Consider the following 62,581-nt stretch of genomic DNA (forward strand, 5'->3'; position numbering starts at 1 on the left):
TATTCAGAGCATTTTAATTGGGCATTTACTGTATAAAGGCCACTGCATTGGGTGACTTGGAAATTTAACCAATTGCCGTTTTCTTTGCTTTCTAGTGGTGCCAGAAAGATGGAATGGAACATTCTCCGTACCTTCGGGGCGAGGTTGAAGATTACATGCTTTCTCCCTTCTAGGAAAGTGCTAGTTTTTTTCTTGTTAGTGGTTAAACTTTACGTTATTGGGCTATAAAAAAAAATCTATTGTGGAAGAACAAGGAAGAGGATGGAGCTTGCGGGTAGGGGAAGTGTTTGGAGGGCAGGAAATGAAGAGCGGTGGCCCCCGCTGATAGAAGAGAAAAGTCTGGGGTTCTGGGACCGCCAGGGCTGTTTCCCCTTACAGGGAATAAGAAAGAATGGCTCTGACCCTCAGTGCAAGAGTCAGTCCCAAGTCCCAGATGTGGCAGGGAGTAATCAAGAAGAGCCCCAGACCTGAGGAACCACTCAAAGAGGTTACTGCTGACTTTCTCTGTCCCTGGAGGGCCTTCAACCAAGCTTGTAGTATCATGTGAAACCTCAAAATGTAAAGCATCCCAGTAGGGGAGAAGGAGGGGAGGAGAAATGAAAGTAACTTATTATAATTAAGGAAATGTGCTGTTTCAGTAGGAAACAATTAAGGAAATGTACACTCCTACATTTAAGGATGAGATTCATACCTGCCGTATTCAGGTACAAGACAGGCGAGGCCTTGTAGTAACAACTGATAGAGTCCAAATTCCTACAGGATGAACAGCTTGGGAAGTGATGAGGATATCCTAAGGATATCCTAAGGATAGGAAGGAGATTAGAGAAGCCTTCCTGAAAGAGGTGGCATTTGAGATGGGTCTGGGGACAGGGAGAGTTTTCACTGGTTGGCGATCAGGACAGGTGCAAAGAACAGGCCAGCCGTATGGGTTTATTGCTTTAAGTGAAAGCCTAGAGGTGGGGCACAGCAGGGCAAAGCTGGGAAACTGGAAATAGTTCAGTGTGATGGTGTTTAATGAGATTTGGGAGGTGAAGAAGGGTGGAAAGCGATCTGAACCCATATGCTATGGTCTGCCAGAAATGTGGACTGGGAAGCCAGTGAGAAAGTGGCACAATCTACTGTTTTGGAAAAATAAGTGAGTATATGTGAAGGATAGGGTGGGGCGGGGGGAATACCTCCTGCCTGTCCTCTAGCCCCTTCTGGCCTGACTGTGGCTGACCTTGCCTCTGTTTCCTCTGAAATGGAGTGCTTTTGCCCAGGACGGTAATTGAGCTGCTCGTTCATCAGTTCATCTTTTTCAGATCATCGGTTTAGTTCTACTCGACCTCACAACAAGATCTCCTTTGCTCAACCCTTTTTGTGTCACGTGTAGGGTCACCGAAGAGATGTTCTTTTCTGAAGAGAAACAGAACGGGCGGGCTTTCCGTAGGGTCTGCCCCGTGGTGGAGGTAGTTAAAAAGGATGGGAGGGGCTTTCTTTTCTATCTTTCTTTGGCACGGTCTGACCGCTCATTTGTTGTACCTTGGTATCCAGGGGTGAGAAGTCATTCACTTACTTTGGCGCTTCTGCACTTTCTAAGCACCTTCTCTACCTAAGCACCTGGCACTGTGCCAGGGGGGCTGGAGGATTCACCTCACCTGCTTGTGAGGAACTCGAAGCCTGTGGGAGACAAATGTGGAAGCAGAAAATTATAGTTCACCATCTAAGTGTTCCACGAGGAAGAGACTTAGTATGATGAGGGTACCGGGAAGAGGTGGAGGAGGAGGCAGTGGCTTTATGTCCCTGAACTCTGGGCGTTCCAAGAGCAGCCTCAGACACTAGCCGTGCAGCGGACTTGGGCAGCTACCCACGTGGGGTCTGAGGGAAGAATCAAGATGTGGGGTCAAGCAGGACAGGTGGGTGTCTAGTGTGGGGGCAGGAAGGGTGAGCTCACTGAAGCAGTGTGACTTACCACATTAGATTTTTATCGCTGCCGTAACAAACTTGCCATAAACTTAGTGGATGAAAACAACACGTTTATTATCTTATAGTTCTGGAGGGCAAGAGTCTGGCAGGGTCTCACTGGGCTAACCTACGGTGTCTGCAGGACAGTGATCCATTCTGCAGGCTCTACGGGAGTATCTGTTTTTTCACCTTTCGCAGCATCGAGAAGCTGCCCGAGTTTCTTTGCTCAGGCCCCTCCCATCGTCAAAGCCAGCAGATTGAGTCCTTCTCACGGGGTATCACTCCTCTGCTCCCCTTCCACTTGTATGGACCCTGTGATTACACTGGGCCCATCTGGATAACCCACAATACTCTCCTTATTTTAAGGTCAACTGATTAGTGACTTAATTCCACTTGCAACCTTAATTCCCCTTTGTTATGTAACCTAACATATTCCGAGTTCTGGGAATTATGACCCGGACACCTTTAGGGAGGAGGCATTGTTTTGGCGACCACACCCACTTTGCTGGCGGGGTGAGGTCTTGGCCTGAAGATTAGGGCCACACAGAACAACTACTTTAACCTCTTTTTTTTTTTTTTTTTTTATGTTTATTTATTTTAGAGAGAGACACAGAGAGACAGTATGAGCGGGTAAGGGGTAGAGAGAGGGAGACACAGAATCCGAAGCAGGCTCCAGGCTCTGAGCTGTCAGCACAGAGCCCGACGTGGGGCTCGAACTCACAAACTGCAAGATCAAGACCTAAGCTGAAGTCGGATGCTTAACCAACTGAGCCACCCGGGCACCCCTACCTCTTACAGTGTCTACCTGGAATAATGGAGGGAAAGCCCTTTGAAGTTAGGCAAGGGAATTAAAAGTCATAACGATCAATAAAAGCAGGCAAGGAACTTGCTGGGAGGAGAAAAACAGAAGTAGAATAGGGCTAGAAGTATCTATGTGGGGGTGGGAGTCAAAAGGAGGAGGTGAAGCGAATGAGGAATGACCAGGAATGAACTGCTTCTCTAAGGCTTCTATCTGGAGTCATTAGAGAAATGGCAGTGGTCTGGCAGAGGCTCAGGGAGCAGGGTCACAGGAGAAACAGTTCCAGTTTGATCATAATTCAGGATGACGAGGAAACACCTACAAGGACGACTAGCCTGCAGCCACAGAACACTCTGGAGGTCACACCTCCGTGGTCTTTGGGGATGAGCGCCGAATCGTGCGTCAGGAGGTCTGAAGTCTAATCTAGATTTTGACCACCTTGAGCAAGTCATGTCACAAGCAGGCCTTGGTCCCTTCATCAGTAAATGAGATGACTTTGTTTGATTGGGCCTGGTTCCCACATTCATTTCAGGGCCCTCGGTCCCTGGTCGGCTTCCGGGCCATTGGTTACGATGGCCCTTTGCCGGGGCACGCACCAGGAATGTAGGGCTGTGTGGATGACGTGAGGCTTCCTGACTCCTGGTTCCTCAGAGCTTGTTCGAAGAAGGAACCACTCGGGCACTGCTGTCCTAGGCTTCAGCACTCAGCTGCTTGCTCTTTGTAACCCACTCAGCTCTCTCTGTCACATAATACCTTGTCCCCAGCTGGATCACAGTTGTGAGGTATATAACAATATGCGCCCTGACTGGCCCAAAGGAGACTGAACCAAAGCAACCCTTGGCCGGGCCCCCAGCCCGCCCCCAGTTACTGCCCCCACCCCCAGCCACTTTACTGGGTTGCCCATCGTCACAGCCATGGCCCCAAACTTTGTTCCTTCACGGGGATTGGGGCTTTGGGGCCTCCGTGAATTCCTTCCCTTAGAGCCCTGGCACCAGTGTTGAGAGATGGGGACTAGGTCAGAGCTGGCCTCTGAGGCCAAGCGCCATGGCAGTTTCTAGGCCTGACAGAGGATGGCAGGGCTGCAGTGCTCCATGGCCGGCACCTCTGGAGAGGGGAGTGCTCGGGAGGAGAAAAACATTGAGACCCAGGCCGTGGCTCGCTTGAGGGAGACAGGGCATGGACTTTTACCACACAAGTTTATTTAAATAAAAGTGAACACATATGCAGTCTGGGTGGCCCGAGGGGGCAGAGGTCGGGGAGGAGGGCAGATGGGAGGCAGACGAACAGGAAGGTCCAGGCAGAATCTGTGTGGTATGAACCAAGCTGCAGAAGGGGTGGCTGGGGGCCTGGGGGCAGTGCTGGGCTTCGGTGCTGGGGGCAGGGGGCCGAGGGTGGGTGAGCCTGGTGCCAGGAGGTCATTTTCATCCCTCACGTGCTCCCCCCGCCTCTCCCTGACCACCGGGGCCTCAGGCACCCCCCACTCGGTCCCCTTATCCCTCTCCCGACATCAGCCTTCCCCTCAACTACTGGGAAGTCAGAAGACAAAATAAATAAGAACGGGTGAGTCCTGCCAAGGCTCCCAGCAATGGGGTAGGGATGCCAAGCCAGGCACACTGCCCCGGAGCCCCGTGCTGTCAGCCCTGGGAAAAGAACAGGTAAAGTGCAAGGAAAATCCAGTAAGTAAAAATATACCAATGACTTTGTCAAATATACAGCTGCTGGCTGTCAGGGGAGCGGGCGGCTGGCTGGGGCGGCGGCGGCAGCGCCACCCTGGGAAGTGTTGGCCGACACAGCGTAGAGACAACGGAAATAAATAGGGGTGGAGGGGTGGACAGAGGCCTCGCCCAGCGCCCACCGGGCCTCTGCCTGCTCACCTGCCCCGTCCCCACAAGCCTCGCTCCTTGCCTGACTCCCCAGTGCTGCGGCACTGACACAAAGCACCCGGCGCCGACCGGCTGTAAGGAAAGGATTATAATGTGGGGCAGGAGCAGGGCGGGGAGGCACGGCAGCCGTGCAGTCAGCCAGGGCTGGGGCCGCCCTCAGTACTCGTCTTGGTCTTCCTGTTGGTGTTCCTCAATCTCATCGTCCTCGGGGGGTGCAAATCCTTCCTGGAGGGTGGGAAGGGAGAGGGAAGTGGTGAGCCAGGCAGGCCAGGCAGAGGGGGAGACTTCTGCTGGGAGCCAGTCCCACCTCCCCTGCTGATCTCTGTGTGACCCTGGGCTCTGACTTCAGTGGGCTCTCCCCACCCTGTTCCCCTAGGCCCCTCGGGGTGCTACCCCTTGTGGTCTGCAGGGGGCAGGATGGGGAGGGCCCAGTGGGCCTGGGACATGAGCGAGTGAAGGCAGAGCTCACCTCGGTGGCATAGAGAATGCCTATGATGCCTGAGATAACAGGGCTGTTCTCACTTTCGTGTTCCTGGCAGATGAGCTCGATGTCTCGAAGTTTGCTGAAGTAGAAGTCACGCTCCTTCTCCAGCCCATCCACCGTCAGCTTCAAATCCAATAGCTGCTTGGGGACAAGGCGGTGTTCAGGCCAGAGGCCCCTGCCCCAGACTCCCCTTCCCACCCAAGGTCCTGGCTTTTGTTGAGGGCTCTCTCAGTGACCCTCGCCCACCCTACTCACCTGCTGATTGAGTTCGAGAATCTGGGCATCGGTCTCATGGCCGCCATTCCGGGCTGATGGGGGGTTCTTCCGGAGGATGCAGGGTGGGGCCACATTGCTCAGCCGGCCAGAGGTCTGCATGTTTTTGGGGCCTGTGGGGGACGTCCTCTGTGGAACTGCCCAGAGGAGAAAGGTCGGATGGGGCCATGTGAGCCCACGGCTCGTGGGGCCTGAGACAGCCTGGTGTGATGACTGCGGGGGCAGGCCCATGCGAAAGGCAGGCACTCTTGCCCTCCCCTCCTCTCCCACTCGGGAGGGGCATCGACATCTAGACCTCAAGCCATGGCCACACTGACACCACAGCAGCCGGGCAGCTCTTTGGCAAGCCTGGGAGAGCAGGGACTATAGGGAAGCAAAGAAGGTATGAGGTGTGGGGAGGGGGGGGAGCTGGCCTGAGGGAGAAGTGAGGGCAACCAGGAAGGAGGATTTGGGAAGTGGGGCTGGGAGGGTTGGGCCCTCTTGTACTGTCAGCCAGAGTCTGAGGAAAAGCAGCTGGTGCAGGGTCTCAAGTCTGGCACTTGCTGGGTCTTTCCCGACAGAAGCCCCACCCTCCCCGGGGATAAACTCAGTCTCAGGGTCCCTGCCCCTCCCAGCATCCCTGCCTCAGGATGGGCTCTGTGCTGTCTGCTGGGCCTGACTCCGGGACCCCGGCTCCTCCCCCACAAGCCCGACATGCTGAGGCCACTTGTCTTCTAGCTATGGCCGCTCCCTAGACAGAGCTGGCTGCTTCTAACAGAAAGCAAGCAGGTGAAGGGGGGGGGGGGGGCAGGCCCAGGCGGGGCAGCAGCGCAAACAGAGGAGTGGCTCTGCTATGACGGGTTCAGATGCTGGGGCTGCTCCTTTCTCTTCCTTTCCCCAACCCTCTCACCCCCCAAACGCCCTATTGCTTCTCTCCCTTTTCCTCTTGAACCCAGAAAAAGCCTCCTTTCAAAAGGTCATCTCTTGAGGACTCAGGGCTGTGGGCCTTTGGAATAGGGGAAGATCGGATCCCAATGGGGGAAGCTTGGCAGACTCCTGTCCCCGGGGGGCGTCCAGTGGGCAGGGGGCAAGAAGGGTGTGTGGTGCTGGCACCAGGCCCCTGGCCTGGATGGACCTGGACAGACGAACCGCGCCACATGCCGCCCCGTCATCTCAAGGCACAAAGCCAGTGCCCTGGGCCTCCCAGCACCACTGCCCCCGTGGCTGGTGCCGGTGGCTCTCTGTTTGCGGCCCTCTTTCCAGCCCTGTCCTCCCTACTGTGATTCTCCCTGGTCTGGGCGGGCAGCAGGCGGTGTCATCTGAACTCCGTGATAACAGTCTCCTCTAGGCTGGCAGGGCCGGGCCGGCGGCCCAGGGGGCGCTCCTGGCTGCGGAGCCATGCCGGTCCGGCCCCCCACGCTCCCTCCCCCAGCTCGGGCACGTTACCTGCTGTGCCAATGAGTTTCTTGGATTTGTTGAAGATCTGATCACCTGGGTTAGGAGGGGGCGCTACGTCCTGGCCCTGCCGCGCCAGCAGAGGGTTGTAATCCTTTCCGTCATAGTTTGCGTCAAAGAATTTCTTAAACCACTGAATAAACTCAAAATTATCTTGGAATTTTCCTTTCACTAATTTCTCTACGGGAATTATCTGAAACAGACCACACAAGCAGAGAACTTTAGCCACCTGCTGCCGCAGGGCTGCCTTCCTCTGTGAGAGGGTCCACTGCTCTCAGGAAAGCCAGCTCCTGGGCTGCGGCGTCTTCCACCTTCTCCACGGGGCCCCTCCCTCGGCACCGGGAGCCGGGACGCTGTGGCCGGGCCTGGGAGCCAGAGACGGCCCTCTCCTCCAGGCACGGGAGGAGCCGGCTGCGGCCCTCGGTGCTGCCGCCGTGTGCCTGTGGGGTGGGGGTGCCGGAACCAGGGGCTGGGGGCCACTGAGGCAGTAGAGTGAGCCAAGAGACTTTCCTCAGGCCCTACAGAGAAGGACCTTAGTAGGAGCGGCGCACTGAGCCCCAGCTGCTGAGACAGACAGGGTCCAGAGAGAAGGAAGGGGAAGGAATGTCGGCAGGATAGGATATCAAGTGTGGGGGTTTTTCCACCATGCCTTGAGCTGGGGGAACATTCCCTCCGGAGAGCAGGGGGGTGGAGAGAGGCGTGAGAGCTGGAATGACCCCAGCAGCCCCTGCTGCCCCGGCTGGCGGGTCATCTTCTTCCCCAGGGTCACACAGCTCCTCAGGGCCCCCCGGAGCGCAGGCACCTACTTTGTCAACACCCATCTTCTTGAAAGCTGCTTGCAGCACCTTGAAGTTGTGGATGTATTCGTGCTCTAGTTTGGCCTGGAACTTCACCTTCCTCAAGTGCACACAGCCGGGGAAGAGCATGTCCATGAACTGGCAATAGGCTGCCCCTGGGGAGAAGCACAGCTGCCTGAGGGGGTCCCCTGCCTGGGCTGCTCCCCCAAACTACCCAGTCTCCTCTCTCCTTGTCCTGGCAGGGTCAGTCCTACGGGTGGGACAGATGTGGCCGGAATCCCACCCCCCCCCCCCGGCTTTCCCAGAATAAGAGCAACTACGACAGATTGATACGGTCACGTCAAACACTGCATACGTGTCATTTAATCCCAACAGCAGCCCTAGTTTGACAGGCATGTTCTCTCCATCTTGTGCATGGGGAAACTGAGACCTAGCGACTTGCCCAGGACTGCGCTGCAAGAAGAGCTGAGCTTCAGGCCCAGCGTGGCCAGATTAGACCTCATGCTGTGGGCCGCTGGCTTCGCTGCCCGTCCTGGCTCTTGATACCCCACGGCCCCTGCCCTCCCGCAGCCCCTCCCCGAGCCTCTCCTGCTCTTCGCTTCGGACTCTTCCCATTCCACGAGACCCTCATTTCCTTTACCGCCACGACTGTGACTAGTTTAGGGCTCTGCTGCTCTCCTCCTCAATCCTAATTTCTGACTCTGTTCTCTGCTGTGGCCCTTCTGCCTCCCTCTCTCTCTCTCCCCTTCCCTCCAGCAGGGCCCACTCCCCCCACACCCAGGCTCCTACCTGAACAGAGCTGTTCTATCTTGGTATAGTTGAGGTGCAGGGAGTCATTGACCCATGCCAGCATATCATGGCGACTCAGATTTTCACTGGTCACGGACGTGGAGTACACATTGACGGCCATACCCCAGCTGCAAAGAAAGACGAGAGGCAAGGTCAGCATCCAGGGGCCTCGTGCTATTCCTTGACTGTAAGGACAGAAGGAGCTGGACAGTCCTGGGCGAGTGAAAAGCACCTTCCTCCAGACCGGCCTTGCGGTTTTCCCTCCTGGAAAACCCTTCAGGCATTTCCCTCTTCAGGCATTTAACGAGTGCCTACTATACACCAGACATGTGCTAAGAAACTGGTGATAAGATGTGGTCTCTGCCTCCAAGGAGTTTACAGACAGGCAAACCCTCACAGAAGGGAGTGGCAGGGCAGTGAAAGCGGCACACACGAAGTTAAGAGACGACACAAAGGTGGGAGTGATCTCTTCTGCGTGACAAGGTCAGCGAAGGCTTCGGAGCAGAGATGCTGGAGTCTGGAAGGACCAGGAATTTTCCAAACATGCAAAGGGATGGGGTAGAAGGGTACCGCAGGCCCAAGGACCAGCGAGAACAAAGGCATGGCTTATTCTGGGACTCTGAGTTGTTCAGCAGGCCTGGGGAGCAGGTTTTTGTGTTGGGGTGTGGTACAGTGAGGTTGGCAGGGACAGATTGCAAAGGGCTTTGTTTCCCACGAGGAGGAGTCTGGACTTTCTGTTCAGACAACGGGAAGCCATTAGAGGATTTTAAGCGGCAGTAACCTGACCAGATTTGTGTTTTAGAAAGCTGACCAATCTTGTCCTCTCCTTTGACTTGAAACCCCGTATTTCTGTGGCCGGTGGCCTGCTGGCTGACCCACAGGCACCTAAACTCTGCTTGTCTAGAACCTCCCCTCAATACATGCGTCTCCTGTTATACTCATTATCCCAGCGACCGTCACCACCAGTCACCCAATCACGCACGTTAGAAACCTGGGGTTATCCTACATAGCCTACGCCCCCTCACACTCATATCCAGTCATCCATCAAGTCCTTTCCAGTGTGCCCTGCTCAGACTAGTCTCCTGCTGCCTGGGGGCTATGTATGCGCTCTCTCAGGCCAAGGCCAGCAGTAGTCTCCTAAAGGCCCCCCCAGCCTCCAGTCTTTCCTGGCCCACCCCTGATACTGCTCCGATCAGAATCCATGTAAAAGTAGCCCAAACCACACCACTCTCCGTCGCAGTCATGAACGAGATCCCCATTGGCTGAATTTGCCTTATAGACTTGAGCTGTTCAGCACTCCCAGCATTGGAAGCATTTTTGAATTAGTGCCCAATATTTTAACGTTGGGATGTTTCACACAAACAACTTGAGGTTTCTGGCTTTTGGCAGCGCTGGGCCTTTGTTCCTGCACAGCAACCAATGGCTGCAGCTGGGCAGAGGCGCCCCCTTCTGGCCAGCGGATATGAGCTCCTCCTTATCCTCCCCCTAGCCACGGTCAGCCAAGTGTCACCGACTTGCACAGTTAAGCACACAGTATACCTTGTAACTAGGTCTTTATCAGAAGTGGAGAAACAGAAGACAGACAAAAGGACAGGGTATTTTGAGAACTAAGAGAGAGCTTACTTCGGACTGAAGAATATTTCTCTAGGTTTAATACATAAAATGTCTCTGTGAAGGAAAAATATGCCCAGACCACTTCCCTTCCTCCCTCCTCCCCCCAGCAGGCACCTGCCCTTACTGTGTGACCCTCCCCACCACTTATCAAACTCCTAACTGGGCCCCACTTCTCCAGCCCTGTCTCTCACTTTGCTCCCCGAGTTGGGAGCCTCCGGCAGCTGCCTACTCACCCTGTCTGGAATGCTGCCCCCACCCCAAAGTCCACTCGTTCTCTGCTCCCATGGTTTTCAAACCATGGTCCCTGCAGGAGCAGCAGTGGTGCTGTCTGGGCTTCGGCTTGCTAGAAATTGCAATCCTGGAGCCGCACCCCAACCTACTGAGTCAGGATCTGCTCCTGACCAAGATGCCCAAAGGGTCTGCAGGAGCAGATTGGAGAAGCTGCTTTAGAGAGGAGGCTTGGGTGGCATCCACTGGGCTCTGCTCCCTCATGGCTTCCACCCCAAGTATACATAATGGAACTTCACTAGATGCACACTCAACTTCAATGGCATTTTTGAGAAAAATCGAGAGAGAAACCTTCTTGTTTTGCCCTTCACTGCCCTGGGAAAGGGAGGTCCGGCAGGCCAAAAAGCCAACAGAAACAAAAATTATTGTATTGTCTTGCATTGTCTTGGGAGCTCCTAAGGACTCAGAAGCTGGGAATTCCAGAGATTTCTGAGGGTAATTTTGACTGCACTTGGGTCTCCTCTTACACAGTGGTTTTGAGCCCAGTGCCTTTGCCCTTCTGACCCTTGCTCGAACCACAAGACTTGTCTAAATGCCTGCCCCCCTTGTCAGTAAAGGCCTTAAAGCCAGGGGTGGGGTTTTCAGGCCAGTCACAGGCAAGGTATTCAGCAAAATTGTTGAATGACTGAGTGATGCCTCCTCATGGCCTCTCCTCTTTCTGAATCATCTTTCATCACCTCTGGCCTGGACCCTCTACCCCCACTCAACCTTTAGGACTCAGCTTGGGCATCATCTCCTCCAGGACATTGTCTCTGAACCCCTGCCCTGCCCCTCTCTGTTTCTATAGCACGATGAGCATGCTCATTCACAGCATTTGTCAATTCTCCTGAAATCACTTCTATGCCTGTCCCTTCCACCTAGATGTAAGTTCCTCCATGGCCAGCCTGTTTCATTCACTTGTGGGTTCCAGACCAATTCTCCATGAACAATAATTGCAGAGACTGGATTTAGGAGAGTGCTTCTGAGTTCCTAGGAAACTCACCTATCAGTAAGCTAGTGGGAATGGGGAATGGATGGACACCAAACTTGACAAAGAGGCAGAATGGGTAGGATCAAGGAAAGTGCATTTTATTTTGATGACTCTTTAGTTAGGGATTGTGAGAAATAGAAAAGACTTGCTCCTGAGTTGAGGGAGTTTATAGTCTTACTGGGAAAACTCACAGGAGAATAATATAACCAAATGCCCCAAAGCGTAGTGTCACCTACTGTTGTGACAGGAAGTCAGGAAGGAGAGGGCGGGCAGAGTTAGAAAGAAATGGGCTTGAAAGGACCCCATCTGAGTGGTCAGACCCTTCCAGGCCTCCAGGGGGGTTGCAGAGGCCTCCAGGAGTTCAGTGCGGGAGGAGACAAGCTATTGTGGATACTGGCCTTCCACTAGCTTGAGCTAGGGGAATTATTTCTTCCCCCAGGCCCCTGAGGCAGGGTGATGGGAGGGGTGGGGAGGGGGAGGTTTGTGGCTCTGCGTTCTGTAGGAGGTGTCTGCCTCAGGGGGTCTAGGCTGGTCAGGGCTGGATCTAGGAGATAATGGGGGAAGGGGTCTTAGGTTGGCCCTGGGGATTCCTGAGCCACTCTAGGGATTTTTTTTTTTTTTTTCCTGTTTAGTGTATGAGTTTCAAGGGCTGATTATTGAATAAAAAGCAGAGGCATTGGTCTAGGTCAAAATTAGTCCTCCAGAACTAATTCAAGAGACTTCCAGCTTTCTTTGGGTTCCATAGGACTGAACAGGTGATAGTTCACATTCTTTACTAGAAGAGTACATCGGATTCTCCTTCAGAGACATTCAGTAGGCCGGAGTAAAGCCCAAGTGCATCGTGTGTGTGTGTGTGTGTGTGTGTGTGTGTGTGTGTGTGTAACTATATATGTATTGTATATAACTATATTATATATGTTACATATATAACTACATATAACATACTATGTATACAATTTATTAATACATATTTATATATAATATATAACATGTAGAGTATATATACAGTCGGCCCTTGAGCAGTACATGGGTTAGGGGCTCTGACCCCCCCTCCACAGTTGAAAATCTGTGTAGAACTTTTGACTCTCTCCAAAACTTAACTATTAATAGTTTACCGTTGACCAAAAGTCTTCTTGATAACATAAACAGTTGATCAACACATATTTTGTGTATGTTTTATATACTGTACTCTTATAATAAAGTAAGCTGGAGAAAAGAAAATGTTATTAAAATCACAAGGAAAAGAAAATACACTTACAGTATAGCCCACTGTATGTATCAAAAAAAAAATCTACGTATATGTGGTCCTGCACAGTTCAAACCTGTATTGTTCAGGAGTCAACTGTATGCAGTTACACACACATACATATATACACACAAATATTACATATATTATGCACACACACACACATACACACACACCCTCAGGTGGGTCTGATCCTCATCTGATACAGGGGCTTGGCTGGGACTGACTAGCCTACACTGCAATGGCGTACGCTGGGATGTTGGGATGTTTTGCCACCTCCCTTGCGGGGGAAAGTGTTAGCCATCTTCCTCCTTGATACATGGGAGAAATGTCTAGTTTTCCTTCCAGGATACAACCAAAGAGCTTGCTATCAGGGCTCCAAGAGCCACCAAGAGCTATACAGGTACTTGAAAAATGCCAAAGTCTTCTCAGCTTGGCCAGAAATCCCCAGCTCGGTCTGTGCCTGATGATGGGAGGGCATTCTCCACACCTTTGATCATTTCTGAATCTAGGGTCCCCAAAGTGGCAATGGGGCCTGTAAGAAGGAAGTTGGAAAAAATGTCTCCTTGAGGGCCAACAATCATGTTGTTGCCTCCTGTGGGGCTTTTGGGAAAGAGGGTGGGGTGTGGTGGAGTGGGGTGGGAGAGTGGGGTGAGTGTAGGTGGGAGGCTGATACTAGGAACAGAGCCATTATTTCCACTCAGGACTGGCCACTCTCTGCCTTGGTCAGGGTCCATTTTAGCTCAAGAGGACTCATCTAAGGTACCCAGGGGTCTCTGCAAGGATTTTCTGTCACACTTGCTAGAGGGTCCCAAAGAAGTGGCTTCCTAGCTCCCTTATCCCCCATCCTGGTAGGGAGGGCAGGATTTCATTTTCCTTTCCTAGATTTGACACCGTAAATAAGACTAAGCTATGACCAGCAGGTGGCACCCAGGTCCTGAGCTAAAACCTCCTCAAACATTTCCCCCATCCCCAAATCCTCCTCTCCCTAGCTCAATTTAGAAAAAGAGAGCCCCCAACTTGGATCTGGGCCCTCAAAGAAAAAGCCTGGTTTTGTCAAAAGCTCGTGGTGTCAGGGCACGGGGGGTGGGGAGGGGGCGGTGGGGAATGGAGTGCTCATTCCTGACCCAGACGTCCTCTGAGAGCTGGACCAGCTGGAGTGGCCTGGAACGCTGGGTCTAAGATTCTGGACTGAACCACACCAACCTCTCTGTTCCTCAAAGCTACACATTAAACTCATCAATTGGTACACCTTCGGATGACGTTTTGTATTGGGTGTTAACTCAGACCTAGACTCAAACCAGATCAGCTTCTGGGGGCAAAGATATATAGAGCATTTATCCAAGCATCTGGCCCTTCGTGGTCCAACTGCCTCCAATTAAAGCGGAGAAACAGTCTGAGAAAACTCTTGAAGTTAACACACCTGTTACCAAGAGCTGCTTTCTCTCTTCTGAGACAATGGTAGCCACCCCCACAAGGGGTCAGGCTCTGTTTCAAAGGCTACCACAGCGAGGTCTTCCCTGTCCCTGGGTTTCTACCATCATCTTTGGCACATGGTGAATATCAGGAGAAACGGCCCCTGATGGGGTTGTGGCATGTCACCGTCTGAGCCAGCTGTAAACCCCATTCCGGGACCAGACTGAAAATGCGGCCTCGGGAAAAGCCTGCTCTTCAGAGCCATGACTCCTGCTACAGGTCTGGAGTCATGGGAAAGACAAGTTGAGGAGGTTTAAGCTGATGGTTTTGCTAAATCATTTCCCGTGCTAGGACTATAAGGTTCACGGTGCGTTTACTGGAGATGGGAAAGGTGGCCACAGGTCTCGTCCAGAGAGGCAGAGCCGCTGGTCACTCTGTAGCCTAGTGACTTCAAAATGACTACATCTCAACATCCCATAGTCAGCAGAGTTTCTAGAAATCATCCAGTTCCTTCCCAGATACCCAGGACTACATTAGCTCTAAGTATTTATGTTCCTAAATCATAAATAAGTCTACAGAACTCTGAAAGTTCACACTCTGATATTTAATAATAGTATCACGAGCCTAAATCTGATTTTGGCTTTTCGTTTTCAGGTCTTCAGTGGAAATCTATCTTCTACAAATGTGTCTTGAAGCTAATTCAGGGACATCCAACCCCCAGTTCTTTGGTCCCTACAAGAACCCCCTGCAGTTCCCAGGACTCTATCCTCCAGCCAGCACGGCTATGAAAGACACACCGGGTCTTTCAGTCCTGCAGTGGGTGTTGGGCAAGCCTTCGGCAGCCTCCAAAAAGGTGCTGTGTTAAGCATACTGAGCTCCAGTCAGAACACTTGCGTTCAAATCCTGGCTCTAACATTTCCTAGCAGTTTGGCTTTGGGCCTCAGTTTCCTCATCTATAAAATGGGGACAGTCCCCACTCCATCAAGCTTTCATGAGGATTAAGTGAACCACATACACAATGCTGAGCAGAGCCCAGCACGTAGTTTTCAGTAAGTGTTTGTCAGCACCACTGGGGCAGACAGCGGGGACTCCAAGGGCACTTGTTTGAGAAGCAGGGGCTCAACACATACCCAGCTTCAGGTCTCCGAGACCAAGGAAGACCAGTCCAGGAGGGAGAGAGAGACTACAGAGCTCTGCCCTTTCTGCCTGGGGACAGCCATCTGGGCTTCCTGAAGCTGGGCCTCTGACCACAATCCCTCCCCAACTCCAGATTTCCCACATATTTGGCTTTGTAGATTCATCCTACCGGTCAGGAGAACTGGAAGAGAAGCTGTGGGATCAGAGGACAACTCTGAGGAGTCTGCCAAAACGTTTCCTGCTCCTGACATGGGGCTATGCCCATTGTCAATTGAGTTAACCTTTCCTGCCCAGGCCCAGGGGGGCTGAAGTCACCTGTCTGGAAAATCTGCAAAATTGCTACCCCTTGTCCCCTTGGGTCACACATCCAGGTTATTCCGGGGTTGCATGGAGGCAATATGTGCAGGCAGGCATGAAGGGTTCTGAGGGCCTGGAGGAGTCCTGCCAGCGGGTCACAAAGCCCTGGCAGACCCAGCCAATCACCTTCTTCTCACGGCTGAGCAGGGACCTGACTCATATGGAGGCTCAGCTCTCACAGTTGAATTCGTCAAAGGTAGAGAGGGGGCAGGTGGAACAGCTCCAGGGCTGGTGGGGAACCAGCATACGCCCAATCCAGCAGATCCAGGACAGGGATCTGGATGGTACTGGTTCAGGTGGGGACTGGAGCTTCTCTAGGATTCTGTTCTCACAACACTTTTAGGTCATGTGGCTGTGGCTGTTCTCTAAGATCCTGAACCCCACAGAAGTCCCAGCTTCCAGGGTCTGGGACATGTCCTGCTGAACAATGATCTCAACTCTATTTATTTATTTATTTTTTTTAAGAGAGAGCAAGCAAGCAAGCGGGAGTTGGGGAGAGGGGCAGAGAGAGAGAGAGAGAAAGAATCTTAAATGGGTTCCACACTCAGCACGGAGCCTGACACGGGGCTTGATCCCACAACCCTGAGATCATGACCTGAGCCAAAATCAAGAAGTCGGATGCTCAACCGACTGAGCCACCCAGGTGCCCCGATCTCAATTCTTTTTTTTTTTAAGTTTTTTTTTTCAACGTTTTTTAATTTATTTTTGGGACAGAGAGAGACAGAGCATGAACGGGGGAGGGGCAGAGAGAGAGGGAGACACAGAATCGGAAACAGGCTCCAGGCTCCGAGCCACCAGCCCAGAGCCTGACGCGGGGCTCGAACTCACGGACCGCGAGATCGTGACCTGGCTGAAGTCGGACGCTTAACCGACTGCGCCACCCAGGCGCCCCCCCGATCTCAATTCTTAAAGAGGCTTCCCCAGGCTGGTCCGGGTAATGCTGCCATATCCCCGGAGGCTGTGTTCAGCCCCTCTCCCCCGGCCCTGCTCTGCCAGGGGTGGGTTGCTGGCCCATCTGTGGCTAGCCTGAGGACAGACAGGGAAGGAGGCAGCAGCGGCTGCTGTGACATGTTAAGAAGAGAACATTGGTTTCTGCAGCCCTGGTGTGCCTGATTTTCCTTAATGATCCTTCGCGCTTCAAAAGCAGGTGTCTCCCAGGGGGCACATACAAGCTGTGTCACTTTATCTTCCTTAAAACGATGTTTTGTCAGCCTGTATGCCTTGCAGTTGTCACTGGACCAAGTGGCATGTTCTCCCTACCTCTGGAACAAGTGGATCTGACCGGTTGTTTAGCCTGCTTTCCCTCTATCCCAAGCTCAGCCCTCCTCTGCCCTCATAGCTCCTCCTGCCCCATAGCCAGCCCCTCTCAGAATTCTCCAGCTTTATTTCCTTGCCTTTTTGACAGACTGCTCATTTCATCTGCTAGCTTTTCCACCAGAAAGTCTACCCTGGTTATGTCTAGAACTTGACAAGCTTCAGTGTTTGGTCTTCTGTCTTCTCATGCAGACTGTCATTCTTCAGGTCCCCGAGACTCTAGCTGCCTGCCCCGCAGGAAGACAGTGGCCCCCCCCGCCTCAGTGGGGATATGTGCTGGACGGGGTACAGTGCCTACTTTCAAATAGCGTCTCCCCTGGTCTGCCATGGTTCCTGAAATTCCCACCACAGATGATACTCTTCTGGATGATAGCCTTCATCTCTGAAAAGCCTTAGTTATTATCTCAGTTTTGAATATGAGGAAATGAAGGCTCTGGGTTCAAGTAAGTGCCTTGCTCAAGCTCAAGATCAATCACTGGCAAGACTAGAGCATGAACCCCTTCCATTTGAACCTGAAGTCTATGCTCTTGCTTTACCACTACACTGTGGCAAGAAGAGCTGTTTGATCTTGCACAGCCCCAGTGTGGTGCGTGATAATTTGATCTAATGATTTAGGCCCCTGAGCATTAGGAGAAGGGAAAAGAAATTTCAAAGGTTTTCTTCTTTACGTTTCCTTTTCCTGGCTACTGCAGCATTGTCTTAATCTCAGTCACCAACTATTTACTGACCACTGACACAAGGTGCTAAACACTTTGTGAGGCACCATGAGGACACAGGATCATTTTAAGACACGGGTCTTGTCCTTAAGGAGCCTTCGTTTGAAGAAATAAGAGTAATTCATAAAACAACAAGGGATCCCACAAACCAGAACAGAGGAAGTGCGACCCAGTGAAAGTACATTTGGCTTTTAAGTGCTCCAAGAGAGCGCAAAGGATGAGTGTGGGCTCAGTTAGATGATTGCTGGGGGAAGGTGCACCTAACACCTTGATGACAGGGTATCAGAAAGCAGTGAAGAGAAAATGGGAAAGTGGAGACACAGAAAAGAGGTTTGTTGTCACTTTTATTTTTTAAAATGAGCATGAGACCAGTGATTCAATCTTAGAGGAATGTTAGGGGATTCGATCAAGAGAGGAAGTAGGAGAGGTAGGTGATGTGTCTAAGCCAAGGGAGACACCAGTTTCAAGGAGGAGGTCATCGGCCCTGTTGAATGAAGTTACCAGACAGACCTCTGATGGAGAAATGGTCATTAGATTGTGCAAGAAGAAATGATGAACATCTGAGTCACCTTGCTGCAGGGTGGAGAGAGAAGCTAGACCCAAAGACAGTTACAGAGTCCCAGATCATCTGCCCAGATGGATGCTGAGTGGGGAAATCAGGAGTTTGTCATCCAGGCCATTTATGTCTGCTGCCATATCACAGGTGAAGTAACGAGCGACTGCAAGGTGGGGGACACCGCGCTACTCTTAGTAAAGGTTGAAGCAATATACAGATTCAGTGTAGGCTCGTGCTCTAATCTCAACATCCCACACATCCTCCTTCAGACTCCATATCCTGTTCTTAAATTCTAGATTGTATCTGTCCACAGAGGCTCACAAGTACAACCTCTTGGTTTTTCTAAAGCTTATCACAACCCTGTGTCATGAATGAAAGAAAGAATGGGGGAAGACTTTAAGTATAATAAAATCTTAACTAATTTGAATGTTTGGAATATGTTTTAAGTATTCATTTACTGTCCTGTTTACCTGTAGTTAATCAGAACAGAACCCCTTTTGATCTTCAGTTTCGTTGAAAATCTTGTTGAAAGGTCTATTAAGGCAGGGTAGAATGCACAAAATTATTACTAAGGACTTTCCAGAGCCTCAGATTCACTCACTTACTTACCACCATTTATGGAGGTATATTGCAGGCATGGAGCCAGGCACAGGGCCTCTACAAAGGAATGGGATCCAGTCGGGGCCCTCAAGGCGTTCACGGATAGGGTGGGAACTAGGCCAGTGAACAAATAGCCAAAGGGCTCCACACTATGCTAGAACCCCACAGGCAGGAAGGGCATGCTGTTGGAGCAAGCCTGCTTCTGGGGTCAGGGAAGCCTTTGTAGAGGAAGCATAGTTTGATGCGGTCTTGAAAGAGAAGGTCATCGAGCCAAGAGTTAAGAGGAGAGGAGACTAGGGGGAAGAGGGCGAGGATTACAAATAGTTCACCCAGAATGCATGCTGGGTGCCGGCGGAGATGAGGTTAGAAGGGTACACAGGAGCTACAAACCAGAAGCTCCGTAAAGAGGTCAGGGGGTATTACGTCCGGGGGGAAACTCAAGGAAATTTTGTTCCCTTGTATATAACATATTGGTAACGATACAAAAATACTTGTAACCATACTATAGTTAAAAAACGGAGCATAATTTCCAAATCAAAATTGCAGCAAATGAAATTGCAGTGAATAGAAACTGCATTAAATTTGTAATTCTTGAGGCTTTATTTTATATTATCTTTTCTAGTAAAAATTGAAGAGATTCCCAAGTGCTGCTTGCAGAAATCAGTGCCCTCCAAATTTTTGGAAACACTTTATTTTGAAATAATTTTAGACTCACAGTTGCAAAATAGGACAAAGAATTCCCATGCACCCTCATCCAGCTTCCCCAGTAACATCTTACATAATAATTGTGAAGGCCAGGAAGTTGACATTGGTACATTATTAACGAAGCTATAGACATTATTTGGATTTAATCAGCTTTTACATGCACTTTTTCTTTCTTTTTCTTTCTTCTTTCTTTCTTTCTTTCTTTCTTTCTTTTTCTTTTTGGTGTACAGTCTATGAAATTTTATCACATGTATAGATTCATGTAATCACCACCCTACTTGGACACAGAATGCTCTATAACTTCAAGGAAACTCCCTTGTGTGGCCCCTCTATAGCCATGCTTCGTCCCCAACTCTAACCCCTGGCAACCACAGATCTGTTTGCCATCACTATAATTTTATAATTTTAAGAATGTTATATAAATGGAATTATATAGTAACCTTTTGAGATTGGCCTTTTCTCCCCTCAGCATAATGCCTTTGGGGTTCTATCCAAGTTGTTGCATACATTAATAGCCCTTTTTGTTGCTGAGTAGTATTCCAAACAATGGTACAAGTATGGATATGCCACATCTTATCCATTCACCCACTGAAGGATATCTGAGTGTTTCCAGTTTGGGGTGATTACTAAAAACCCTATGAGAACTTTCCTCAGTCTTCTCTTGCTTTGTCCATGAAAGTATGGCTCTGGGAGAGATCTCGCCATGTTTTTTTGTCCTCTGGAACCACAAAGCTGGTTGGGTTTGTAGCTGGAAGGCCCAGGCATTAGGTTTGGGGACACAGGTACACAAGCAACTCTTTGGACTGACTATTCTCAAAACTATGGGTTTGCTCGATCTAAAGACTGGACCCCTGTAGGCCAGGTTCTTGCTTCTTATATACATTTACTCTGTAACTCAAATTTGTGAACTTATCTTTCTAGATGGCCCAATTTTATCAAGGATACTTTAAAATTATAGTGATCAATTTGGGGAACCTTCAATATGAACAAAATTGAGAAGTGCTTTAGCACAAAAAGGGGACAAAGTTTCAAACATTCAATTGTTTGCAGGGTTACTGGGGCTGAATCCACTGAGGTTCAGAACAGCCTGTCTGAATTTCTACCCAAACCTACACAATACCCTCTTAAAGCTAAAGAAGGACTAAAGTAGTCAAAAGCCTAACAGAGAAAGCACTCATCATACTCTGAGCAGTCCTTATAACACCCCTACCCTTTAGTCAAAAAACCCAGTGGGTGGGGATATAGATTTACTCAGGACCTTGGGGCCATAAATAGAATAGTCATCTCCTGACCAGAACCAAATACTCTTATCTCCAGTGCCTCCAGAGGGTGCATATTTTACAGTTACAGATACATGTTTTGCTTTCTTTAGTGTTCTGTTAGGTCGAAAGGGTCAACATTTGTTTGCCTTCTTCTGGGAAACTCACCAATCTACCTGGACTGTTAAATGCCCTAAAGATTTCCTGAGGCCTCTCACCTACTTCTCACAAGTCCCCAGCCACAACCTTAAAGACCTTAAATTTCTGCATGATTCTTCCGTGGATGATGTTACATTGTGTTCTAAAGACAAGTAAACTCTAAGACTGATTCCAGCCATCTGCTGTTTTCTCTCAGAAAGGGCACAGCGTTCCAAAGAGAAGTTACAATTTGGTCAAAGTAAAGGTTATTACCCAGGACATGATTTATCCCCAGGAGGTAAATCCTATACTTTTGACGGACTCCAGGCCGTTCCCAACTTTCCAACTTTTCTAAATCATCACACTTATAACTTAACCAAGCCCTCAGTCTGCAAACCTCTTCCTTAGGAATCTAAACATGAAGAGGCCTTTTGCAAATTAAATTAGCCCTTCAACATCTTCCCACTCTGGGCTTACGTAGTTATCAAAAACCATTCTACCTATTTGTACATGTGAGATCCGGACAAACTTTTGGTGTTTATGACTCAACTTCGTGGGAACCATCAGACATCAACAATCTACTGCAGCGTCTCTTCCCCTGTGGCAGAGTCTACTCACCTGTCCTAAGGGCAACAGCCCAGCAGCTAAGTTATTGGAGGCTTCTGCACACTTCGCTTTAGGGTCTCCTTTAAATTGGATGGTCCTTCATGGTATACAATATTTGTAGCTCACTGAAAACACACAACATTTCTCAGTAAGTAGGCTTACCACCAGTGAAATCCTATTACTTTCTCCTCACATATTTTTCTATTCATTGCAGTAATGCTTTGAATCCTGCTATCCTACTTTAGATGTCATGTTCTCAATGAGGGGATTTTGGCCCATCGGCTTCTGCTCTAGGAAAAAGAGATCGTTAGATAATTCAAGAAGGAGAAAAACCTGGCCTCGATTTAAGAATCAAAACCTTAGCCACTCAAGGGGGAATCAGGGTTGCTTTCTTTTCTCCTCAAGCCTTCTCAGTTCATGCTTTACAAGAGGCCTGGAAAGTAGGGCAAATCCTACTGAAGGTGGAACAGACAGAATGCAGCACGCCAGCTGGGGGATGTGAAAGAGAGAGGTCAAAGGTGACCCCACAGTTTCTGGCCCCAGCCCTGGAAGGATGGAGGAAACTACAGCAGGAGCAGGTTTAAGGGTGGGGTGGAGACCAGGGGCTCACTTAATATCATATACGAACACTGGGAAGAATAGGTAGGGGTATTAGGAAACATCATATTTAATGGAGCACAATATTCCATGCTTTATTATAAGATTTTTTAAAGTTTGTTTGAGAGAGAGAGAGAGAGAGAGAGAGAGAGAGAGAGAGAGAGAGAGAGCACAAACAGGAGGGCGAGAGAGAGAGAGAGGGAGAGAGAGGATCCCAAGCAGTCTCTGTGCCACCAGCCCAGAGCCTGACGTGGGGCTAGAATCCATGAAACATGAGATTGTGACCTGAGCTGAAATCAAGAATGGGGCACACTGAACCACCCAGGCGCCCCTTCCATGCTTTATTAAATCAGTCTCCGGTAGTTAGACATTTTTGGTATTTAGATAGTGCTAGATTTAACATCTATGAACATTCAATTTTTGTCTAAATATACTACTACCTGTGGGGAGGGAATTACTATGTCAACGGGCATGGCATGTTTTAAGGCTTAACAGTTTTCTAAAAAGACTGTACCTTTTATTTTCCTTCCAGAAGGAAAGAGTGCTTATTTCACTACACTCTCACCAACACGGAATGTTATTATTTTAGAAAATGTGTTGATTTAATAAAAACCAACTTTTTGTTGTTGTTCTTTTAAAAAACATTTCTTTGATTACTAGTGAGGGAGAACATTATTTCCACATTTATTACTCATATAAATGTATTTTTTTGTGAACTGTCTGGGCTGTAGAGTTTGGGGAACCCACAGGTCATTGATGTGGTCTAAGAAACATCTGGATATTCTGATAGTAAATTCTCACTATTCACACCTTTACTGAAGATCTATCTAGGGTTCTGGGATGGATTTGTACTGACCCCAGATTTATTTATTTATTTGTTGGTTTGTTTATTTATTTATTTATTTATTTATTTATTTATTACTAAATGGAAGTTACTTTTTTTTAAAAAACTAAATCCCTGATACTCCATGTAATTTATTCTGAACATGAGATACTAGAAATGTCCCTATATGAAGGTTTTGAAGATTCACTTAAGGTAATTATAAAATGAAAGAAAATACTGTTGCTATACTGCAGCTATGCTAAAATGCATTTTGGTTTGAAAAAAGTGGACGTTTGGTAGCAATGGAGAAAACGCACATGACCAGGGAACCAAGATCAAGCTAGACATTACCCTAGATACGCACCCCCTTCATATTTTTGCCTAGTACATGGGGGAAAGGGGTTAAGAAAGGGAAAATGACTTAGGGTTTCCCAAGATCCTGCTGAAAGTAGGAGAAATAGAGAATTAAGAAAGCAAACTTTAACTGCATCTCCAAAAATAGGGAGCCTTACAGTGTATTTCCTAAGAAATATACTGGCATGTTTAGCTGTGTGAACAGACAGCATGGTACACACACAAAAAGACTCCAAAGGACCCAGCTCCAGCCCCGCCTCTCATGATCTGGGCTCTGGGCAAAGGTGGCCTCTCGAGGCCTCAGTTTCTTATCATGAAATAGAAATGCCTTCCGGACATCACTCACTATGTGTATGGCTCATGGGCACCCAAAACACTGATGCTGTGAACAGACCACTCATGGAAGGAGTACAAATGGCTAACAAACATGAAATATGAAACGTGTTCAACTTTACTAATGATTTCTAAGTAGCTATGCTGCTGGACCGTCATGAAGGTTAAAGCTAACCTGAGTGGGGCACTCGCACAGGACCTAACCAATCCAGCTCTATCGTTACAGTTATTGGTGAGAGGCTGGTAAAGCAATTCTGACGGAGAATTTTTAAGTCTTTGACATAGAACCAGTAACAATGTAATTCGGTAGGGAGAGGCGGTTGGAGACTCTAAGTAATACAGTTAAATACAGTAAGTTGTGAGTGGATCTATTTTGTGGATGTCTTACGAAGTCGCATTCCAGAGTCTGGAAAAGTGAGGGATCTGGGTAAAGGCCCCGAGGTGGGCATTTAACAGCAGTGACTGGCCAGGGCATCACAATCCTGCTTTAGCTGGATTTGGAATAGGGGCTTCATAAATTTTAGTTTCTCTTCCTTTCTCTTCCCTTGTGGTGGTAATAACCGACAGTAGCTCCAAACCATGCCCCATAAGGAGAGCTCACGCGGAACTCCGTTTCCTTAAGATAGCGCTTCTCACGTCTTACGTGTCACTTCTCCGGAGGTCAAGGTGAGGTCCTAAAGCGACCACCAAAATAGGATCCTTATCATTTCCTTCCTGGAACCAGAATTCTGGAATTTTCCTTTTCTTATTTTAGAGGGTCACGGTGTGGTGCTGAGATCTGGCCTGTGTTCCTGCACCGAGCACGAGTGTTGCTTGGATTCATCATTCCCTAATTTGTTCACACGTGAATATATGTCTACACTCATGAATATTTGATACTATGTACCTACTATGTACATAAAGATGACTGGGCCAGAGGAATTCTTCTCTCATCCATGGATGGCTCCTCGTTTAATGAGTAGGACTGTACACAGTGGCCAACTCCTGACTAGTTAATAACTATCTCAAAGGGTAGTGACGTCTAGGGATGATTTACTCTTTTGACCACCTCCCCGGGAACCTGCAGCGTGTCACGAAAGCGGCTTAATATGATTAAAACGCCCCCCAAATCTCCTGATACTGTTTTCTTAGCCCTCTCTCTGTTACAGATCATGAGATAGGCCTGTGAGGCTACCCTACTTGAGGTACCTCAGGGAAGAGTGATGTGTGAAGATACAGGGAGGGCTGTTTCGAAAGAGGCCAGATACCGGGTGCACCTCAATTCCAAATAAGCCAGGCTAGCCCTGAGTTAAGACTAACATGGCAACAGACGATGGCTTCATGGTGGCAGAAAGAACTTCCCAAAAAAAGGACAGATGAGTGAGGTCTATGCTCACCAGGGACCTCACGAGTCCTCTGCGGTGCCTGCCGAGATGAGGACCCACACCTGTGCCTGGGAGCACAGGCCACCCTGCAAACCCCTACCTCCAGGCAGCACTGGAGAAGGGTGGGGGCTGGTTGAAGCTCTCAGCATCCCTGCTCTGGGTTCCCAGAGGCTGCTGAGCACTTTAGAATCTGGTCCACGCTAGCTCAAAGTTAAATCTGTTAAATGGTCATAGGATAATAGCTTACTGATGAACAAACCAACAAACAAAAACCTTTTATTGAGAGTCCAGGGAAATGTGCCCTTTTAAACGTGGTTGGTCAGAGTGTAACTTAGCACAGTCCTTCTGGATGGCAATTTGGTTAAAAAAAAAAAAAAAGACATTAAAAGCCTTTACATTTTCTATATTCTCTGACCTTATTTCTATTTCTAGGAATTTTGTACTAGAGCAGTAATTGTGAGTATGTGTAAAACTTTAGACGTAAGCATATCTATAATAATGAAAAACCGGGAACAACTAAAACGATGAACAATAACGAACAGTTAAATAAATCATGGTACATCTAAACTGCAGCTGCTTAAGACAGCGCTGGCTCAGCGCCCATTCCCAGCACCCTTCTCCCTTGCCTGTCTCCGCTAGAGGGGTCAGAAAGACGAAATACTTTTTTCACAGCTTCTCTTATAGCGAAGAGCCATCTGAGACATGAGGTTAACACCCAACTGGCTAAGGGGCTGTAACGTCCTTCACGGTGTCGTGAGCTGTGGTACCGGCTCGTACCTCCTACTTTCAGACTCCTGCCGCGTGAGAAAAATGCCCCTATTATTTGTTGAAGCCATGCTTAGTTTAGATTGGGGTTTGCTATTAACTAACACTGCTAGTTGTCCTTAGAGTTTATTGTTATTTGTATCAAAACACAATCCCGACTGATAAAGACGTGGAAAGACGTTTACAATATATGAAGCGAAGGGAAGGTATTACAGAGCAGAAATATTCCAATAGGCACAGAAGAATAATGTGAAGATATGTTCTAAAATAATAATTGTGGTTCTATCTGACGGCAGGGTTATAGGGGATTTTTATTTTCTTCTTCAGGTTTACCTGGATTTTCTAAATTTTTTACATTGAACACGTGTAACTTTTGTGACAAGAAAAAAATTCAATAAACATATTTTTAAAAAACAGGGCAGAGAAGTATGGAAGGAAGCTTGTGGTCAGTCAGCCAGCAAGAAGTCACTGATAATAGCTGCCAAAATAACCACTTAAAGGCTTCTCTTGCTTTTTGTCCGGGTGGTTCCGACTTCTTTGAAGTGGTGGTTCGAGCCCTTCCTTGCTAGTCTGTCTGGTGATAAGAGGTCCGCACCAGCTTGTCACCGGGCGGCCGAGACCTGGTCCCAGCAGCAGGCTGCTATCCTCCGGGATGGCCAGAAGAGGCCGTGAGGGCCTCCGAGCTCTCCCTAGCTCCTCTCTCCTCTTCACTGTGGGCCTCCTTTCCCATCGCCTCCCCTCTGTCTCACATTTTTTGCTTTCTCATAAGCTTCTTGGCAGAATCAAATGAGATAAGCTATCTGAAAGGACTTTATACGTTACAAAGTGTCACAAAGGGCAAGGTATTTTTCTTTGTACTTTATACGTTGTTCTTCCTTCTTTTCTCTCCCTGTTTAAAAATCTTTCACTCTTCTTAATCTTCTTCCGTCTTTCCTTTTTCATTCTTCCTCCTGCCTCCTCTGGCCACGGCATAACAAGGACATGCGGGGCCTCCGCAGCCCTGTATCTGTACTTTAATCACATTTCACGTGACCTTGCACTGTACTTATCCGTTCACGGGCCTCTCGTCTTTGCTCACCAGTGTGGTCCGTGAGCAGCGACCATGCCTTTATACTCCCGACAACCTTTCATAACACCTGACTCAAAGTACACTCCTGGCGAATGTTTGTTTGCCCGATACTGCGAACTACACTTCTATTGTTTTGTTATCTGGATAAAGCACAATATGACACAGAGACACTCATTTATGTGTAAAATCAGCCATCCACAAAATGAGTGGAGATGTGTTATTTGCATCTTAAAAATTAAGGTCTTATGGAATCTTTATTTTTATGAGCCAATAACTGAGAACTGGCAGAAAGATTAGTAAGTTGGAAAATGATTTTTTTCTTCCAAACTGAAGTTTAAAAATACTGGGGAATGGGAACATTGATAATGGTAATTTAGAAAAAGTGTTTTTTTAATGGCAAAATATTAGAACTAAATTATATTTTAAATCTGTATTATCCACTGAGACACTTTATTCTGTTTTAAGTTTATTTGTTTTGAGACAGAGCAAGTGAGCAGGGCAGGGGCAGAGAGAAAGGGGGAGAGAGAGAATCCCAAGCAGGCTCCACGCTATCAGTGCAGAGCCTGATGCAGGGCTTGATCCCACAAACTGTGAGATCATGACCTGAGCTGAAATCAAGAATTGGATGCTTAACTGACTGAGCCAACCAGGTGCCCCACCACTGAAATGTTTTTAAAAAGTCTGTGAGGATCCCTGAAATGCTGCATTGAAAGTGCATGTCGTGGGAACCAATCTTATCCCTCCTGCTTTGGCCAAGTTGTTAAATCATTGCTTTTTCTCACCCAGCTCGTCCCAACCATTCTCACTGACTTCATCCTTGTCCAGATTGTTGTCATTCTGTGACCAACAGTATTCCTCCTCTAGTCTCCTTTCAACTTTGTGGCCCCTCACTGCAAGACAAACTTCCCCAAAACACTGCTTTCATCAAACCCCTGCAAAGCTCCGGTGGCCTTTTATGTCTATCTATAGGATAAAGACCAAACATCTTGGCCTGGTGTGCACAATTTCACTCCATACCACCCAACCCCTCCCCCCGCATTCTTTTCTTTGACTTCTCCACCCTTTAAACCCTCAGCTTCAGACTGTTGTTCTCCTTCTTCCGGTCCTGACTCCCACCCTGCCCTTACTTGTTCCTGAATGCCCTACTCCTTTTAAGGTGATGCTTCTACCCCCCACCATTCCCAGGGGCACTGGCTGACAGAGTCAGGATCCCAAACTGCTGTGACAGGCTATGGCAAGAGGCTTAACCACTCAAAAGAGATTCAGACGAGGTTCTGAATTTGGATCTGAAAAACCAAATGGAAGGAAGAGATTAGGCCGATGACATAAGGGTTTGCAACAGAGTGTGCAAAAATACAGAAGCCTTTTAAATGGATACGGGCTTGACGGGAGTTGTCTTTGTGATGGAACTGACAGAAGCTGGGGAAGGGACCGCACTGACTGAGCCCTTGGCATGCGCCTGACCCCCTGTGCGTTTTATTTATCTCATCTGCTCCTTACAACGTGGGGAGGTACTAATGGGCTGAAGGCATCATCAGCTCCATTTTACAGGCTTCATGTCTACTTCTTTGCAGACCACCGTTAAAGTAACCCCTGACTCAATGTCTTCCCAGCGTCTTCTCATTGCGCCTCACTGAACTCCCTGTGACTGGCACCTGCCTGCCTTTCCAGCTTCGCCTCCCATCACCTCTCGCCCTTCTCACTACACCATGTTCCAGCTGTAAGACACCGTACCAACTGAGACAAACTTGGGAGCCTTTTGTTCATGCTTTTCTTCCTTGCCATTGATCTTCACCTGGTAAATGCCCACCTAATCTCAAGATTCATGTCAAGTGTCAACTCACCTGGAAAGTTGGCCCTGATTCCTACTTCTTTCTACTGGGCTGGGTTAGGCTGGCCTTCTAGGTATTTCGGTAATACTGTGTGGGCCTACGTCTAATGCAGACAGTACTTACCATAATTATTTCTTCCACTTCACTATGAGCTTCTTGAGGGCTGGCATTAAGTCCTTGCATCCCTAATGTCTAGTATGGTGCCCAGCTCATGGTATGTTCTCAGCAGAACAGAACTGGGGCTCAGAGAGTTTAAGTAACTTGCCCAAAGTAACAGCTGGTTAGAACTGGTTTGAAGCCAGATAAGTGATTATAAGATCTTTCTAGGATAATGTTCCCCCTTCTCCCCTGGAATACTGAATTCATGGAATACCAGTTCATGGGCAGCCTATTTTTAGAATAACAAAGTGACTGTGATGGTGAATGTAGCAAATATACTCATATTAGGTTTTGTGAGGATCTGCTGGAGAAACTGAGGGTTTAGCTTAGAGATGGAAGAAAAACTTGGAGTGACCAGAGAACTGTCTTTAATTACTTGAAGGGCTATGAGGGGAAGAGTAAAGATTAGATTTCTTCTCTGTGGTCACAAGGGGTAAAACTGATCAAGGTTTAAAGGTATAGAAAGACAGATTTTGACCCACTGAAGAAAAACTTTCCCAACAGGGCTAGTTAAATGCAACAAGCCTATCCCAGGAAGGGGTGAGGTCCTATCATGGCCGGTTTTTAAGCTGGATGACACCATGTGGGATGTTCTAGTAGGGTCAAGAACCAGGTGGCAGGCTGAGCTGAACTAGGTGAGCTTTTATTTTTAGGTGACCTCTTAAGGTCCCTTCAACAGATGCGGATTCTATTACTCTGTCCTGTCTGCCCTCTCTAGCTATTGGCAATCTCTTACTCCTCCATATTTAATAAATTTTATGAGTTTACATAGTTCATTTGGTGATTGAGTACATATGTAGCTTGCCACAAAATATTTAAGTTACCAATCCTTTATGTTTTCATTTAATTTTTTCCCAACATATTCCTAAACAGATACACCCCTTGAAGTCACGGATCATATAACATGTATTAAATATCTTTGGTCTCACATATCTATACTTGTTCAAAATAGAAGAAAAATATTTTAAATGTTCACTTTGTGACTTGACTTTAATTTGTCTGTTAAGAGGACTGTCTTTTATCTCCTAAAAATTCCCTAGGAAAGAATTAATTCTTCATTAGCTACTTTTCTCCAGGTATTTTGCTATTCCTTTTAACAGCTTAAAAAGGAAACATTGGAAGAGGCAGTCTCTGCTAGTTAAGGAAATGCTTGTCATTTATTTATTTATTATTTATTTATTATTTATTTATTTGTTTATTTAACATTTATTCATTTTTGAGAGACAGAGAGACAGAGTGCAAGTTGGGGTGGGGCAGAGAGAGAGGGAGACACAGAATCCGAAGCAGGCTCCAGGCTCTGAGCTGTCAGCACAGAGCCCAATGTGGGGCTTGAACTCACAAACTGTGAGATCATGACCTGAGCCAAAGTTGGACGCTTAACAAGCTGAGCTACCCAAGCGCCCCAAGGAAGTACCTGTCTGTTTCCTATGGCTGCCCAAGGACCCTAGAGGCAGGAGCTCCTCCGTTTGGACCCACCAGGTTCCAAGAGGACCAAATACACTGACAAGGATAACAGAAGGAATAGAGGTAAGAAGCAGGCATGATTGGGCCAAGCAGTCTCAAGAAACAACACTCCCATTTGCTGTCTTTTCATTGTCTTCAATGGAAGAAGAATTGTGGGCTAAGCCCACATATCAGTTGTCCCTAAACAGAGAAGGCTGAGCAGTGTTATCGGGGAGAGCTTTTCTAAACACACACACACACACACACACACACACACACAGCCCTCTAAAAAAAGGCTCAGGTATGTGGAAAAGCTCCCCAAGTGGTTCTGATTGCTCTCCCACATTTGAGAAACAGTTTTTCCTCCTAACCCTATCATTAAGGAAGAGGTTTCCTGGGGTGCCTGGGTGGCTCAGTTGGTTGAGCATCTGATTTCAGCTTGGGTCATGATCTCACAGTTTTTAAGTTTGAGCCCTGTGTGGGGCTCTGTGCTGACAGCTCAGAGCCTGCTTCGGGTTCTGTGTTTCCCTCTCTCTGCTCCTCCCCTGCTCACACTTTTTCTGTCTCCCTCTCTCTCAAAAATAAATAAACATTTAAAAAATTTTTTTAAAAAAGGAAGAGCTTTCCCTTCCTATCCCATTATTATTATTATTATTATTATTATTATTATTATTATTATTTTTATTTTTATTTTTTTACTTACCTCTTTAAATCAGTATAAACTCATAGATTATTTTACGGGTTATAATATGTTACTATCATTTGTTTTTATGCTCAAATTGTCCTGGTATTGGCCATTGGAGCCCCTTCCCATGTCCTTTTGACACATTCCCATCATTCTTGGAAAAGTTCCTTACTTTCTGGTGGAACAAGATGTTCCAGGCTCAACTTGTACTTTCCTTGCCTCCATCTTAAAAGAAGCCATTTCTCAAAGGATTCCTGTTCTTTTAGGGGAGACTGAAAACCACTTTTGAAGACTTAACCATCATATTAATATTTATGATAAAAGAGGACCAAAGCAAAGTCAAGAAAGGACAAGAAAGATCCCTTCTCTGATTATGACTAATAAGCAGGGGTCAGCAATTATGAGTTAGAGCCCCCTCTTTCTTTGTAAGTAAAGTTTTACTGGGATATGGCCATAATCATTCACCTATTATTATCTAAGACTGCTTTCATATTACAATGTCAGAGTTGAGTAATTTTGACTGAGACTGTATGGCTTGCAAAATGTAAAATACTATTTGGCCCTTGCAGAAAATGGCTGCTGATCCTTGCTAACAAGTATTTACATGCTGTAGACAGAATCCCTTTCAGGAGGAATAATGTGACTTGGAGATACTGTAAAAAGATTAATATCTCTCCCTATGTTTCCCTAGATGTCACCAGGCAGTACTTTTATCAATGCAGAATAAAATATAAAATTGTAAAAACTGTCATACAGCATGCTGTAGAACCCGGTTGTAAAGGCAATTATAAACATCAGGGTTGTTTATTATGGAATCTAGAAAAAATAATAGCTGGAAAGTAAAACTATGTTAGTACGATTTTAACACTGTCCAATGAAGTGGCACTCTGTTTAGTTGACATTGGTATTCTGGTCACTAGGACAGAGCAAAGCAAGCTCTGATTACCTTTCTGATTGTCAAGTCACCATGACATAGGAAAGAAGTACATCCTTTTCTATATTAAATTTGCTTTCTGGTACCAGTGTGCCTAAACAAATAATAAGTCAGGTTTTTTTCAGGTCTCAGTGACTTTAAGGAGAACTGAACATTAAGGTATCAGATCTAAAGACCTGAGAGGGGTGCCTGGCTGGCTCAGTTGGTAGAGTGTGAAACTTTTGATCTTAGGGTTTTAAGTTTGAGCCTCATGTTGGGTGTAGAGATTACTTAAAAATAAAATCTTAAACAAAACTAAAGACCTGAGATGCTAGGTCCTGAACTGTGTAAATTCTCTTAGAACATGGCACACAATAAAACAGTCAAACTGACGGATTATTATATATTTTTCAAAGTATGCAGATGCAAAAGTATGCTGAAATGTTGGACAGCTCCCATTCACAAAGTTTAGGGCTCCAGCCAAATCCTGGGGGTATCCTGGGAGCATTCCTAAAGTCAATATTCCCAATAAGTCTGTGTCTTGTGGGAGAAGCCCACCCTCTACCCAGGAGAGCATGATTCTCAATTTGTCCATTACAGTCCTGGCTTTCCTCCCAGACATTAACGTTTGGACCTGACCAGTGGCCAGGACCAAGCTGGGCCTAGAGTAGTAGGATAAAGTGCCAGAACTGCTCCATCTCCTGAATCCAGCAAACAGAGTTGGTAAGGCTGAGAAGGGAGCAGAGGGCTCAGCAGCTGGTCCCTAACTTGGCCATTTCACTAGACAGGAAGTCATACCCACATGCACCAAGTAATTATAGCAGAATGTATTAACGTGAACTTAGGGGCAGAGGCAGTGTCTCATATTTGTATTTTTAATTCCAAAGCATGGTCCAAAGTAGGTGCTTGATGTTTGTTGAATGACCTGTCTTCTCTTCCCCTTAAATAACCCATCTCCAACTCATAGAATAGGTCAGTATGTAAAAAACAAAATATCTGGGGGTGCCTGGGTGGCTAAGCATCTGAATTTGGCAGGTCATGATATGGTAGTTTGTGGGTTTCAGCACCATTATCGGGTTCTGTACTGACAGCTCAGAGCCTGGAGCCTGCTGGGGATTCTGTGTCTCCCTCTCTTTCTGCCCCTCGCCCACTCACAGGCTGTCTCTCTCTCTCTCTCTCAAAAATAAATAAACATTACAATTTTTTTAATTTAAAAAATTTAAAAAATTATCTGACAACATTACTTGGTGAGAATGAGTGTCCTGCTTCCCTTATGACTTTAAAATCACATTTTTGGTGGGGCGCCTGGGTGGCTCAGTTGGTAGGGCAGCCGACTTCGGCTCAGGTCATGATCTCACGGTCTGTGAGTTCGAGCCCCGCGTCAGGCTCTGTGCTGACAGCTCAGAGCCTGGGGTCTGCTTCGGATTCTGTGTCTCCCTCTCTCTGACCCTCCCCCATTCATGCTCTGTCTCTCTCTATCTCAAAAATAAATAAACGTTAAAAAAAAAATTAAAATCACGTTTTTGGTTAAAAAGGAAATTTATATAGCTTTTAGATGTAAACATAATAAATACAAACATATCTCCGTTATTCTTCTCCCTTAATTATAGGAGGAATAGGTTTATGATTTCCCCAAATCATGAGATTCAATATTTATACATATCCAGTTTCTCATTGGAAGTTGGCACAAAGGAAGAGTGTGTGTGGGGTGGTGGTAGCGAAGGACAGGGAACCAATTCTCACATGTGTGGCCTAAGAAGGCCAAGGTTAAGGTCGAACATGATTTATGAGAGTGAGTAGTTTCAATGAGGGAAGGAGGGGAGGAATGCCACTAATTTTAGAGGATTGGAGAAAATACAGAGAGTTGTTACCTGTTTACATTTGGCCTAATTTAGAGTTTGAGAGTCTGATCCAGATATGTAAGACAGGGAGTAGATGCCTAGAGGTTGCCAGGGCCTCTCAGAGAGATTGTTTAGGTAATCCTGATTGCAGGATTCTGGAGGGATTAGGGATAGAAAGGAGATACTATGGACAATGTGTAAAAATTAACCCATTTATTTTACTTCTGTAGGGTTCTACAAAGTGAATGAGGAGTTTTATTCTGTTTTCAAAAACAGTAGGAGTTACTTTCAAGCAAGCAGACATGGATCATAACTATGGAGCAGTGACTTTTAATAAAGCAAATGGCAGTGACCCACAGACCTTTTGTAGCCAATTACAATCTCCAAAGTCTTCTTCTCCCTACCACCACTGTCAAGCTCTTTATGTTTATAGTGATCAAGGCTGTAGGCAGTATTGGTCCAGCCACCACTATCACTTTCTTTTTGCTACTGTCCTTCTTCTAGGACTAGACATGCCAACTGATGGGTAGGCTGAGCCTCAGCGGCAGACCTGATTGTCCCTGGGGTTGATTAACTAAGCCTCCCCAGACTCTGTTTTAGATCTCTTAAATCTGGTAACTATGCACTGTGCACCCACTGAGTGTCAAGGACAGCGCTGGGCACTGGTGATAGGCAGATGAACAGGATGAGTCCCCTGCTATCAAGGAGCTCATAGATGAACTGTGGAGACAGACATACCAATGACAACATCATATACGAGAGCTATAACATCAATCAATTCCTCCCTGGTAATTATTGGAGCAATTCCTCTCTTGGTGACTACTTTAATTGTTATTAAGTTTGAAAAATTACAAAAGCAGTATTCAAACAACACAGATGGGTATAAAATTAAAAAGTAAAGTTTACTGCTATCAGTTACATATATTCTTCAGACCTTTTAATATATGTATTCAAAACATATACACATATTTATTCCATTGTTTAAAGAAAAACAATAAAACCTTGTGACTTTTTTCCTCTAAAAATATCGTAGTTACTTTTCTATGCAGTATATAGAGATTCACCACATTCTCCTTGATGATTACATATTCTTTTGTATTCAGGAATAGTTAATTTCTCTGAAAAGGTTAGGGAAAGTTTTGAGCAAAAGGTGATTTGTGATCTGGGCCTTGAAGGAGGAGCTGGAGTTCATTTAGTAAAAAGCAAAGCCAAGAGATAATGCTTGCGATGTATGAAAGGTGGTTCAGGGAGTGTGGACAGCCTGAGCATGTAAGAGAGGTGTGGAAGTACACAATCTCTTTGGGGACCACCAGTGGTCTGGTGAGGACATGCTGTTCCTCAGACTTTGGTGTGCATCAGAATCACCCTGGGAATTTTTTAAAATTGCAGCTGTCCCATCCCCTACCTTGAGATTCTGATTCAATAGGCTGATGTCCCCCAAAGTCTTTGCTCTTCACCACTACACTAGACTGCCTTTCCTTCTATGAGGGTGTATTCCCCTCATCCTTCATAAGGCAAGGAAGGTAACTGGAGGCCAGAAAGTCCCCATGATAATGGAGTAGAAAGTCCTGACACCTGGGGTGCCTGGGGGGCTCAGTAGGTTAAGTGTCTGACTCTTGGTTTCAGCTCAGGTCATGATCTCATGGTTCATGAGTTTGAGCCCCTCATTGGGCTCTGTGCTGACAATGTGGAACCTGCTTGAGATTCTCTATCCCCTCTTTCTCTCTGCCCCTCCCCCACTCACTCTATCTCTCTCAAAAAAATAAGTAAAAACATTTTAAAAAGGAAAAAAAAGGGGGGCTGCATGGTAGCTCAGTAGGTTGGGCATCCAACTTTGGCTTAGGTCATGATCTTGTGGTTTGTGAGTTCGAGCCCCACGTCGGGCTCTGTGCTGACAGCTCAGAGCCTGGAGCCTGCTTCAGATTCTGTGTCTCCCCCTCTCTGCCCCTCCCCTGTTCATGCTCTGTCTCTCTGTGTCTCAATAATAAACGTTAAAAAATTTTTTTAATAAAAAAATAAAAATAAAAAATAAAATAATATAAAAAGGAAAAAAAAAAAAAAAAAAGGAAAGCCCTGACACCCTTATGTTGTTCTCTCACTTAGTCATCTCATTCTTAGCCTTCTAGCATCCTCTCCCCACCAACTCTTCACTTTGTAATTTTATATTGTCTTTCATTTGAGAAGTTCAAAGTATTCCCAATGCTAACCTCATGATTAAGCAATGGAAACTGGTAATAACCTCATTTTATAGAAGGATAAACAGAAGCACTGGGGGACTCCTATCATGTTGAGTCAAAATTGAAGCTGAGAACAGAATTCAAGCCTGTCTCTCATTCCATTCATGACACTATTGTCCTTTCCCTTGAATTATGCAAACCCTGTATCACTTTTCTCATTAACTGAGGCAAAGTATGGAAAGCATCCTGCATAGGGCCCAGCTCACAGCAGAGAAAAGTCATTTCTTTCCTTGACCACAACAAAACAAAGGCTGCTCAGGGCCTCTGGAGCTTAGTGGATGTTTCTTGATGGTCTGCAAAACAGTCATCAGAAATTCCACATAGCATTTCTAGCCTGGGTGACTCAGTCAGTTAAGCGTCTGACTCTTGATTTCAGCTCAGATCATGATCTCATGCTTCGTGAGATCAAGCCCTGCATCAGGCTCTGCACTGACAGTGTGGCGCTTGCTTGGAAATCTCTCTCCTATCTCTCTGCCCCTCCTCTGAGTGCGCTCTCTCTCTCAAAATAAACAAACTTAAAAAAAAAAAAAAGAAACTCCATGTAGACTTTTCTTCTAAGGGTGTCAAGAAAAGCTTTAGAATGCCATCAAATAATGAAAAAGACAAAGAGAGTTACATCTCAAGGCTTCACTTCTGTGTCAATTTGGGAGATAAGGATGCTGTAATTATAGAGCTGTTTATAAAAACAGTTAAGGAGGTGAAGCTGTCTGCCTGGCTCACAGGAAGAATGAATAATAAACCTGGGATTTCACAGTACATAAGGTGCCGAGCTAGGCCACAACTCTTCTCTAGATCCAAGGGGATACAAAAAGAAGAGCAGGGTTATTCTTCTGCTAAGGCGTAGCCAGGGTCACATTTGGCTTTGAATGAAGCCCTGCAAACCAACGTTCCCCCCACCCCAATACCTCAAGAAGGAAAACTCTCCAGAGCAGAGGTTCTCCAATTTTACCGTGCACAAAAATCATCTGACTGGTGCTCCATTATTAATGCAGAATCCTGAGCCTGTGCCCTGAGAGAGACAAATATGGTCTGGGTCTCAGAAGTCTGCATTTTTCACAGGCTTTCCTCACGAGTCTGTGGCAGGACAACACTAGAGACCACCCTGCTCTAGGGAATATGTGCAAGATTTTCCCATTTACCAGCTCTGGGGCAGAACTGCTGCTGTCACTGTGAACCAGTCAGTGGCCTGACCAGCATTAAGCTGAGTCATGGGAAAGCATGAATCTTATACTGCAGGCTCCCCTCATTTCCAAAAAGCTTCAGTCTCCTTTCTGGTTGGATTCTAGAATGTTGTGATGGGGTAAAGCAACTTCAGAAACAAATACAAAGAAATACGCTGACTTCCTATATGGATGCTGAAAAATATTTCAATGGAGGGTCACAGCTATTAATGATCACTTTAGCTAATTGGTTTCTTTTGCCAACATTTAAAAAGAAGCCAAATGTACACAGTGTTCTTTCTTGAAGATCACGTATGCAAATGAAAAAAAAAAAAAAAAGAGCTAGAGACTAGGGCAGATATTACCTCACACCATTCCAGAATGCTGAAACACTGCAAGTCCTTGTATTAAAGAACTGTCCAGGAGAAGCCTCCCTTTCCATCAAGTCAGGATGCTGGGCCCAAGAAAGACACTGGCGCCCATCGCCGTGGCTGCTCAGCCCAGTCGGCCAAGAGACACACTATGTAACAATGGCCTCAGTCCTTAGAACCCAGCCCCCAGGTGGCCCCCCTGCCAGGATTGACTACAGAGAGATGCCCCAGGATGATGGGCTCTTTTCGTCCCGTACCTTGTACCTTATGCTCTAAACTAGAGCAAGTATCCAGCAGGCTGCTGCTTTTTAAAGTGCAATTCATTAATTGGAGTCTCAGACCTCTGTGTTATAAAAAGAGGAGCTAAAGCAGAATTAAGTCGTTAATTATTTGGCAAGGTTCCGAGGCATTTGCCATAACTCCTCGTCGTGTCTTGCAAGCATGCAGGACGCTTCTGATGCCTTGTCCTAGAAATGAGTTTGAGTGGTTAGGAACACAAACATTGCTGTCTTAAGACTCTTCTCTGGTTGTCAAATTTCTTTGAAAAATTCTCCAACTTTATGTTCAGCCATGAAAAACTTTCAAAATGGTCACAAGTGTTTTCTAGTAGATCACTGTAATGCTGTGAATTAATTATCTTCCCCACTCCCAACTCTACTTCTTTGAAGTTGGCATGCCTTTCATCCGTAAATATGAAAATAAACGTTAATAATTAATGTCTTCTCATCCTTTTCCAAGTAGGAAGTTTTATTTACTTCTGAGGAAGAAAGTATTATTTCTCAGAGCTAGAGAGACAGGCAGAAGCAGAATGAAACTGCTTCTGATGGTCTAGATGAGGATTCAAACTGCCTCAAGTCACTGCACCTGCCTTCAAGAGTAACTATTACTGGACCGGTCTCTCCTCAATTCTTGCTTCTAGATGGAAACCTGTTCCAAATGGTGGCTCTTCAGCTCCTTACTCTCCCTTCTGACCAACACTCTGCACGAAACACTTCCGTCTTTTACGATAGACCCATACATTTCTCATACATTTTCTCACATTCTCTGTAGGTCTCCCATTACAATGACCTCTAATCCCAGTACCATGTACACTTCTTGTGACTCATCCTTTGGCTCATCTTCAGGATGCTGTGTCTCCACAGGCACCGGCTTTATGACTGATGGCTGCATGAAATGCCCTACAGACCCATTTAGCTTAGTCTGCCCGATAAGCACCAAAGGTGAGTGCTGTGGAAGACTCCCCGCCGCCGACACACACACTGTCACCTTGAAAGCTTAAAGGGAGAACTTCACTTTGCCTAGCTCACACCCATACCCCCATCTTTTTACCACAGCTGACCTCAGCCCTTCTACAATTTCTGCCTAAAAGAACCTGTGGGGGCAATGCATTCCATGTTTCCTGCCTCTGTTCAAGAAAGTCTTCCCTTGATATTTTCTTTCTTACGTGAATAAGTTCATCTAATTTGAACACATAGGGATGTGGTGAACAGACCCACCGTTCCTATTCACACCCTTTAGGATTGTATAGATGGTGGTAGGCCCTCAAATGTGTCCATGTCCTAATCCCTGGAACCTGGGAAGAGGTTACCTTAAATGGCAAAAGGGCTTTGCAGATGTAATTAAGTTAAGGATTTTATGATGGGAAGATCATTTTGGAATATAGGTGAGCCTAATGTAATCACAAGGGTCTTTATAAGAGGCGAGTGGGTGGGGTCGAGAGAAGATGTGATGATGGCAGCTGAGGCTGGAGGGATGCAGGGCCCCAAGCCAAGGAGTGCAGGCGGGCAGTTCTAGAAGCTGGAAAAGGCAAGGAAATGAATTGTCTCATAGAGCCTCCAGAAGGAACAGAGCCTTGTCAGCACCATGATCTTTTTTTCTTTCAGTTTTTTTAAATATGAAATTTATTGTCAAATTGGATTCCATACAACACCCGGTGCTCATCCCAAAAGTCAGCACCATGATCTTAACCCTCTATAGTAATTTCCTCTGGCTGCTGTAACAAATTACCACACTGTGGTAATTCTCTCACTGTTCTGGAGGCCAGAAGTACAAAATCAAGGTGTCAGCAAGGTTGTTCTCCCTCCAAAGGCTCTTGGGGAAATCTGTTTTTGCCTCTTCTAGTTTTTGGTGGCTCCAGGCATTCCTTGGCTTGTGACCACATCACTCTATCTCTGCCTCTGGTCACCCTGTCTCCTCTTCTCTCTCAAAACTTCTGCCTTCCTCTTACAAGGATACATGTGATTGCATTTAGGGCCCACCCAGGAAATCCAGGATAAACTCCTCCTCTCAAGATCCGAAACCATACCCTTCCTCATAGGAAGTAATATTCATTCTTTCAGGGCATCTCAGTGGCTTAGTCAGTTAAGCATCCAACTCTTGATTTTGGCTCAGATCATGATCTCATGGTTCATGGGATTGAGCCCCACATGGGGCTCTGTGCTGACAGCATGGAGCCTGCTTGGGATTCCCTCTCTCCCTCTCTCTCTACCCTTCCCTCGATAAATAAATAAACATTTTTTAAGAAGGTCAAATTCATTCTTTCATCATATAAGGTAACATTCATAGGTTCTAGGGAGGACTTTTGGGGAGCTAGCATTCCGCCCACTATTTTGGACTTCTGACTTCCAGAACTGTAAAACAGATTTAAGTTGTTCTAAGCCACAAAGCTCATGGAAATTTGTTGCAGCAGCTAGAGGAACCTACTCCACAGACTGACCTAGTCTGTCCTCAGCTGTACTCTAAGCTGCAGAGCCCCTCTTTGCTCTCACTTGTGGAGGTTTCTCCAGGTTATGGTGATTGCCTGGTGGTCTTGGCACTGGTATGGGCCAAACCTGAGCTGGTGGAGTGGGTCTCTGGAACCTATTTCTGCTGGGTTCCTTCTGTGAGAATGGCCTCACCCACTCAGACCCACACTGTCAGAACTCTGCCTGGCTGTGTTTGCACATGGTGAAATGAGATGCATGGAAGAGAATCGAGAACGAGAACATTGTGAACCATGTCAAGACCTAGCAAGATGGCCCAGGTGGGATTCTGACTTAGTTTGGGGAAAGGCCAAGATCCTTCCCCAAAGGGAGGAAAAAAGTTTCAATGGCACATGGCTTTTAACAATCTGTCTCAGGGCTGAAGCACATGTATCTAAATGGTACTAAGCAGCTGATACCCAGGCTAGGGAAGGAAGAATTTAGGATGTCCCTTCTATTTCTTTACACAAGTTTCAGCAAAAATAGGCAGTTCGACCAGTGATATTGGGCACTGAGACACCTGTAGGTAAGCTGAGCTACGCGGGAGTTTTATTTTGATCTAAAACAAGTCATTGTCCCTAGGTTTCAGTTTTTCCACAAGCACAGTGAAAGTGTCTTCTACGAATGAGTTCAAAACAAAGTCCCCCAACATGTTATGTCAGTGTCTTGGAAACAGTGCTACTGGGGACAAAACCAAATACAATGCTATCTGGAGCAATGGGAAGTGCTTTCAACATGTGTCCTACACCGGGATTTAAAAGTGACTGCTGGAAAAAACTGTAAATGGATAGGATTCTAATGTAGTTAAAAACTGGAAGAAAAGGCAGTGATATGGTCACTGTAGTCAATGGCAATGACAGCAACATGTTTTCTGTAGGGAGGGCTTAGGGCTGGTGGCCTGGTGGGAAGAGGGAGCTAGAAGTGGGTCTTAAAGCTGCCTTGCAGGACTAGCACCAATTCACATTGGGATCGTAGGTTTCCTTGGGGTGGCTCTGGGAGAGGGGCAGCGCCTAAGCCACCCCATGGTTGCCACTACTATCCAAGTAGTAGAATTACAAATGGGTTTCATGTTTTCATTTACTCTTTTCTATCTTTTCCAATTTTTTTGCATATGAAAAATAATAAACTGTCATGTTTTTAAAAAGAAATAATATGCGTGTAGGGGCACCTGGATGGCTTGGTTAAGTGTCAGACTCTTGATTTAGGCTCAGGTCATGATTTCACAGTTTGTGAGTTCGAGCCCTGCGTTGGGCTCTGTGCTCACAGCGTAAAGCCTGCTTGGGATTTTCTCTCTCTCTCTCTCTCTCTCTCTCTCTCTCTCTTCTCTGTGCCCTCTCTTCTCTGTGCCTTCCATTATATAAATATATATATATATGTATATATGTATATATATATATATATATACATATATATATATTTCTGCTTAAAGTGTTTCTGTAGTGTTTTAATTTTAAAATATTTTTAAAGGCAATTTTGACTTACATTTGCTATCCAAAAAAGGAGATTTGAGGATTGCTATACACTAAAGTTTTTAGTTAAACACACATTATTCTTAGAAGCTTCTCTGAAAATATGGGCAAGTTAACAGTGATTTCTGAGAATTTTTTTAATTCATGGGAAAGCTAATGCATGGACACAAATCAGGGGTGAGAGTGGGACAAGCGATCCCAAATTCCTAAAAGTGTCCTTCAGAGAAACAGCTGGAGACCCAGCAGTCTTGGAGGAATGCCTTTCCAAACCCCCAGTCCCCGCCATTGGGAAGGGACCGGAGGGGAGAGGCAACGGCCGCCCAGGGACAAGCTGTCATCGAGGCTTCCCAGTTGTTTCTCTCAGCTCACTTCATGCCTACAACAACCCAACTGTGGCTCAGATACCTGGGAAAGCTTCTGAGAGAAGCTGACAGGCAGCCTCTTTGGAGAGACAGTTAGAAAGGGCTGCCAATTCCAGAAAACCGAGCTGAAAGCAATGTATAAATTAAGATGCTTCACAGTTCTGGGAGCTCTAAAACAACTAGCTATTTCCTTGTCCCCTCCCACCCCCCAAAGAGGTCATCTGCTCCAGGCAGCAAGCAACATAATTTCCACAAAACAGCTAGATGCTGGCAAGGCCATCTGAGTTCTAATGATAAGCTTTAAAGATAAAGATAAATACTCCTCACAGGGCCTGTGTTATCAGTGGGTTCCCAATGTCCTCAAGAGTCACAAGTCTTCTTGAGTTACAACCTTCAGCACATCCCAGAACAGCTCTGGGCAGAGCAGTGCCTGGCTGGGTCTTGCTGATGGAGCCTTCCCGGCCATAGGAGGTTCTCCGGGCTACAATCAGAGGCTTGTTACGTTGTGGAAGGTGTAGTCTATTTGCTGTCAGCCTGGCTAGGTTTGGAAAGATGCCCTGGGAAGTAGATCAGTTGGTGGGCAGGGTGGAGGTGCTGCAGGGAGAAAAGGAGTTCTGAATTTACCCTTGGAACCTGGTGGGCTCCTAGGTCAGGGTCTGGTAACCCACACCCGGGAGAGCCAGAAATGCACCCCTGGGGGAGACCACCCTAGACCAGTCAATTTTCTTTTTATGTAAGTACAAAATTATGTGGTGGGTCTTGCTCTCTGAATGTCTCTGTCTCCATCTTACTGGAAAGTTGACACTGCTCAAGTGAGACCCTGTTAAATAGAGTGGCGATAGTGGTATCTGCTTCCTAGTTCCCTCTGAGAGGAGCTGGGTTGAGACCTCTTGGTCTCTAGTGCCACTACCAATCTGGAGATGAACGTCAGAGGTCTGCTCTTCCCAGTTCTCTTGTCCATTAGGGATGCATGTGCGGGCTTTTTAGTTTATCGTTACAGTCACTACTTACTCACTCCTAGGAATGACTCTACAGAACTAAGGACTGATGGCAACAAAACACACCTCAGAAAGCCACTCGTTCAGCAATTATTTGTTGAGCCTCAACTATTTCTAGGTCTGATACTGATGAGTAAGTCAGTCTTGGTCCTTTACTCATGGAGCATGTTGTCTAGTGAAGTGGACAAACAGTAATCTAATAATCACAGAAATAACTATGTAATCACATTAAGTGCTATAGAGGAAAAATACATGACTAGAGTGTTTTGAAAGCAATGGCTTTCAGCCTTTTAGTAAAAAATACATCTTACATTAAAGCAGGGGTTTTTTTTGTTTTTGTTTTTTTTTACATTTATGTATTATTGAGAGACAGACAGAGTGTGAGCAGGGGAGGGGCAGAGAGACAGGGAGACACAGAATCCGAAGCAGGTTCCAGGCTTCGAGCTGTCAGCACACAGCCCGACGCGGGGGTCGAACTCACGGACCACGAGATCGTGACCTGAGCCGAAGTCGGAAGCTCAACCGACTGAGCCAGCCAGGCGCCCCAATACATCCTACATTATAATCCAAAATACATATATACACATACAGACATGTATAATAAAACAAAAGCTTCATTAATTAAACAATTCTTATTCTTTTTTTTAAAGTTTATTTATTTTGAGACAGAGAGAACCAGAAGGAAGGGGCAGAGAGGGGACAGAGGATCCGAAGCAGGCTCTGTGCTGACAGCAGTGAGCCCCATGCGGGGCTTAGACTCATGAACTGTGAGATCATGGCCTGAGCCCAAGTCGGACGCTTATGAACCAACTGAGCTACCCAGGTGCCTCAAACAATTCTTATTCTTACTATGAACTATGCACTCTGACATTTTCTGGTCTATTCATTACAAAGTGCTGGTTATAACTCAGTGAATTGATCTCACAACCAATTAAAGTCTGTGATCCACAATTTGAAAAGTCCTGTCTTGGAGGCCCCAACCTGTAATGGAGCTGGGGTGGAGGTCATGAGACACTTTCCTGAGGGAATGATACTTAGGCCCAGGCAGGTGAGATTAAGGAGGGTTAGCCCAAAAAGGCCAGGAAAGAATGTTCTGGAGTGGGGGGTGGGGGTGTCGGGGAGGGAACAGCATATACAAAGACCTCTCATTTTACAGAAAAGGAAACGAATCAAAGAGGAGATGTGATTTGTTCAAGGTCACATAACTCTGAGCCCAGGTCTTCCAACTCTAGGTTCAAGGTTCTTTCGTGCACTGCAGCCTACCAGGTGTAGTCTTCCTCTTCATTTAGTAATTATGGGCCAAGCACTAATTATTCTCACCTAGGCTGCCTAGGAGAAAAGAGAAAGGAACAACGGCAGGAGGCTGTGTTTACAAAGAGCCCATTAAATTCTACATGCGAAACAGTGCACGTTAGCTCCTACCCCACCTGGCTCGAGGCCTGCACTGCAAGCTGTTTGTTCCTTCCCGGTAGGGACTGGCAGGGAGCCATACTCCTGCTCAGTCCTGGCTTTAATGAAACAGCATTTACAAAATGGCCAGGCGAGGTTTAGACCCAGTGGAAAGCCCGGGAAAGAATGCAGAGTGCCCCCGCTTTTCCATCTCCCCATGTTGACGCTGGCACCTGACTTTCCACGCATTTCCACCTTGCTCAGTTCCCTGCTATCAGCCCCTGCGACTGCTGTGTCTGGTTAGCCGTGTAGATAGCTCGGTGGTGCAGCCTGAAGGTAATGTGAATCCGGTAAGTGAAATGCAGGCCACGACCATGGGTGTCAGTCTGGGTCAGTGTCAAAGCGGATGATCCAGGAGGACATGAGAAAAACAGGGACCAGGAGGGAAGGGCCTCTTTCAAAGCAGGCAAGAAGAGAAACAGGGCTGAATATACAGATGTACCCATTCGTACACTGCACGAAGCACTCAGGGAGGGGATGCGTGAGGCTGAAACGGAATCCATATTCCACTCACAAAACCGTGTTCCTGGCGAGAGGCTGTATCTGCCTGAAGGAAGAACCTTCGCTGACAGAGGCCAGAGAGGAATGGCTCTGTAGGGCGCCTGGTCAGGGGGTTGGAAACAGCCAGAACCACACCACCTCACATCGAAAATGCTGCCGGGCCTAGGGAAGGCGGGTGTCCTCAGGTTTGAAACAGTGTTGGTCTGTGGGTGGGGAAGGGCCGGTGGCTGGGTGCTGCTCTCTAGTGACAAGCTGTGACCACAGGAGCTATTGGTTGTCAAGCAGAGACACCTCACAGTTTTAACACTTAACAGGCCAGACTCTGGGATGCTCTGCAATCCTCATCTCTCCTTCATCAATCTCAGAGAGCCAGCCGCCCCTGAAGGCACAGCTCTACTCCCGAGATTTTTTTTAAATTAACCATTTGATTTTATTTTCTAACTTGAGAGAGAGGGTGGGGGGCAGAGGGAGAGAAAAAGGTGAGGGAGAGGGACCGAGGAACAGAGAGAGAGAGAGACAGACAGACAGACAGAGAGAGAGTCCCAAGCAGACTCCACGCCCAAAGAGGAGCCTGACACAGGGCTCGATCTCGAGACCATGAGGTCGTGACCTAAACCGAAATCAAGAGTTGGACACTTAACCAACTGAGCCACCTGGGTGCCCCTACTCCTGAGATTTTAATTATCAGTTTAAAAAAATGTTGGGACACCTGGGTGGCTCAGTTGGTTGAGCTCTTGATTTTGGCTCAGGTCATGATCTCATGGTTCATGGGATCGAGCCCCCTGTGGGGCTCCACACTGACGGCATAGGACCTACTTGGGATTCTCTCTCTCCCTCTCTCTGCCCCTCCCCAGCTCATATGCATGTGCTCTCTCTGTCTCAAAATAAATAAATATTAAATTTTTTTAAATGTTACTGGTAATACATGCCCATGTAAAAACACCCAAATCTTACACAGTGGTAAATAATTAAAAAGTCTCTTCAAAATTTTTAAATTAAAATCTTCCATCAATAACCTCTTTACTCCTCATCCCTCATAGTCCAAACCTGCTCTCTGTTCTCACTCGAGCCTGTAATCACTCTGCCCCCTCCTCCTGCTGACAACCAGCACGCCTCAGATTTGTAGCGCTTCCCTCCACCTCTGACCTTAGGGCCCGCGGTGTCAATGCCACCTTAAATTCTGCCTCCTCAGACACCCTGCCTCGAACATGCCCATGCCCCGCACCCCCGCTGCTCGCGGCTTGCTGCTGCTTCCCTAGGCCAAAGGACTTCAGAGACTTAGCCCGTTATGAATCCCCGGGTCCAAGTCAGCCCTCCGCCCTGAACAAGACTTTCATTCATCTCTCGTACGCCCAGGCTCATTTCTCACAGCAGTGAATTCAGACCTTCAAGACTTCATTCACTCTCTACCTCAGCAAGGGGCCCTGGCTCCATTTCACTGAGGAAAAGGTCTCTTCTTAGCAGGAACTCCAGTCACTCCCCTGGGCTTCACCCTGTAAGTCATGGGTAGGAAGAGCCATACCCTCTCCTCCTACCAGTCTCAGTAGAAGGGAACCTTTCCCTCCTCTGCAAAGCTACCCCTTCCCTGGTGTCCCTAAGATCTTTCCTATTTTGCTCTCCTTCTCTCTTGTACCCCAATTATTTTCCTCCAATAACTCCGTCTCCCTTCTGCCATTCCACATATTCAGACCTCCTTATTATCAGAAATCATTCTAAGTCAATACCCAACTCTTACTCTGATTGTAAGTTGGTTGGATCACCATGGAGAACAATGTATAAAAACAACAACAACAACAACAACAACAACAACAACAACAACAACATGCAAGCAACCTAAATATCCATGGATAGAAGAATGGATCAAGAAAATGTGGTGATATACAGGATGGAGTATCACTTATCCACAAAAAAGAAGGAATTCCTGCCATTTGCAACAACACGGATGGATCCTGAGGGCATAGTGCCAAGTGACATAAATCAGACAGAGAAAGGCAAAAACCTACACGTGGAATCTAAAAACACCAAACTCATAGATACAGAAAAGAGACTGATGGGTGCCAGAGATGGGGAATGAGGGGTGGGGGAAATGAGTGAAGGTCAAAAGGTACAAGCTTCCTGTCATAAAAACCGTAAGTCCTGGGGATATGTACAGCATGGTGACTGTAGTTATTTATTGTACTGTATATTTGAAAGTTGCTAAGACAGCAAATCTTAAAAGTTCTCATCACAACAAAAAAATAATTTGCAACTATGCGTGTGGTGATAGATGTTAACTAGACATATATTCTACAAATACAGAATCGCTATGTTGTACAGCCGAAACCACTATCATGTTATGAGTCAATTATATCTCAATTAAAAAAATGCCACAGAAATGGGACACCTGAGTGGCTCAGTTGGTGAAGAGTCCAACTTTGGCTCAGGTTATGATCTCATTGTTCATGAGTTGGAGCCCCCCATCGGGCTCTCTGCTGTCAGCACAGAACCTGCTTCAGATCCTCTGTCTCCACCTCTCTCTGCCCCTCCCCCACTCGCGCATACGCTCTTTCTCTCTCTCAATAACATTTTTTTAAAATGCTGCAGGAAAAGACCCACAAATACAGAGAACAAACTGGTGGTTGCCAGAGGGAGAGGGGTGGGGGGGAGGGGCCAAATGGGAAAATCAAAAACAAAATAAAACAAAGCCCAACATTGTTTGTACCCTTTGCCTCTGTAATTCCGCTTTATGGGATACACCCTGAAGAAAAAACCCACAAAAGAAAAATAGTAGCTTGTGCAGTGATGTTCAGAGCAGAGATATTTATATTTGCAACTTGCAAAATGTTGGAAATACCCCAATTGCCCAATAATAGATTGAGAGTTAAGCATATTTTGGTACCGATATAATGGAATACCACAGAAGGCATGGGATATTTGTTTATTTTGTTTTAGTTTATTTATTTAATTTTAATTCCACTGTAGTTAACCTACAGTGTTGTATTAGCTTCAGGTGTATAATATAGTGACTTAACATTTCTACATAATTACTCAGTGCTCATCAAGATAAGTGTACTGCAATGGGATATTTGAAGTGACAAATACATGAATTATGCTGACACAGAGAAATGTGCAGATGAGGTCATTTTAATACATAAAATCATATAAACAAAAATACCTGCTTATTAAATTTTTATGTACATTTGCTGATAAGGAATAGAATTATAACAATTAGAAATGTGATCGTGCTGCTTCTTCTGTTACTACTTTTCTCTCTTTTCCTGTTGCCGTTCTCTGGTGACCATCCATTGCCTCTATCTTCTCTCTACCCGATTCCCCACTTAACACTACCCAACTTGGCTTCCATCTCCAGGGTTTTACTGGACTGACATTTGCAGCAATCATCATGATCTACTTCTGGATAGATCCTTGAGTCTAGTCAAGCCAGCAGCACCAAAGCTCTCTTCTTGACATCTCTTCTCTCTTCCCTTGCTACTGAATCATCCTAACTTCCCCACCTCTCTTTGCTCTTTCCCTAATTACGGACAATTCTCGAGGCCTGTTACTCGGAGCACTCACCTTCGTGCTCTATACCCAAGACCTCTGGAGAGAGCCCCTTTCAGGGAAGCCATCCCTCCTCCTGTGTTGCTGACTCTCACCTCTGTAGCTCCATTCCCGGCCTCACCCTCAGCTTCTGGGTCTATGGGATCACTCCACTTAGAGGTCTCCAACCGTCACCTCTAGTTCTCTCTGTCTGAAGTGCAACTTCTCTCCAAACTGTCTCTTCGACTTCCTGACTTCTGGCTAATGTCACCAATACTGTCCCAAACTGTCACACCCTCAATTTGGTAAGGGTGACCTGCTTACAGTCCCCATCACACTCGCTCCCAGTCATTCTTTGGCTGTTAGAAAGCCCTCTCTGGGCTCCTGTCTCCTGAAAGCCTGCTTGCTGCCTTCAGGGCAAGTTCAGGCTCTGCTTCCTTTGTGAAGTCTTTTCCAATCACTCCAGTTCACAATGATTATTTCCCTCTCACAATCCTTGTTGAATTTGGACTCTCTAGTACACGCAACGTACTGTTCTTTTCATTTCTTTTACCTGAACTCTCTTACTCATCTGTCCTCTGGTGGACAGGACCCGGCATCATCCTGCTCACCCAGCCCCAGTATGTCTCCCTCTCTGAAGCCCTCCCTGTTCCCACAAGCTCAGGGTCACTCTGCAAGTGTGTTAATAGTGCATTCTGGAAGTGCTTACCAAAGCACCTCTTCCTATTGCTGCTGGGGTTCCCACCCCCTTGTGTTGTAGTGACTTGTACCACTTTTGTTTGACTCTCTGCAGAATGTTAGACAAGTTCCTTAAGGACAAAGACCACATCTTATACAACAAAGCACGACAAATATGTTGCTGACATTCGATGTTGTCATATACACTAGTCATTTCACACATGTGTCTTATCTTCCAAACCAGACTATGATCTCCTTATGGAGACAGGGTTTGAAGCTTATTTCTTTTTCTTTTTCGTTTTTTAAATCTCACTTCTTTTAAATTGCATATGACTTAGAATACAAAACAGAAAGGACTTGGGGAGTACTTGTTGAGATATACTTAGAATAAAGCCTTGAGAAGACAATATGTAAATTTGTATGAATAACCTATAAACCTGGAAACTGTACTTTCTGGGGAATACAAGTCTTATCAAGTCTCAAAACACTGCACCTTGCTATTTTGGGGCCAGCATAACACATCTCTGTACTTAGCAGTGGTCCTGTCACTTAAAGGTGTTAATAGGATGCCCAAACTGGGAGCTCTCAGCCGTGAACCCTACCCATCTAAAATCAGAACAAATCAGAGACTAAATCAGAGTCCCTGATAAGTGGCAATAATCCACAGGAAAGGGGTTGGGGCTAGCAGCTGTCTGCCAAGAGACTGGTGCTGCAGAAAAGTCTAGCTACACAGTGCATATTACACCACTGGAGATAAGCCTTCAGTGAGACACTCCTCACATGGGAACAGATATTTAATTCCATCCAGCGGTCCAAGGCCTGCCCCTTTCACATGGCACAATGCATGTTAGTCCAACTATGGTCTTGCTGACTCAGAGCAGCTAAGGTTTCGTTCTTACCAATCAGGAAACCCCACTTAAATGACAAGGTGACCAGGACAATCACACCCTCAAGACAAGATGAATGCCTCTCTGATAATTACTCTCTCAGGTGATGGAGCATCTCCAGCTAGCCATGCCCAAAGATTTGTTCACTAATAATCCCAGGTGGCTAGGAAGGCCTCCACCCCATCTGGGACAAGGGTTTGGGTACTCAGAACCATCCTGACGAGGCAGATTCTGTTCAGCAAACATTTATGGCAGCATATGCCAAGTTGTGTGACAGGCCGTATGTCCCTCAACTCTAAGACCTGAATCCCCAGTGCTCAGAGGTAAGTAGACACCACCACTGGTGGAGGGCAGGTATCAGTCCTCTGGGCTGGGCCGTGGAGGCAACACACGATGTGTGTGCACAAGAAAGACGAGGTGAGAGGACAGCTACTGGGCCACCCCTCCCTTCACAGCCAGGAGCTCCATGGACCTGGTGTGGCAAAGAGGGGAGCTGCCCAGTCTGTCCCTGCAGGGGGCTTCTGCCCATCAGGTGGCTACTGGTGGGCACCCAACTTTCTCTATCCTTGGAAGAAAAAGGACCTCTGAGCTGATGGCTGAACGGAACATGCCAAAGGCAAAGGGAGAAAGGAGTTTGCGCAGGCTTGAGCACAGTCTTTCAAAAAGAGTTCAGATAGGTACACAACCACCAAAACATGACAGCGAGCCTCAGATAAGGCCTCCAGGACACTGGGGGAAGAAAGCCCACCCAAAACAGAGCTCTGTTATACAGGTTTTACTGAAACCTTCTGATAAATTTAAACAGCAAAAGGTAAGAGGCAAGGAAGACTATCTTAAGATACTTTCTTTTCATATATATATTTTTTTATGTCTCATTTGAGTCAAGCGAGAGTACTTCTCTGGATGATGGACTTGGGCATCTAGGCCATGTTTTTGAGTCACACACCTACACGATATTCCAGGCATGTTCTCTCTCAAAGAAGAAATAAAGTGGTATCTAAAGAAACACATTCAAAAAGTGTTTTTGATAATAGTGAAACCAAATAATGATAAATAAATTAAATATCTCGTGATTTTCTTTGAGACTGTCTACTAATGGAATCTATAAAGCACTGTTTTAATGTTTATTTACTTTTGAGAGAGAGAGAGAGAGAGAGACAGAGACAGAGCATGAGCAGGGGAAGGGAGGGGCAGAGAGAGAGGGAGACACAGAATCCAAAGCAGGCTCCAGGCTCTGAGCTGTCAGCACCGAGCCTGACGTGGGGCTTGAACCCATGAACCATGAGCTCACGACCTGAGCCGAAGTCGGACACTCAGCCAACTGAGCCACCCAGGAGCTCCTTTATATAAAGCACTAGTTTAAAAGTTTTATAATAAAAGTTATAACTGCTTAACAGAACAATTTTAGGAAACAGTGAGAAGCACTATGAAAAAACTGCATCTATTTATAATCCCATGCTTAAGTGATATCACTTAAGATTATCACCTATGGTTTGGCATATGCCCTTCTAACCTCTTTTCAGATTTTTCTTTATAAAATGGTATCATTCTTGACATACTATTTTGCATCCGTTTTTTTCACTTATTATATCTAAAGTTTCCGGTATCAATAAATATTCTGGGGTGCCTGGGTGGCTCAGTTGGTTAAGCATCCAACACTTGATTTCAACTCAGGTCATGATCTCACAGTTTGTGAGTTCGAGTCCCACGTCTGTCTCCTTGCACTGACAGTGCGGAGCCTGCTTGGGATCTTCTCTCTCTCCCTCTCTCTTTGCCCCTCCCCCCTCTCAAAAATAAATAAATAAACTTAAAAAAAATTCTTTTACAAGATTTTTAATGTACGTGCGGTGTGTGTGTGTGTGTGTGTGTGTGCGCGCGCACGCACAATATTTTATCTGGGTAAGCCTGACCAATCCCTAATTGTTGATCCTTTGGCTATTTTAACTGTTTGATATTATTTATAATGTTACATTAATAAAACTCCTTGTATAAGTATTTTTATATACACCCTTGATTTTCTAAACATTCTTAGAATGGTAATTTTTCATCAAAGGATATATGTCCTTTTAAGGCTTTTGACATCCATTGTCAACATTACTGAAGCAATGTTTCTTGCTCAGTTATTTTAAACATACCACACAGTGGCGTGTATCTCCCATACACACGAAAGAGTTTCAGTAAAAAAAGTAATTTTACTTGGAGTTGAAACATTTTAGATAGGTCGAGTCCTATTTACTTCGGGCAAATGAGGCATCCAGAGCTCAAAATGCTGATGTTACATTACGCCTGTTTAGCAAAGCTGATAGGACGTGACGCTAGTGAGAAAAAGACACAGGGCTTAGGCTGGTATTGGCTGGTCAACTCCACACAGAGGAAAAACCATCCTTGGCCACAGGATGCCTCTCCAACCTTAGCCAACTGTCGCAAATTTGTACTTTTGGCCAAAGGGGAAGATTAGGTGATGGAATGTGGATTACTCAGCATAACCCATCCTAACTCCTGGTTGAGCAAGTCAAAGCATGCGCCTGAATGGTAGGTGTGCCCTCTTTCTATACTAGATAGGACATTTGGCTAGGAAACACAATTGAATATTGGAATACTGATGATGAATTCAACTGGGCAAGAGGAAGGGACTGTTCTTAAGAAGGGAAGGAAAAGACGAGGAAGAGGTGGGGAGGCAGCGGGTCAATGAAGCATGCTGGGCTGCCAGGGAAGCAGCCACTTTGGAGTTTCCTGCCCTTACGTAAGAGGCTGGCTTGGTGTAAACTGGCTCGGCCGACCGGAGGGAAGCAGGCTAACCCTGTCTGTCCCATGCACTGAAGGCTCCGAGTAAAGGCAACGGCTTCTTTGGTACCAAAATGTGCTCAGTGAAAAACAACCACTGATGGGGCACCTGGGTGGCTCAGTCGGTTAAACATATGACTCTTGGTTTCGGCTCAAGTCATGATCTCACGGTTTGTGAGATTGAGCCCCACGGGGGCCTCTAGCGCAGAGCCTGTTTGGGGTTCTCTCTCTGTCCCTCCCCCTCCCCCTCTCTGTCAAAATAAATAAATAAACTTAAAAAAAAAACAACCACTGCTAACTCTATTGGTCTGCATTAAACTACAAAAGCATACATGTCTCTCAAAACAATTCACATATAGAAGCACATAAAGTAAAATTTCCCCTTTGAGTCTCCCTTTCCCTCCTCCACACCCAAGTTCTGCTTCCAAGAGGTAAAACCTACTGTGTTTATCTTTTCAGTCTTTAGATGCCTATACCTGGGCATTTTCCTCCCAAGTGACACTTGTAGGACTTCAAGTTCACTTGTGTTCTGGGCCTGACTGACTTGCCCTGGCTCCTTAATTACTCGGTAGTCTCTGCCTTGATCCCATCTTCCCATCTGGAGATGTTGCCTTCCAAGATGACCTCCCTCTACCTCTCCTCACTAGAAAGAAGGCTTCCCTCCTAAGATGGACAGCTCCCTTCCCTGGCCCTCCAGCTCTCCCGGGCAGGCGCAGAAGCTGGCCTGAGCAAAGTCGCCCATGCGGGCTCCATCTCTAACAGTCGAGAAAGTGCATGAAAGCCACGGGAACTCTAGTCACAAGGGAGAGCTCAGCGGCTTTTTCATTTCAAATTAAGCTCACTCCCCAGACTGGCCTCCCCAACTGGAGGACCCACTGCCCCCAAGACACACACAAACACACCAAGTCGGCACTCTCCTAGTCAAGCGCTCCTGCCCTGCCAGGCCTTCAGACAACCAGGTCAGCTGAATCCATGGACACAAAGGGGCATTTCATATACTCCGGTTTTGGCAGTTGGAATAACACTGCAAGTGCCAGGTTTCACAGGACACGTCTTCTCTCTGTGCATGTCAAACATGACGAGAGAGCTGCTGGGAGATGGGGGCTGCTGAAATGAGGGTCCAAGATGCATTTAAGTCATGATACAATTTTGAAAGTAGTGTTTTTTATTTTATGCACTAGCAATACAAAACAGTGGTTGCTATCTCTTGTTCAGCAGGTACTTTACATACTTTCTTTCGTTTAATCCCCAAAACAACCCTGAAAGACAGGTAGGTTATCACCCCAGGCTTGCAGGTGAGGAACTGGCACTCGATCGTTCCACAGCCCCCCAAGGCCAGGAAGTGGCAGGACTAGCATTTGAACTCAGGTCTGTCTGCTTCCAGAGGCCAGACCGCCTCACTTTCTCAAGGAGAGGGGTCAGAGATCTCACCGGGGCTTCCAGGAACTACAGAAGGTTCCAGTCTGGGAGCTGGAAGATAACCCAGTTTTCTCCTCCTCTTGGCCCCTTTCAGCTCTCTGCATCCGGCTTCCTGGGATGCAGCAGCCTCACAGATGAGGAGTTGAGAGGGCTTCAAATACCCACCTTCACATTTGCTTTATATTAGATGATGCAAATTTTTGAAAGCAAAACCTTCCTCAGGTCAGAGTGTGTGAGACAAAATTATTATTTTTAAGGCAGCAAGAATAAATATTTAATTAGACAGCAGGACACTAGATTTTACCTAGCTTTGCAACATCTCAGACCATAAAACAAGTCTTTGTCTCTGGGACTAATTACAGGCTAGTAAATTATTTTTATTAAAAGCCTCTGGAATATTAAACATGAGGGGTGGGGCAGGGTAGTAGTGTAGACTAGCTCTAGTCTAGAAATCTGGGTTCTAATCCTGACTCAGCCACTAATAACCACCAACATTCACTTGTATGGTATATACAGTTTACAAAGTGTTTTTACATACTTTCTACATTAGTTGGATGTCCTCAGGCAAATCACTTAACTTTTAATGTCTCACGCTAAAATCTGGAAAAGAGAACATTGAACTACATCAACTGAAGTCCCCTCTACTTCTAACAACACACAGGGGTTGGGCATGTGCTTTAGGATCTTTCTGAACGTGTCTGTAAACAAGGGCAGATGCATACTACTTTAGAAAAATACTATTTTCTGTTCAGATTCTGAAAGATGTTACCCAGCTAAGTTCACATATAGCTCATAAGACTTTTGCTGCCAGCTAGTTGGCTCAGCTTCTGGAAGGTACCATATTAAGGTCTTGGGTTGGATGCCTACATAGGAGCTTTCCTCTGTTCAATAGTCAACTACTATGCCCACTGGCAGTCAATCATCGTACACACATAAACCCATAAAGTAGGTTGGCTTGGGGGAAGGATTTGACGAAATCCGTCCTCACAGTGCAGGCACCCTCAGGATGGTAGGGCAGTAATGGCATCATCACATACCCAGAAATATTACAAATATCATCCCTTCTCAGTTCTAAGACACGTAAAGCCCCCTTCAAGTCTTGCCACTTCCTGGCTATTTTAATGGTCCTGAAATTAGGATATGCCTTAGAATCAACATACATATTTTGATCTGGTTGTGTTAAACGCTTTTACTAAGAGCTGTCGGTAAATTGCTGGTGTGTCTTAGAATCAGGGAAATATAATGCTATGAAACCACCACCTGGATTACATAGACTTAGGTCTAACTCGATTCAAATCATGCCCCTCTCCCTGATCCTAACAATTACATTCAGTAACAACTGGATAGGCAATGTATAAGGCACAGGTAGCAGTCCTGTTTCCCAACAGTAGCCATTTAAAAGGCATTCCATCATTATCCCATAAAACATTGGTATGGATTTCAAAGGCAAATTAACCCATATAAAAATCACTGTGATGCTCTGAAAATGTACCGTCCCACAGCAAACTGGAAAGGGAACATTTTACTCACACCCTCCTCATCTATCTAGCCGTGACACATTTTCTTGCTTCTTAATTCACAACCCTCCACCCCAGTAATATCGCCGATTCCCAAAATACACTCAACCCAGGAGGAGCAGCTCTCCAGCACAGCTGTCTGCTCCTGCCCTGCCCGGGTATTTCGGTGAGCTATGCAACACAGAGGACCACACAGAAGGAATGCAACTCTCAGGCCCCACAGCTCCCATCGCCCCACAGGCAGGTGCATCCCGCCAAACCCCAGACTGGCATTCGAAACAGAAGAAACTGCATTGCTGCATGGGGGCTGTAGTTTTCCTGAACTTCATCTCTATGTTTAAAACTAGGGCGACAGCCGTCTTTGCTACTGTAAACTAATCTGATGGGCATGGGGGTGGGGAGTGGTTCTGAGGAGGCTGCCAATAGGCCATGATTGAGCAAAGTCAAGGAGCACAACCTTTATTTCTCACTGTTTGCAATCCCCCAAACTCCAAATTGGTGAGTCCTTCACTATGATTTTTAGAAGTAAACTATCTACTCCTTTTGTAGTTTGGAGTGAAAAAACCACAAAGCTTCTTTTAGGGTTTAACTGGCTGATAGTTACACATATTTGCTAACAGCACACTGAAATCTGGAAGCCAAAAAAAAAAAAAAAAAGAATCAAAGGAAGCTGGCAATGAGGAATGAGGTACATGCTTGGTAGTTAAGAGCCCTCAAGTTGAGACACGTTTATTAACAGACAGCTTCTGGCTATGGACACCAACTATGACTTCAGCTCAATTTCTGCTGGAAGAAGAAAACAGTTTGGATCCTCCAAGATCAGGAAATGCAGGGTGGGCAGGTGGATTGGTAACAAACATAACGCAGGGAATTGTCCAAATATGCTAGAACCCCTATCAGGTGACAGCCCCCACAAAGATTCACAGCTGCAGGAGGCAGGGGGTACAGGCCTCAGACCTACACCATGGAGCAACCTCAGTTCTTCCTCTCCACTCTGCACATGTTATGTTCAAACTCACTATCGCTCAGTTGGTTACTACATGGAATTTACAGGTATCAGAGATTGTCCTGCCACAAGCCCTCAACACACAAACAGTAAGCACCTGCTATGGATGATATCAGGCCTATTTCTAAACCTCACATTACACCAGGGTTGTACTGTATTAAAAAAAAAAAAAAGTAGAAACGAAAAGAAAAAAAAAAGAGAGAGAGAGAGAAAAGCATACTAAATAGTACCGAAAGATGCTTATTCACAACACCACACCGGAAGCGCAGTAACTTCAGCTCCCCAATGCAACCTTCCCCCCGCCCCCCACTACCTCTAGTCCCTCTCGGTAGCACCAGCCAAGGCCATAGCCCAGCCCACTAGAAGGCCACCATGCACTAGCGGGTGTTCACTAAACACTAGCTGATCGCCATGGGGCTGAGTCCTCAGCAAAATCTATTCTGAAAGCCCCACGAGCTCTTAGCAGTCAGTCAGAACTGTCCAAACCTGCTTCCCCACACCAGCCAGGGCACGAGCTTGTGGGGTAAGAAACCTGAGGCCCCAAGGTTTGGGCAGGCAGAATGTCCCCCCTCCCCCAGTCTCCCCTCGCCTTCTCCCTTGTCACTCTTTTTCTGGCATATCACTGGGGAAAACCAGAGAGGCCGGAGGTGTCAGGCCCAAGAGGAGTAAGGAGAAGGGACAAGGGCGGACTGGAGGCAGTTTGGGGCTGTGAGGAGAGAATCAGTCCCGCGTGGAGGTGCGGTGGCGCCGCATCTAGTGGGGAAGGACCCCCCCGCCCCGACTCCCCAACCCTGGGGTGGGTCCGGAGGGACGGCAGGGAGGGGGAGTGGCTCGGAGGCCTGACGGCCGCCGCCGGGAACCCAGGAGAGAGGGATGGAGGGACAGAGGCGGCGGGGGTGAGTCGCGGCGGGGGGGGGGGGCGGGGGCGCGGGTGGGGAGGCGAGGGGGGCAGCCCGGTTCCCCTCCCCCAGCCCGGGCCCGGGCCTCTCGCTGACTCAGCCCCACGGCGTCGGTCGCCTCGGCCGGGACTCACAGTGCGCGAGGCGGCTCCGGCGGAGGCGGCGGGGCGGGGAACAGGCGGCGGGGGCGCTGCGGCTGAGGCTGCGGCTCCGGCCGGAGGCTCCGGGGCGAGGGGTCCTAGCAGAGGCCGCCGCGGTCTCCGGCTTCAACGCACAGGGACTGCGGGGGAAGAGAGCACTGCGCAGGCGCGATGCGGCCACCGCTGTCAGTCCGAGAGGGGCGGGGCCAGGGCACCCGCCGTCTCCAAGGCAACTGGGCGGCGAGGAAAGGACAGCCCCAACCTCCACCTCTTAGCGACGGCGGCGGTGGGGGGGGGGGGGTTTGGTGGGGGACAACGAGAACAGTCTCTCTACATTGTCATAGCAACAAGGAGAAGAAACCACCTCATAAATTTATGGTGGTACCGAGGGAGAGCTCTTACCTTGTCACCATGGCAACTGGGAACAGCCCCTTCCTTTTTCCTTAGCAACAGGGTAACAATTCCTCCGCTCTGTCTAACTAAGCGCAGAAGGAACAACCATTTACACCTGATTCCGTAGTAGCCAGATGACGGATTCTTATCTGCCTCACGGCTACTGCAAAGGAAAAAATTCGCGCATTATTTCTTCTCTTTCAGCAACGCATGAGAGCTCTAAGGCTAAGCTCCTCGCGGTTTATGGTTTTTCATCACAGCCCGTTACTCTAATCTCCGAGTTCAATTTTCCCCTCCCCGTGTTAAACATACCTTTTCGTCTTCTGCCAGAAAGTCTATACCTTTACCCCTAAATCGAGCTAACAGAATCGCCTATACACATATCTCTTGAGTTTTTATCAACCTCATTGTCTCTCCCAATGCATTTGTGAGCATTTCTTGTGTCTTCATCTTGTCCATTAGCTGGTTGAGATTCTATCTCCTCATAACTAGTTCCCTCCCTGATATGTTCACTGGTGTCTCCAAATTCCCTATGCTAAGTCTGCTTTTATGGATCTCCCCATATTTTCTAGAGCCCTCTTCTTCCTCTCCACGCCTGCTGTCCTTGTTCTTCAGTGCTCTGTCCAGGGCTCCACTATGCTCACCCGCTTTGTGATTTCATCAGCTTGGTTCTCTTCTTGCAGATGATTTCTGGCTCTGTCTCCCTCAGCCCTGACTCCCACAGATGTCTGAGGTCACCTCTGTACCCACCATGAACATAGCTCTTTTATTACACACATCCAAAGACAGTGTTGTCTTTGGTTTACATTCTGTCTCCCCAATCAGACTACGTGCCCCTTGTGGGCAGGAATTCCTTCAGCATCTAGCACAGAATGTGACACGTAGTAGATTTCCACATAAATACATAGTGTTGATGTAACTGAATCGAATGAAGACAAAGATTTCCTTGAAAATTCTTCAAGATTTTCTTTGACCCCCAAAGAAATGGGTGGAGGGAGTCAAAAGGTTAAAAAAAAAAAAAGGTTTTCATTCTTTCTCACTTTCTCTGACCAAACTGCCTCAGAGTCTCCATCAGTGTTTTCCTTATGATCTTAATGCATATTTAATCTTTAATACTCCTGTTAGAACTCCCTCACTCCCTTAGCTCTCCATCTTAATGCTAAAATTCTAGTCATCTGTTAACTGAGACTCTAGCATTCTGTATTTCCTGAATCCTCGCCTCTAGCTAGTGTCCCTTCTACACTATCCCAAATGTATCCACTAAAGAAAATTTCCTCACTGGGTACTGATCTCCTCCATGACTCCTGTCAGCCTCTATAATCAGTGTAAGCCCTTCACATCTTACCATTCTATCATCTGCTGACCCAGCTTGGATCAAGCCCTCTAGGTGCGGATCACTGGATGCTGCTGGGCTCGTTGGCATACTGGAGACACTGCATTCTCTTCAAATGACTCAGAAGTAAGAATTCATTCTTTTCCCAGTGTCCCTGCTTAGCTCTCAGAGATTCCATCCCAGGACTATTGGTGCCAAAGGATTCTGGGCCCATTTTCTCAGGGGAGAAGGAGAAGGCAGCCCATCATAAGTAGAGTATGAAAAGAGAGGCACACAACAAGTGTTGAGTCAAGACCGTCTCCTCCTATCCAAGGCAACTCTCAGAATGGAGAGGGTTCCTTGTAGAGGTTAATCCTCAGGACAGAGGCGCCTGGGTGGCTCAGTCGGCTAAGCACCTGACTTTGGCTCAGGTCATGATCTCACGGTCTGTGGGTTTGAGCCCCGTGTCGGGCTCCGTGCTGACAGCTTGAAGCCTGGAGCCTGCTTCAGATTCTGTGTCTCCCTCTCTCTCTGCCCCTCCCCAGCTCACAGTCTCCCTCTTGAAAATAAGTAAACATTAAAAAAAATCCCCAGGACAAATCAAGGAGTTAGGAGAGTGAAAACCCAGGCCATACTTTTTCCTAGCAACAGAATTGGAGAATGGGATTGTTCCTAACTGTATCTGTAGGGTGTCTGGATGCTATAAAGACAAGGGGAAATTTTCAGATTCAGTGTATTTTGTGTCTCCATTCTGAAGTTCCAGCTCAGCTCCATGGTTGTAAGTGTAGACTTGGGTGGTGTAGACTGCCCCAAGTAATCGTGAGAAGAGACTATGTCCTTGTAGCCCCACATCTTTGCAGGGGATAGAGGACCACTATACAAAGAGTTCCTGCATACCTTTCACCCAGATTCTCCACCTTAACATTTTACCATGTGCGGGTTATCTGTTGCTACAAAATAAATCACTCCCAGTGTTTAAGATAATAACTGTTTCATTATTTCCGTTTCTGTGGGATGGGAATTCAAAAAGAGCTCAGCGGGGTGGTTTTCTGGCTCCGGGTTTCTCCCACAAGTGCAGCAGTCACATGGTGGCAGGAGCTTAAATGGTAGGGGGCCAGCTAGACAACGCTCTCTCTTCCAGTTGTCTTAGAGCAAGCTTGATAACCACATGGTGTCTTCAGGGCTGTTGGACCTACTCATATGTAGAGTAACTCTGCACCCCCTTTTATAACCCAGCTTCAGATATCACTTCTGGCATATCCTTTGGTTGGAAAAAAAAATCACAAAAATCTACCTAAGAGCAAGGGGAGGGAACCCAGACCCCACCTCTTAATGGGAGAATATCCAAGTCATATAATAAGGGAATGTGGATGGGAGAGATTGTCGAAATCATCTTTGGAAAACATCATCTGTGTTTTCCTATTCTCTGATGACAACCGTTCATATCCCACTCAATGCAAAATACATTCATCCCCTCCCCCAAGAACCCCCAAGTCTCATTCCATGACAGCACCAGCCTGAAGTCCAGGATCCCCTCTTCTAAATCGGGTGCCCGTGTGGCTATAGCTCCTCACATCCAGTTCCTTGGGCATGGCTCCTTGAGGATCAATCCTCCTGACCTGAAGACCCTGCGAAGTAAAGAAACACATCGCGTGCCTCGTATATGCCCAGGAAACACTAGTGGCACAAGCATGGGGTAATTTCTATGGATATTATCATTTCAAACAGGAGAAAAACTGAAGGCACACACAGCAGTTACTAGTTCACAGCGATTCTGAAATCTAGCCGGGCACATGTTGCCAATTCCTAATGTAGTGCTCGGACCCACTACCATTTACTTATATTAGCCTTCGCATGGATTTTTCCCCCCAGTGGGTTATAATCCTTGCCTATGATTATTTGTTTTGATATGCAATTTGTCATCGATTTGGCCAGGGAAAGAAATTCCAAGTTGGCTCTTGTGCCCTTTGGAGTTGTTTTCATCATTCTTTGAACATTTCCTTGCTTTCTGACACAAGATGTTCCGGGCTCATCTTGTGCCTTTCCTGCCCCGCCCCAGAATTGGCCATTCACCAGGGAACCATGGGTCCTCCTGACTTTTTGATGTTCCTTTTTCCATTCCCTCTTGCTCCCTAAATCTGCCCTTAGACTTCGATGTTTCCCTGAGTTCCCATCTCATTTTTCTCTCTCCTTCCTCTGTACCTACTCCCTGAGTGCCTTAATCTGTTCCTGTGACTTCTGCATCTGGGTCTCCAGCCCAATAAGCTCTCCTAGCTATCAGACCTGTTCATGTAATTGTCTTCTAGATTTCCTCCAACCCTGTGTTCCATAAGCACCTCAAGCTCAGTGAGTTTCAGTTAAACTTATTTACCCTTCCCCCCACCAAACCCCCCCTTGCTATATTCCCTATTATTGTTAATGGCATCACTAGGAAAAACGTGAGAATGATCCTATCCCACATCTTCTCCCAGCTCCCTATACCAGAACGTTTTTCCAATATTATCAATCACACTTCTAAATGTCTTTCAGATATGACCCTTCTTTATCCCCATCACCTCTACCCTCTCTTACCTGAGTTATTGCAGAGCTTCCCACCTGGTCTCTCCGCCTCCAACCTCTCCCACCTCCGACCCATCCTCAACGCCACTCCTAGAAAGCTCTTTCCAGAAGGTAAATCTTATCACGCAACGTCTCAGCTCAAATCCCTATGGTTGTCCTTTTCAAACCAGCTGAAGCAACCACTGGCCACGGGGGATTCATGTAAGGAGACAGAGAGGGAGCAGCTATGGAATAGTGACATCTCCCTCAAGTTTCATTTTTATTTGGCGAGTCAGTAAATCATTAAAACTAGTAAGACAAACTGGCGTGTGATGACGTAGAATACAAGAATCACAAGATTTTAAAGGCAAAACTTTTCAAGAGAGTTTGAACTCAAGACACCTCCATGCCTGTACCACCCACTGCCTTTGAGGGGACTTCAGTGGAAAGTTTAAGAAACACCGGTGAGGGTAAAAGGATAAAGTTCAGGTTCCTTCACACGGTGGACAAGCTGTATTATACTCTGGTCCTTACCAGACATGTGGGATGGAGAGCTGGCATGTTCTCCTTGGTACCAGGCATATTCTTTATCATGGCCCAAGGTGCTCACACTCATAGACCACATCTTGTTTTTACCTTTGTATTCTTAGCACCTCACATAAAACACCTCACTAAAAACAGCCAAGCAAGCTGAAAAC

At 46.6% G+C, this 62,581-nt stretch overlaps 1 protein-coding gene across 4 annotated transcripts; it reads right to left on the reverse strand.

The window, feature by feature from the left end:
* Positions 1-3,922: 3,922 nt before the first annotated feature.
* MAPRE3 (microtubule associated protein RP/EB family member 3) lies at positions 3,923-57,815 on the reverse strand. Of its 4 annotated transcripts, XM_053891056.1 has the most exons (8): positions 57,635-57,814; positions 21,338-21,450; positions 8,404-8,531; positions 7,624-7,769; positions 6,809-7,010; positions 5,366-5,520; positions 5,096-5,248; positions 3,923-4,851 (listed from the first exon to the last, which is right to left on the reverse strand). In XM_053891056.1, exons 3-8 carry the CDS (start codon positions 8,522-8,524, stop codon positions 4,783-4,785), a joined length of 846 nt encoding a protein of 281 aa, XP_053747031.1. In that variant the 5' UTR covers positions 8,525-8,531; positions 21,338-21,450; positions 57,635-57,814; the 3' UTR covers positions 3,923-4,782. The 4 variants fall into 4 exon arrangements, with proteins under 4 accessions (XP_053747031.1, XP_019305254.1, XP_019305264.1 ...); XM_019449709.2 differs by lacking the exon at positions 21,338-21,450 and having other exon boundaries at positions 6,854-7,010; positions 57,635-57,815; XM_019449719.2 differs by lacking the exon at positions 21,338-21,450 and having other exon boundaries at positions 57,635-57,813.
* Positions 57,816-62,581: the final 4,766 nt, after the last annotated feature.

Source organism: Panthera pardus, unplaced genomic scaffold (assembly GCF_024362965.1).
Source record: "Panthera pardus isolate Hobbes unplaced genomic scaffold, ASM2436296v1 HiC_scaffold_26, whole genome shotgun sequence".
Lineage (NCBI taxonomy): Eukaryota > Metazoa > Chordata > Mammalia > Carnivora > Felidae > Panthera > Panthera pardus.

Excerpts from the sequence above, each read along its gene's own strand:
- MAPRE3 (XM_053891056.1), bottom strand. The coding sequence starts at position 8,524 with ATGGCCGTCAATGTGTACTCCACGTCCGTGACCAGTGAAAATCTGAGT. Across the intron at positions 7,011-7,623 it reads AGAAGATGGGTGTTGACAAA|ATAATTCCCGTAGAGAAATT; the intron begins GTAGGTGCCTGC and ends GGTCTGTTTCAG. Across the intron at positions 5,249-5,365 it reads TTCTCGAACTCAATCAGCAG|CTATTGGATTTGAAGCTGAC; the intron begins GTGAGTAGGGTG and ends GTCCCCAAGCAG.